The sequence below is a fragment of the Mesoplodon bidens genome (genome assembly GCF_964165515.1).
Source record: "Mesoplodon bidens genome assembly, chromosome: 1".
In the NCBI taxonomy this organism is placed as follows: Eukaryota; Metazoa; Chordata; class Mammalia; order Artiodactyla; family Ziphiidae; genus Mesoplodon; species Mesoplodon bidens.
In genome coordinates, this window is record NC_138176.1 from 176,965,485 (window position 1) to 177,037,573 (window position 72,089).

The 72,089-nt window shown below is 37.2% G+C and overlaps 1 pseudogene across 1 annotated transcript; it reads left to right on the forward strand.

Moving 5' to 3' along the window:
- The first annotated feature begins 34,094 nt into the window (after positions 1 to 34,094).
- Positions 34,095 to 35,403, forward strand: LOC308615323 (heterogeneous nuclear ribonucleoprotein C-like; annotated as a pseudogene). Its single transcript has one exon. The product of its transcript is annotated as a heterogeneous nuclear ribonucleoprotein C-like (transcript).
- The last annotated feature ends 36,686 nt before the right edge of the window (positions 35,404 to 72,089 follow it).

A 72,089-nucleotide genomic window follows, 5' to 3' on the forward strand; every position in this document is an offset into this window, starting at 1 on the left:
ATTTCTCTTTCATATTTTTCATCTTTAGTGTATAGGAATGCAAGAGATTTCTGGGCATTAATTTTGTATCCTGCAACTTTACCAAATTCATTGATTAGCTCTAGTAGTTTTCTGGTGGCATCTTTAGGACTCTCTATGTATAGTATCATGTAATCTGCAAACAGTGACAGTTTTACAATTTGTATTTCTTTTTCTTCTCTGATTGCCGTGGCTAGGACTTCCAAAACTAAGTTGAATAGCAGTGGTGAGAGTGGACATCCTTGTATTTTTCATGATCTTAGAGGAAATGCTTTCAGTTTTTCACCATTGAGAATGATATTTGCTGTGGGTTTGTCATATATGGTCTTTATATGTTGAGGTAGCTTCCCTCTATGCCCACTTTCTGGAGAGTTTTTATCACAAATGGTGTTGAATTTTGTCAAAAGTTTTTTCTACATGTATTGAGATGATCATATAGTTTTTCTTCTTCAATTTGTTAATATGGTGTATCACATTGATTCATTTGCATATATTAAAGAATCCTTGCATCCCTGGGATAAATCCCACTTGATCGTGGTGTATGATCCTTTTAATGTGTTGTTGGATTCTGCTTGCTAGTATTTTGTTGAGGATTTTTGCATCTATATTCATCAGTGATACTGGTCTGTAATTTTCTTTTTTTGTAGTATCTTTGGTTTTGGTATCAGGGTGGTGGGGGCCTCATAGAATGAGTTTGGGAGTGTTCCTTACTCCTCAATTTTTTGGAAGAGTTTGAGAAGGATGGGTATTAGCTCTTCTCTAAATGTTTGATAGAATTCACCTGTGAAGCCATCTGGTCCTGGACTTATGTTTGTTGGAAGATTTTTAATCACAGTTTCAATTTCATTACTTGTGATTGGTCTATTCATATTTTCTATTTCTTCCTGATTCAGTCTTGGCAGGTTGTGCATTTCTAAGAATTTGTCCATTTCTTCCAGGTTGTCCATTTTATTGGCATAGAGTTGCTTGTGGTAATCTCTCATGATCTTTTGTACTTCTTCAGTGTCAGTTGTTACTTCTCCTTTTTCATTTCTAATTCTATTGATTTCAGTCTTCTCCCTTTTTTTCTTGATGAGTCTGGCTAATGGTTTGTCAGTTTTGTTTATCTTCTCAAAGAACCAGCTTTTAGTTTTATTGATCTTTGCTATTGTTTTCTTTGTTTCTGTTTCATTTATTTCAGCTCTGATCGTTATGATTTCTTTTCTTCTGCTAACTTTGGGTTTTGTTTGTTCTTCTTTCTCTAGTTCCTTAGGTGTAAGTTTAGATTGTTTATTTGAGATTTTCTGTTTCTTGAAGTAGGCTTGTATTACTATAAACTTCCCTCTTAGAACTGCTGTTGCTGCAGCCCACAGGTTTTGGATCATCGTGTTTTTGTTGTCATTTGTCTCTAGGTATTTTTTGATCTCCTCTTTGATTTCTTCAGTGACCTCTTGGTTATTTAATAACATATTGTTTAGCCCCATGTATTTGTTTTTTACATTTCTTTCCCTGTAACTGATTTCAAATCTCATAGTGTTGTGGTCAGAAAAGATGCTTGATATGATTTCAATTTTCTTAAATTTACTGAGGCTTGATTTGTGACCCAAGATGTGATCTATCCTGGAGAATGTTCCGTGCGCACTTGAGAAGAAAGTGTAGTCTGCTGTTTTTGGATGGAATGTCCTATAAATATCAAGTAAGCTATCTAGTCTATCGTGTCATTTAAGGCTTGTGTTTCCTTATTAATTTTCTGTCTGGATGATCTGTCCATTGGTGTAAGTGAGGTATTAAAAGTCCCCCACTATTACTGTGTTACTGTTGATTTCCTCTTTTACAGCTGTTAGCAGTTGCCTTATGTATTGTGGTGCTCCTATGTTGGTTCATATATATTTATAATTATTATATCTTCTTTTTGGATTGGTCCCTTGATCATTATGTAGTGTCCTTCCTTGTCTCTTGTAACATTCTTTATTTTAAAGTCTATTTTATCTGATATGAGTATTGCTACTACAGCTTTCTTTTGATTTGCATTTGCATGGAATATCTGTTTCCATCTCCTCACTTTCAATCTGTATGTGTCCCTAGGTCTGAAGTGGGTCTCTTGTAAACAGCATATAGATGGGTCTTGTTTTTGTATCCATTCAGCAAGCATGTGTCTTTGGGTTGGAGCATTTAATCCATTCATATTTAAGGTAATTATAGATATGTATGTTCCTATTACCATTTTCTTAATTGTTTTGGGTTTGTTTTTGTAGGTCCTTTTCTTCTCTTGTGTTTCCCACTTAGAGAAGTTCCTTTAGCATATGTTGTAGAACTGCTTTGGTGGTGCTGAATTCTCTTAGCTTTTGCTTGTCTGTAAAGCTTTTGATTTCTCCATTGAATCTGAATGAGATCCTTGCCTGGTAGAGTAATCTTGGTTGTAGTTTCTTCCTTTTCATCACTTTAAATATGTCATGCCACTCCCTTCTGGCTTGTAGAATTTCTGCTGAGAAATCAGCTGTTAACCTCATGGGAGTTCCCTTGTATGTTATTTGTCTTTTTTCCCTTGTTGCTTTCAATAATTTTCCTTTGTCTTTAATTTTTGTCAATTTGATTACTATGTGTGTTGCCATGTTTCTCCTTGGGTTTATCCTGTATGGGACTGTCTGCGCTTCCAGGACTTGGGTGGTTATTTCCATTCCCATGTTAGGGAAGTTTTCAACTATAATCTCTTCCAATATTTTCTTGGGTCCTTTCTCTCTCTCTTCTCCTTCTGGGACCCCTATAATGTGAATGTTGTTGCATTTAATGTTGTCCCAGAGGTCTCTTAGGCTGTCTTCATTTCTTTTCATTCTTTTTTCTTTATTCTGCTCTGCAGCAGTGAATTCCACCATTCTGTCTTGCAGGTCACTTCTCCATTCTTCTGCTTCAGTTATTCTGTCCTTGATTCCTTCTAGTGTATTCTTTCTTTCAGTTATTGTATTGTTCACCTCTGTTTGTTTGTTCTTTAATTGTTCTAGGTGTTTGTTCTTTAATTCTTCTAGGTCTTTGTTAAACATTTCTTGCCTCTTCTTGATCTTTGCCTCCATTCTTTTTCCGATGTCCTAGGTCATCTTCACTATCATTATTCTGAATTCTTTTTCTGGTAGGTTGCCTATCTCCACTTCATTTAGTTGTTTTCTGGGGTTTTATCTTATTCCTTCATCTGGAACATAGCCCTCTGCCTTTTTATCTTGTCTATCTTTCTGTGAATGTGGATTTTGTTCCACAGGCTGCAGGATTGTAGTCCTTCTTGCTTCTGCTGTCTACCCTTGACTATCAATTTTTGAAGTGCCACCCAGGACTCCTAAATGAATTTTGTGTCCGACCTATAGGTTGTATTTTAAATTGGACCATACTTAACATCTATGTGTTTTCACAAGAGGAAGTAATAGACAGCCAGAAACTTACTTTTATTCATTTGGTTTCTCATATAGTATCTTTGGCTACTGCAGGGGCTCCCTACAGACCAATTCAGCATCACTGTAGCATTAACTGCTTTATCTCTACATCATGGCAAAACTGTTAGAAGCACAAACACTAAAGCCAGACTGCCTGGGCTGAAATACCATTTCTGCCTTTAACTGTCTGTGCAAATTTGAGCAAGTTACTTGACCTCTCTGTGCTTCAATTTCTTCAATTGTTATATGGGATGATAATAACAGTGCCTACTTTGCAGCATTTTTTTTGTGAGTCTAAAACAGGTTAATATATGTAAAGTACTTAGAATAGTATCTGGCACACAGTTAACATTTTATGGCTGAGTGTTCACTTTTACTAACTACTTATGAAGTAGGATGAAATTAATTAATTCTACAAACATTTGCTAATTGGTTATGTGCCAACACTATACTCAAAGCTAAAAGATGATTCAGGTCCTGATCACAAAGTGCTTGCAATAAAAAAAGATATTATATATACATATATGTATAACACATACATATATACAACATATAATCTGGTATACATACATACACATATATCACATATTTTAGGCTATAACAATACCTGACATTTTATAATCTAAGATTACCAATCTGTTCCCTTTGACTTCTACCTTGTTTTTCCCTTAATCAGTGATAAATGTGGATTTGTATCTGGACTAACCACTTGGACCAGCCTACTATATGATGGATGCCAAGAAGCATATTGACTATAAGTGCCTCCGATTACTTGTTACACAGGTCCCTGTATCAAATCACATTTTTACTAATCAAATCACTGTATGAAAGCCAATGGTTATGGAAGTTTAAAAAGTTAAATCAATTCCTAAATCTGTAAATGAAGACATGGAGAAGTATCCTCAATTTGAGTTAACAAAGAACGAAACTATGGCTGATTGGGCCTGAATTGTGCAAACAATTTCTAGTTTATAGAACACAATGGAAACAATATTTTAACCTGGATATACTTCCTGAGAACTGGATAACAACAAGTTTATGGACAAAGTTGGTGTCCATTTCTCAGATGGGAGAAAATTCCCTTTACAAGGCACCTGCCTTCCGTCTTAGGAGGTGGCTAAATCCCCATTCCTCATAGGCAGTAGTGCCTTCCACTTTCTCTCCATAATAAATCCTGACCTCACTTAGTTGGCCTTGAGGTCTAAGTTGTTCTTCTGCACTGCAAGGGTGAGGTCTTTTAAAGACCAAGATCAACAGCTGCCTCATAAGGCGTTGCCTATGACGTAGCTGGCACCCACTGACAGTGGCTGGTCCCTGTTCCTTAGCGACAGCCCTGCTGCTTCCAGAATCAAAGGAAGCTTCTGTCGGTCCTTTAGCCTGTCTCTCTATCTTTCCCATGATTTTCTATTCTTTCTTGTCAGCAAGTGTTATCACAGTGATTAAACACTGAACTCTCCCCGAGGCCACTAACTTCATCCTTGGATTCTCCTCTCTGCAGCTGAGTTGAAGGGATCATGTAAGTAAATGACACATAGAAGTAAATGACTGCTCAGACAGACTTAATGTGAATTACCTTCCAGAGGCATTTCAATCAGAGGTAGTCCTTTCAAGGACTGGCCATAGGTTAGTGAGATGATAATTATTTGGATATAATTATTAGTTTTTACTGAGCACATGCTATATGTCAAGCAGTTGTATTTATTATATTTTATCCATAAATGACCCTAAAATTAGGGATCTTTACCCCTATTTTAAAGATAAGGAAACTGAGATTCAGACACTCTTTTTAACTGCTAATTATCACACAAAAACTGTGTTCTTTCCTCCTCCCTGGATGATGGAGCTTTCTTTTTGCTCCTCAATCATACCAGTATCAGCAGCTTCCAACTTACCCATTAGCTAAGACTGACCCCATAGTCAAGTATAATGAGCTAGCAAAAATATTTTCACTCCTAAGTGGGAATTTCTGATCTCTAAAACCGGCATGCAAAGGAGTCAGCAGCCTGAGTTGTCCCAAATTTCATACCATTTATAAGGGGAAAGAAGAAAAGCCAATTACAGCGCTAAATATAAAATGACCCATGGAACTGCGCCATTGAAGTTGCTCTTGCTCTGCTGTCTATGGCGACCTTTAAATCGGCAAACAGGTCATTCCTTGACCATGGAATCTTTTCAAATTAATTGACTTGACAAAATAACAACAAATTAACCACTCAGTTCTGTTGTTTAAAAAAATAAATTCTGACAAATGACCAAAGATATGTGCTCTTTTGCCATCCTAGTTAACTTATTAATCAGACAGCAGGAATCCTAATCAGTTAAGACAATGCATAATACAAGTGGCATCAAATTTACACAACTAATTTGAATACTAATGGAGTCTGTTTTCCTTTACTTGCTTGCATTGTGTCATGATATATTCTGGCAAATATTGTCTCTTTTTGTTTTGGAATCATTCATAAAGAGTTCCCTGCTAAGAAAGGATTTTCCATTTTTGTGGACACATTCCAAGTAGCTTCTCTGAAAAAAGTCATTCCCAAATAACTGTTTAAGGTGAATACTGATAATAAACTTCAACATGGTGTTAACTTCAACATAACAAGAGGTGGTTTCAGAAATACAATTGAAAAACCATTTAATTCTAGGAAATGAGTTAATATTTTTAGTTTTCTCTCAGAGGTTTTAGTAACGTGCTTTTTATGCATGATCAGAGGATAGTTACAAACATACATCTGTAAAATAGTAATCCAGAAATTGTCCTTTAGTTTGGTACTAGTCCTATGCGGGTCCACATTTGAAAATTCAAGGAAGACTAGAATTTCTGGACATCTGATTTCCATTTAGTCATTCAACATGCAATATCACATTTTAAATATAATACTACATATATGGACTTACATTCTTCAGGATGCCTTCTCAGCTTAACTCTTTCCAGCTCTGATAACAGCAGGATTCCTTTATTCTCAGATATTCTTTATCTTTTTATTAAATATATTGTCCCTCTTTTGTCTCACCTATGTAGATAGTACTTAGCAGTGGGCATCTCTGCTAGGAGTTACTGCTGGGTTCTGTGGGCTATATGAAGTTATATTTTTGACTGTTACAAGGTAGGGTATTATGTTAGGGTTTTCCAAAGAACAGAACCAATAGGATTTATTTTACAAATGAATATACTTTTATATTTATATATTTATAGGTAAACATAAATGCGACTTGTTGTAAGGGATTGGCTTGTGTGAACATGGGGGCTGAGAAGTCCCACCGTCTACTGTCTGAAAGCTGTAGACCCAGGAAAGCTGGTGGTGTAAATTCTAATCTGAATGTGAAGGTCTTAGAACCAGGAGCACTTATGGTATTAAGTCCAAGAGGAGCACTTATGGTATCTCAGTCCAAGAGCAGGAGAAGACCTATATCCCAGCTCAAACACTCAGGTGGAGAGAGTGAATTCAACCTTCCTCTACTTTTTTGTCCTATTCAGGCCCTCAATGGATTGGATACTGCCCATCCACACTGGGGAGGGCAAGCTACTTTACTCAGTCCACCAATTCAAATGCTATTCCATTCTGGATGTCTTCCACATCCTCACAGACACTTCCAGAAATAATATTTAACCAGATATTTGGGCATCCCATGGCCCAGTCAAGTTGACACATGAAATTAACCATCAGAGATGTTAGTTATACATGCCATAAAATCTTTAGTACAAAATACCAGTGGACATGTTCTATTCAGTAACACTTGAGGGTCTAGAGATCCATACATCTGTGCTGCAGAGTAAGTTCAGAGTGTCTGAAGAGAATATTGGTCGTTCTTGAGACTATCCTCTGGTTTCCTTGGTGCAGAAGTTGGGCATGCCTGGGTCAGAGGCCTTCTTTTCACCTGTTTTGTCCCAAGCTCTGAAGTCTTTTAAGGAATATAGGTCTGATGACAGATACCCCCTTGGTTTTTGGCAGGAAGTGTGATCTCAAGCCCATGGCCACTTAGGATTTGTTAAGACTTTATCAAGAGAAAAAACATTCAGCACAATTGCTTGGAGAACAAGTATTTTACCTTTCTCTAGATAGTCTCAAATATGCTCCTGAATCAGGGCCAGGTTAATACTTTAAAGACCATAAGAATTGAGAAGATTATGGTGCCTCCTCCTGCCATATGCAATTTGAAATATATCATTTTCAAAATTACATAAAACATGAATGAACACTAAAAACAACCTTTTTTTCTTGATATTCTGATTAAATAAGTTCTTCAGAAATTGCCTTTTCTTTTTTAATATACATATAATTTGTTGGTACCTTAAACACTAGCTTAGTTTGCCCCATGGGATAACCTAGCACTCTTTAGGATTTAAGCCAAATTAGCAGAGGGAAAGGTACCTAGACTGAATTACATTGGCCTCCACCATCTACCACTACCAGTGGTAGAACTGATTCTCATGAATTAATTCTTGTTAAGAGAACACTGATGTCTATCAAGGGATCATTTTAAAGAAAAGCTTGTCCTCACATTTATCATAATAATGTCCAGGACACATTCATGGAGGTTATATATACTTTATGTATTTTGTATGTAATGGATTTTGTGAATCATGCAATCACCCAAGTTTCTCTTTTCAACTCACTGGCTAGAACTCTGATACCCAAATATGTGTTTGTCCATGGCGAGCACGGAGGTCATGATGGCAGATGTCCTCTTCCTCCTCCACTTGATGATCCCACCCTTATTCTTCTATAACGACTCATTCCATTTGCTATCTTACCTTTTTATGTAATTTACTAACATCCTAAATCCTCTATGAGACAATAGGACTTATATATAAATAGGTTTACTTCTAGTAGTTTCTTAACATAGTATATTTGTAGTTCATATACGTGGTTTCCTCTCCTATACAACTATACAAGCAGGAATCTTACGATAGTAACTTAAGTAAAATGTGCTGAATTAATTTTTAAATATCTTTTATAACTGATTTACTATAACTGGTGATATTATGGGTAATTTTTTTATTACTTCCTTCTTTATATGTTTCTGAATTTTCAAAATTTCTCTAGTAAGTATGTTTCAACTTTATATATTTTTTTAAAAATTCAGAAAAATCATTCACAATTGGTCTATACTATATAATTATATAATAAAAACATAAAAATCCTCAATTCAGATTTGGGGAGATTAAAATAAACCAAGTGTGACATTTAAATTTCAATATATATTTATCCAGTGTGTTTAAAATATCATACTTTCTGGGCCTCCCTGGTGGCGCAGTGGTTGGGAGTCCGCCTGCCGATGCAGGGGGTGCGGGTTCGTGCCCCGGTCTGGGGGGATCCCATGTGCCGCGGAGCGGCTGGGCCCGTGAGCCATGGCCGCTGGGCCTGCGCGTCCTGAGCCTGTGCTCCGCGGCGGGAGAGGCCACGGCAGTGAGAGGCCCGCATACCGCAAAAAAAAAAAAAATAAAAAAAAAATAAAAATAAAATAAAATAAAATAAAATATCATACTTTCCAGTGATTCAATATAAATAACCAAACAATCTAAAAGTTGTTCCTGAGATTCTATGTTTTTGATTTTAATAGACTAAAATCAAAAATGCATCATTTTTTCAATCATTTTATAGAACCATTATCTTGCAAACTTCCAGTTTTTATAAGTCCTAGATATTGTTTTATGAATACTATTGATAAACTTTACTATGAAAAAAAAAAAAGAATTCCAGTAGTCCAAGTGGGCTGTGATGCTTTGAGTACTAACCAGGGGAGCACCTTTGATTCTTAGAGATTAGATGAAAAAAGTAAATGGTATCAGCCCCCGCTGAGTTCCATAATCAGTCTAGAAGATGTCAAGGCACTCAGTAAATACAAAAATGTGAAATAAATATCTTCAGAAGTTCCAAAGGCTATGATCTAAATGTTTCTGAGACAGAAAAATCACACTTAAGTAAACTTCAGGTTTCTGTCTGCTATAGTAAATTTTAAAATCCAGTCCACCCAATGAATGTTTCAGTTGGGGTGCAGACACATGAATTAGCAGTCAGATAACTGACCTAGAAAGGATTCAGGCTGAATGTCAGTCTTAGTATTATGAATGCCAGATTAATGTCAGTAACCAATTAGGTTCTGAATTCCAACTGTGAATCTGTCCTAAGAGGCAACTGACCATCTTGAGAAGCAACCTGAAGAAGAAAGAACACTGGGAGGGAGACAGAAGACCATGCTCTATTCCTTGTCCAAGTGTTTTTTTTACCACTGGGAGCCTTGGTTTCCTTTTCTATATGAAGAAGAGTTTGGATTATATGATCTCTAAGGATCCTTCCAAAGCTGCAGTTCAATGAATTTCTGAACTGAAACAGTGTTCTCCCTCTCCCAGGCTTTATCCAGTAGCCATCAAATGGTCATTAACTCTGGTTACCAGTCATTGTGCTTGTACATGGAAAACTGACCTCATTGGTGTCCCCTTGGATTTAAAATTGCTGGTGATAAACTCTCCAGAAATAATTATTCCTGCTACCCTGGTGTGCAGTTCCAATTTATGGCAATTACATACAATTAGTCATAGCTTCCTTATCCTATTACTCTCTAGATCTTAGCATTCAGAAAGGGCAGTCGTTTCAGAAAGTCAGTGTGTATCAGAATAAATATATCTGGGCTTTCAATAGAAAATATCTCTCAGTTTTCCCTTATAATAGTGGAAAAAGGATGGGCCTTTGTTTTCTACATTACTTATAAAATTGCCCACTACTCAGGCTGGCAGAATTTTTGCCAAAAAGAGAAATAAATTGAAAGAAAATTCTAGGGGAACTTGAAATTAATTTTATGTATTTTATTTTAAAATTACCACTGATAAATAGTTCTGGGTTTTGTGGTTTCAGCTTTTACCCTAGGCTTGTCTTTCTGTTTTCATTTCAGTAGATAATTGCCTGCCTCAGGATATTGTTCTTTTTATAGAGAGAAATTTCTCGTATCTGATTTTAAGTGCTTTCTTTCTTTTTCTTTTTTTTTTTTTTTTTTTTTTTTTTTTTGCGGTACACAGGCCTCTCACTGTTGTCGCCTCTCCCGTTGCAGAGCACAGGCTCCGGACGCGCAGGCTCAGTGGCCATGGCTCACGGGCCTAGCCGCTCTGCGGCATGTGGGATCTTTCTGGACCGGGGCACGAACCCATGTCCCCTGCATCGGCAGACGGACTCTCAGCCACTGCGCCACCATGGAAGTCCTTAAGTGCTTTCTTAAATTAACTCTTGGTTCCCACTTTGGCACAGACAGAAATCATTCTCTAGTGAAGGTCTGTGTGGGGAATGCTACAGATCCCTCCTCTTTTGCCCTTTCACCAAATATGAAGATTCATACTTGGTCCTTAATGATACTGCAGAGTTTACTAGAAAAATAAAACTGCATGCACAAAATTGAAACAAGCCATTTAGCTGTACATTCTACTTATCTTTTTCCTTCCACGGGTACTACCAAATCACACACAGTTAAAGTAGCAAAGAATGGGTGCTACATAAAAATCTATTGATGGGATAAATGAATGAATAAATACGGGAGAGTATTTCCATTGACATATTTGAAGTGATGGTACAAAACACTCACCCACACATGGGGCTACAACAAGAGCTATTTGGTGGGTCAATAAAATTAATATGTTTAGCTTTAACTTTGAATATCCTTGCTTGGATTGTTAGAGTGTTGAATTATAAATAAATATGTAAGCTATCTGCACCTTTTCAGATTAGATATATAAAACTTTAGAAGGTCTTGATAGGGGAAGGTACTGAAGAATATTTCAACTAGCAGAAATAAAAAGTGATTCTACACCTAAAAGAGATTGTAGAGATAATTTTAGTCCAGGAGTCCCTAACCCACTGTTCACAAGCCAAATGTGGTCCACATATACCTTTGTGTTTTAAAAATGTGATGTGAAAGCCTCTAGTCAGGGTCTGCAATTTTGGTTCTCCATGGGCCTCAGAACTTCTTGTCTTACACAAGCTGATTCCATATTCCACACTGCTGCCTTGCCCATCGACATTTGCATTTGTGACTTCTAATGTAAGACAGCATCCTTAAGGCTGTGACAACTGAGGCCTGAAAGGCACCAAGGCAGAGTGAGGATTAGAGCAGAGTCTAGGGGTTGGACTCTAGTCTAAATATTGCTTATTTCAAATACACAATAATAGTTTGCTTTTCAAATAGCTAGAGAAGAAGAGCTAAAAACTTCTGAATTGCCCTCTGACTTTGTCCACATGAGATATGTATGCGAGTCAGAAAATAGAGTTTATTTAACTGCACAGGAAATTAGGCCCAGGGTGACTGTGACTTGCTTAGGATCACACAGCCACCAAGGGCAGACCCACTGGATTGTCATCAGCACTGGGTGACCCAAGAAGCATAACCAGCAATGCCCTAGGGCTGTGTTTCTCAGCTGGGGATGATTTTTCCCTCCCAGGGGACATTTTACAATTTCTGGAGACATCTGTGGTCATCACAACTGCAGGGTGTTACTAGCATCTAGTGGGTAACGGCCAGGGATGCTGCAGACCATCCAATAATGCACAAGACAGTACCCCACAACAAGGAATTATGGGCTCAAAAAGCCAACAGTGCAAGGCGGAAAGACCCCATTCTAGAAAACCAGACAAGGAGGAACATCAAAAATTACTTTCTGGAGGGGTGGAAAGGGCTGCAGGATGTGATAAATGAGCCTATAAGTCTTAATCTGTCCCAATCGCTTGATCTTTACACATGACTTTCTATTATTCTACACTTACAAGTGTGTAAAGTAAAATTAATGGAAGAGAATACATATTTGGGGCACAGTCAGGCAACAGCATAGTAGAAAGGACATGGACTCTGCAGTCAGATTCCACAGGTTTAAATTCTGGTTCTACCATGTGCTAACTTGGGCAAATTACTTTCCCTTACTCATCTCAGAGCTTTCCCTCACTTTTTTCATCTGTAAAATAAGGGTAATAATAGTGCCTTCCTCATAGGAGGATTAAATGCCCTACCCCATTCCAAATGCCTGGCACATACATAGCATTTAGCTACGATGACTGTCCAACTTCATCTCCCCCACCTTCCTAGGAGAGAAGAGCTAGTGTCCTAGTTTTATAGATGAGCTGAATGAAGCTCAGAGAATGTCTTGTAGCACTGGCAGCGGCAACAACTTCAGAGTGGACTGGGGATGCTGTAGGGAGTTGGCATTCCTCAACCCCCCTCCCCAGCACACCACAGTGCGGTCTCTCTCGCTTTCTTCTCGTCTCTTCTCTTTCATATACCTACACACCTCACAGGTAGAAGCCTCTGATTACAACAGGAAAACTCTCTCCAGGACATGCTGCTCACAATGGGTATTTTAATTTTTTGTTTCTCTTTTAATAACAACAAAAACCTGTAACATTTCAACTGTTTCAGAACAAATAAAACTTACCTTTCATAATTTATGTTACTTATGTCATGAACTGTGATGTTTCACGTCCTATCAAATTTTAGATGATAATACTTCCCCACAAGTAAATGATTAATTACAAATGGAAACATATTCAACTTTACTGTGAAGAAACCTGGTGTACATTCCCTTAACCAAGTGATCCAAGTTAACATAACAATATTGGGACAAACACCATTTGCCTCCTGATAGCATGCACTAAGGACACACTGTCCCTTAAACTATATTCCTGCCAAACAAAGCGTAAAGTATCAGGAAAACTAAAACTGGCCTGTGCTCTTCAAAAATATCAAAGTCATAAAGACAAAGAATGGAAGAGGAACTATTCCAATTTTTAAAAAAAAACCTAAAGAGGCATGGCAACTAAATATAACGTGTAAGCCTGGATTGGATCCTGGATCGGGATGGGCAATATCTATAAAGGACTTTATTGGAGCCACTGATGAAATTTAATATAGACCTGGATTACATAATGGCATTATATCAGTGATAAATTTTCTCATGTTGGTCTTTTTACCGTAGTTGGGTAAGAGAATGTCATTCTTAGAGGCATGAAATATTTAGTTGTATTGCAGGTGAATGAGATTTCTGGAGAAAAAAAATCAAAACCCTGGTTTGTAGTGTTTGCTTATTTCTGTGGTATAAATGTTCTCACCATGGCCAATTTCAGGCTACCAATGGGAATTCACTGAATGGAGAATTGGGAAGATATATATATCATACATATGAATATACATGTAATCTATACATGTATTAAATGAGAGATAACGCAAATATAGAAAAATATTAGTAGAGAATCTAGATAAAGGGATAAGTGAGAAATCTTTGCATTATACTTGAAATTTTTCTGTAAATTTAAATTGCACCAAAATATTAAAGTTTAAAACCATTTAGATGGTTACAAAAAAAAAAAAAAAAAAAAAAAGCTTCTCCATCTAGGTCAATGGAATGTTTTTGCAGTGCTTAAGGGAGGATTATAACCTGCAGGAAGAGCATTTTCATGCTAAGCTTCAGAGACATTGAGTAAATTATTTAAGATCACTGATATTTTGTCTTATCCAGGGGGTTCAATGTTAAAGTAAATGGATATCTTATAGAGTCAAAAACAGTCTTGGTGGGGGGTGGCTTAACGCATCCATTAAGACAGTATAGTACTGGCCCTTAGTGAGTCCAACACAACCAGTTTTTCCTCCAGCCCTGGAGCTGTTTGCTGTTCCTTTAATAGAGCTTCAGATGGAGAAGGATAGGGACTACATTTTAATTAAAAAAAAAAAAAAATTCTTCCTGACCATTTAAACACTGAGGCCACACAACACTGAGCGATGGATGCTCACAGTGTGAGAGATGCCTGGGCACACAATTAGCTAAAGGGACAACAGACTTATTGCTTCCACAGTCATGGACATATACTATGGGGAGAAGTGCTGAATGGAAGAGGGACACTATTTAAATCCCTCTCTCTGTCTCTCGCCCTCCCCTCTCTCCCTCTCTTACTCTCCCCTTCTCTGAAATTATAAGTTTCAGAGTCAGAATTAGTTGAACTCCTCTAACTGGAGGCTTATTCTCTTCCACTACCTCACATCAGTCTCTAGTAGATCCAGAGTTGAGGACCACCTTAGGGAGACTCTACATTTGAGCACTGGAGAAGGAGAGAGAATAATGATGGGAAAAGACCATCGGAGACTGAGATTTGTACAATTTGTGGGAGTTAGGAGAGCAGAAAATTTGAGAAAGTGGTAATGAATAGTACCACATGGCATTATAAAAGACAGGAAAATGAAGATTGGAAAAAATCATAGGATTGAGCAACTAGGCAATCATTTGGTGTATGAAGAAAGATTTAATTAAAGCAATAGGAACAAAAGCCAGATTTAAGTGATGAGGAGATGATGATGAAAAAGATACAGTAAGTATCAACTATTATTTAAAGACAGCAGAGTGTAAAAACTAGAAAATGGCTAAAGACTAAAGGAGTAGCAGAGTCTTTTCCAGTTTTTTCCCCCCCTTTGGTTCTCTAAGTTCAACATTCACATCACCAAAAAACTTAGTAGTTGTGTATCTATATTCACCTGGTAGTAATGCTGCTAAAACATTCTTTAAGTTATTTGGGTTCATTTGTGGTATGAAGCTGTGCTCATGTAACTCGTGACTTTGGGGAGGAATATGATTTGGAAGAAATCCAGTAGTCTGTGCAAATAATTTTATATTTACAAAATTAAAGACCACAATGTATTCCTTGTGGGTGGCCTATTTTAGTCTCTAATTGGATAAGGACAGAGCCCTCAGGACCAAGTTGGCCCATCAGATAATATCAAAGTAGCACATTTCCCCTCCACTCAATAAAATTTACTCTCATTGCCATATGGCACTTCTGCTTATGTTCATGGGACTGGCTTTTCTACATTCATCAGTGAGAGTTGTTCATAAAGTACAAGGTTATTGTCGGCACATGGTGGACAGCCTTCAACCTTCTGTAAGCACTTCAACAAATAACCTGATTAACAGTTTGATAAAAACCACCCCTACCTTCAACCCCATATTTATATAATCACGATCATTTCATTACTAAATTACTTGTTACTACACTTAAGATTCAGAAGTACTGTCAACAGGAGGCATTTATTGCTCTGGCTTTAAAGCATTTGAACAAGCAAACAAAAAAATAGCATTGACTTTATCAGGTAAAGATTATAATAATATTACAGAATATATACATTTCCGCTTTGGTAACTAAAACACAAAGCTAATGTTTTTAAGAAGTGGTCACTTTTAGGAATATCCTATATCCCTCTAAAACTGCCTCTAAAACTACACTGATGGCCCATATACCACCCACTTGACAATCACCATGCCCATGATTTTTCTTCTCCACTCTGTGTCTAACCACTTTGTTGCCTCCTCAAATAAAAAACTTCCTTCCCATTGTGGAAAGTGTGACCAGATTTTTGGTTCAGAAAAATAACATAAAAATATTTGGATGCAAGCAATCTGGTTATCAAACATCAGAACATCGTCAACTGTCAATCAATTTGGTTCTTGCTGAAGTTTTTTGCAAACCTACATCTTATTCAAGTTTTCAATATTCTTCTTAAAACATTATCCAGTATGATAATTAAATGTTAAGGCCATTTTTCGAAAGCAGCTTTCTCTTTCTCTCTCTCCTAAGCATTATGTTATTAAGTATAATATTTGAAAAACTGGTCATGTAGTTTTGGCAATACATGGGTTCTTGGTAGTCATGCTAATTTTTCTTACCCTTTTCTTTCTAGCAATGTATTTGGATTTTGTTTTAGTTTCCTAAGACTGCCATTAACAAACTACCACCAACTGGGTGGTTTTAAACAACAGAATTTTACTTTCTCACAGTTCTGAAGGCCAGAAGTCTAAAATCAAGATGTACACTGGGCCATTCTCTCACACAGGCTCTAGTGGGGAATCTATTCCATGCCTTTCTCGGTTTCTGATGTCACCTACAATCTTTGGTGTTCCTTGGCTTACAGCTACAGAGCTCCAATCTCTGCCTTAATCGTCATATAGAATTCTTCCTCCGTGTCTTTCTCTGTGTCCAAATTTCCCTCTTCTTATAAGGACAACAGTCACATCACTCTAATGACCTCATTTTAAATTGACTAATCCACAAAGACCGTATTTCCAAATAAGGTAACATTCACAGGTACTGCAATATCTTTTTTTGGAGGAGACACAATTCATTCTATAACAGATTTGTTCATCACAGTACAGTTCATTATCCTCACTAGCAGGGTCACATAATATTGCCCAGTTGAAAGTTCAAACTACTAGAGAGATCAGGTTTCTCTTTTTACACTACATGATGTCTTAGGTTGGTGGACACCATGTTGCATTCAGCCAGTATGTGACTATCTCAGCTATATGGACATCTGCATCCAGACAGCTGGAAATACCTAGAGCCATATGCATTAATTCCATTTTTGGTCACTATGTAGACCTAACCTGTTTTACTCTGTAATACTTATAAGAATTCAAAGTCACATGAGTTCCTAGAAGACTAATGTATGTATAAAACAAAGTTATGCCTGGGACCTTTTATGAAGCTTCTGATGCTCACCTGTTTATTTGTTTTCACTTTTTACTTCAAAAGTAATACACATTCATTGCAATAAGTCAAACAATATAGAAGTGTAAAAAATTTATTACTAATCTCATTCTCCCATCTTCAATCCAATGCCCTTGAGGTAAGCAACATAATCCTTCCACATCTTTGCAATGCTCATTAATAAACACAGACAAGCATATACAATAATACAGGATTTTTTTCTCATTTTTATCAATAAAAAGATTGTGCTATACATATTAATTTATAGCTTGCTTTTTTGCTTAATATATCATAATTTTCTTTCAAGAGCAATATGTATATATTCACTGCATTCTTTTTAATATCAAGATAGTAGTTCCTAGTATTGCTAGCCTATAATTTATTCAACCATTCTTCTTAAGCTGCACATTCTTCTCAGATATATCCTATAGCAAACATTCCCATCCTTACCTACTATTACAGTTGTAAAATAATTTTTCAATGTTGGATTCCTGGGTCAAAGTAAATTCTTTAAAAGATTAGGGAGTGCCACTTGACAACCAGCCTGGGCTCCTAGAAGAAGTTTCAGCTAACACCTACTGACTCCTACCCTTTACCAAGCACTTTCCTAGGAACTGTGAAGAAGAGGATGCTCTCACAATGTAACAAACAAGAAGTCAACGATTACAACACAGTGCAATTAAGCATTATGATAGAAAAAATGTGCTAGTAATGACAGGTGGGAGACCTTCAAGATGGCGGAGGAGTAAGATGTGGAGATCACCTTCCTCCCCACAAATACATCAGAAATACATCTACATGTGGAACAACTCCTTCAGAACACCTACTGAATGCTGGCAGAAGACCTCAGACTTCCCAAAAGATACATATTTTTCCTTCTTCTCTTTTCGTGAATGTGTATGTGTATGCTTCTTTGTGTGCTCTGTCTGCATAGCTTTGCTTTTACCATTTGTCCTAGGGCTCTGTCTGTCCTTTTTTTAAATTTTTTTAAATTTTTAGTACAGTTTTAACACTTGTTATCATTAGAGGATTTGTTTTTTTAGTTTGGTTGGTTCCTCTCTTCTTTCTTTTTTTTTATTACTTTTTAAGTTTTTTTATTTTTAATAATTTTTTTAGTTTTCATTTTAATAACTATTTTCTTCCTTCCTTCCTTTCTTTCTTCTTTCTTTCTTTCCTTTCTTTATTCCTTTCCTTTTCCTTCCTCCCTCCCTCCCTCTCTCCCTCCCTCCCTCTCTCCCTCTCTCCCTATCTCTCTCTCTCTCATTTTCTCTCCTTCTCTCTTTCTCTCTTTCTTTCTCTCTTTTCTTCTAAGCCATGTGGCTGACAGGGTCTTGTTGCTCCGGCTGGGTATCAGGCCTGTGCCTCTAAAGTCAGAGAGCCAAGTTCAGGACACTGCTGCACCAGAGACCTCCCAGCACCACGTAATATCAAACAGCAAAAGCTCTCACAGAGATCTCCATCTCAACTCTAAGACCCAGCACTACTCAACAACCAGCAAGCTACAGTGCTGGACACCATATGCCAAATAACTAGCAAGACAGGAACACAAACCCACCCATTAAAAGAGAGGCTGCCTAAAATCATAATAAGGTCACAGACACCCCAAAACACACCACTGGATGTGGTGCTATCCACCAGAAAGACAAGATCCAGCCTCATCCACCAGAATACAGGAACCAGTCCCCTCCACCAGGAAGCCTACAAAAGCCATTGAACCAATCTCAGCCACTGGGGGCAGACACCAAAAACAATGGGAACTATGAACTTGCAACCTGTGAAAAGAAGACCCCAAACACAATAATTTAAGCAAAATGAGAAGACACAGAAACACACAGCAGATGAAGGAGCAATGTAAAAACCCACCAGATCAAACAAATGAAAAGGAAATAGGCAGTCTACCTGAAAAACAATTCAGAGTGACAATAGTAAAGGTGATTGAAAATCTTGAAAATAGAATGGAGAAAATATAAGAAACGTTTAACAAGGACCTAGAAGAACTAAAGAGCAAACAAACAACGATGAACAACATGAAATTAAAAATTCTCTAGAAGGAATCAATAGCAGAGTAACTGAGACAGAAGAACAGATAAGTGACCTGGAAGATAAAACAGTGGATATAACTATTGCAGAGCAGAATAAAGAAGAAAAATGAAAAGAACTGAGGACAGTCTTACGGACCTCTAGGACAACCTTAAATGCACCAACATTTGAATTATAGGGGTCCCAGAAGAGGAAGAGAAAAAGAAAGGGACTGAGAAAATATTTGAAGAGTTATAGTTGAAAACTTCCTAATATGGGAAAGGAAACAGTCAATCAAGTCCAGGAAGCACAGAGAGTCTTATACAGGATAAATCCAAGGAGAAACACACCAAGACACATATTAATCAAACTATCAAAAATTAAATACAAAGAAAACATATTAAAAGCAGCAAGGGAAAAACAACAAATAACATAAAAGGGAATCCCCATAAGGTTAACAGCTGATCTTTCAGCAGAAACTCTACAAACCAGAAGGGAGTGGCAGGACATATTTAAAGTGATGAAAGGGAAAAACCTACAACCAAGATTACTCTACCCAGCAAGGATCTCATTCAGATTTACTGAAGAAATGAAAACCTTTACAGACAAGCAAAAGCTAAGAGAATTCAGCACCACCAAAACAGGTTTACAACAAATGCTAAAGGAACTTCTCTAGGCAGGAAACACAAGAGAAGGAAAAGACCTACAATAACAAACCCAAAACAATTAAGAAAATGGTAAAAGGAACATACATATCGATAATTACCTTAAATGTGAATGGATTAAATGCTCCAACCAAAAGACTTGGACTGGCTGAATGGATATAAAAACAAGACCTGTATATATGCTGTCTACAAGAGACCCACTTCAGACCTAGGGACACATACAGACTGAAAGTGAGGGGATGGAAAAAGATATTCCATGCAAATGGAAATCAAAAGAAACCTGGAGTAGCAATACTCATATTAGATAAAATAGACTTTAAAATAAAGAATGTTACAAGAGACAAGGAAGGACACTACATAATGATCAAGGCATCAATCCAAGAAGATATAACAATCGTAAATATTTATGCACCCAACATAAGAGCAACTCAATAATACATAATACAAATGCTGAGAGCCATAAAAGGAGAAATCAACAGTAACACAACCATAGGGGAGGACTTTAACACCCCACTGTCACCAAAGGACAGATCATCCATGATGAAAATAAATAAGGAAACACAAGCCTGAAATGATACATTAAACAAGATGGACTTAATTGATATTTATAGGCCACTCCATCCAAAAACAACAGAACACACTTTCTTCTCAAGTGCTCAGGGAACACTCTCCAGGATAGATCATATATTCAGTCACAAATCAAGCCTTGGTAAATGTAAGAAAATTCAAATCATATCAAGTATCTTTCCTGACCACAACGCTATGAGACTAAATATCAATTACAGGAAAATATCTGTAAAATACACAAACACAAGGAGGATAAACAATACACTATTAAATAACCGAGAGATCACTGAAGAAATCAAAGAGGAAATCAAAAAACACCTAGAAACAAATGACAGTGAAAACACGACGACCCAAAACCTATGAGATGCAGCAAAAGCAGTTCTAAGAGGGAAGTTTATAGCAATACAAGCCTACCTCAAGAAACAAGAAACATCTCAAATAAACAACCTAACCTTACACCTAAAGCGACTAGACAAAGATGAACAAAAAACCCCAAACTTAGCAGAAGGAAAGAAATCATAAAGATCAGATCAGAAATAAATGAAAAAGAAATGAAGGAAACAATTGCAAAGATCAATACAAGTAAAAGCTGTTTCTTTGAGAAGATAAACAAAATTGATAACCCATTAGCCAGACTCATCAAAAAAAGAAAAGGCAGAAGACTCATAACAATAGGATTAGAAATGAAAAAGGAGAAGTAACAACTGACACTGCAGAAATACAAAGGATCATGAGAGATTACTACCAGAAACTGTATGCCACTAAAATGGACAACCTGGAAGAAATGGACAAGCTGGAAGAAATGGACAAATTCTTAAAAATGCACAACTTTCCAAGACTGAAGCAGGAAGAAACAGAAAATATAAACAGAACAATCACAAGCAACAAAATTGAGACTGTGATTTAAAATCTTCCAAAAAACAAAAGCCAAGGACCAGATGGCTTCACAGGCAAATTCTCTCAAACATTTAGAGAAGAGCTAACACCTATCCTTCTCAAACTCTTCCAAAATATAGCAGAGGGAGGAACACTCCCAAACTCATTCTATGAGGCCATCATCACCCTGACACCAAAATCAGGCAAAGATGTCTCAAAAAAAGAAAACTACAGGCCAATATCACTGATGAACATACATGCAAAAATCCTCAACAAAATACTAGCAAACAGAATCCAACAGCACATCAAAAGGATCATACACCATGATCAAGTGGGGTTTATCCCAGGAATGCAAGGATTCTTCAATACACACAAATCAGTCAATGTGATAAACCATATTAACAAATTGAAGGAGAAAAACCGTATCATCTCAATAGATGCAGAAAAAGCTTTTGAAAACATTCAACACCCATTTATGATAAAAACCCTCCAGAAAGTAGTCATAGAGTGAACTTACCTCAACATAATAAAGGCCATATATGACAACCCACAGGCAATGTCATTCTCAATGGTGAAAAATTGAAACCATTTCCTCTAAGATCAGGAACAAGACAAGGATGTCCACTCTAACCACTGTTATTCAACATTGTTTTAGAAGTTTTAGCCACAGCAATGAGAGAAGAAAAAGAAATAAAAGGAATCCAAATTGGAAATGAAGTAAAACTGCCACTCTTTGCAGATGACATGACACTACAAATACAGAATCCTAAAGATTCTACCAGAAAACTACTAGAGGTAATCAATGAATTTGGTAAAGTAGCAGGATACAATATTAATGCACAGAAATCTCTTGCATTCCTATATACTAATGATAAAAAATCTGAAAGAGAAATTAAGGAAACACTCCCATTTAACATTGCTACAAAAAGAATAAAATACCTAGGAATAAACCTACCTAAGGAGACAAAAGACCTTTATGCAGAAAACTATCAGACACTGCTGAAAGAAATTTAAGATGATACAAACAGATGGAGAGACATACCATGTTCTTGGATTGGAAGAATTGACATTGTGAAAATGACTATACTCCCCAAAGCAATCTACAGATTCAGTGCAATCCCTATCCAACTACCAATGGCATTTTTCAGAGAAGTAGAACAAAAAATTTCACAATTTGTATGGAGACACAAAAGAGCCAAAGCTAAAAAGACACAAAAAAGCCGAATAGCCAAAGCAGTCTTGTGGGAAAAAAAACGGAGAAGGAGGAATCAGGCTCACTGACTTCAGACTATACTACAAAGCTACAGTAATCAAGACAGTATGGTACTAGCACAAAAATGGAAATATAGATCAATGGAACAGGATAGAAAGCCCAGAGGTAAACTCATGCAACTATGGTCCCCTTATTTTTGATAAAGGAGGCAAGAATGTACAATGGAGAAAAGACAGCCTCTTCAATAAGTGGTGCTGGGAAAACTGGACAGCTACATGGAAAAGAATGAAATTAGAACACTCCCTAACACTATACACAAAAATAAACTCAAAATGGATTAAAGACCAAAATGTAAGGCCAGACACCATCAAACTCTTAGAGGAAAACATAGGCAGAACACTCTGTGACATAAACCACAACAAGATCTTTTTGACCCACCTCCTAGAGAAACAGAAAGAAAAACAAAAATAAACAAATGACTAATGAAACTTAAAAGCTTTTGTACAGCAAAGGAAAACATAAACAAGATAATAAGACAACCCTCAGAATGGGAGAAAATATTTGCAAAGGAAGCAACTGACAAAGGATTAATCTCCAACATTTTCAAGCAGCTCATGCAGCTCAATATCAAAAAAACAAATACCCCAATCCAAAAATGGGCAGAAGACCTAAATAGACAATTCTCCAAAGAAGATATACAGGGCTTCCCTGGTGTCACAGTGGTTAAGAATCTGCCTGCCAGTGCAGGGGACACGGGTTCGAGCCCTGGTCTGGGAAGATCCCACATGCCGTGGAACAACTGGGCCCGTGAGCCACAATTACTGTGCCTGTGTGTCTGGAGCCTGTTCTCTGCAACAAGAGAGGCTGCGATAGTGAGAGGCCCACGCACCGCGATGAAGAGTGGCCGCCACTTGCCACAACTAGAGAAAGCCCTCGCACAGAAACGAAGACCCAACACAGCCATAAATAAATAAATAAATATATTTAAAAAGAAGATATACGAATTGCCAACAAACACATGAAAGGATGCTCAACATCACAAATCAAAACTACAGTAAGGTATCACCTCACACCAGTCAGAATGGCCATCATCAAAAAATCTACAAAAAATAAATGCTGGAGAGGGTGTGGAGAAAAGGGAACCTTCTTGCGGTGTTGGTGGGAATTTAAATTGATACAGCCACTATGGAGATCAGTATGGAGGTTCCTTAAAAAACTAAAAATAGAACTACCATACCATGCATCATTCCCACTACTAGGCATATACCCTGAGAGAGCCATAATTCAAAAAGAGTCAAATACCACAATGTTCATTGTAGCACTATTTACAATAGCCAGGACATGGAAGCAATCTAAGTGTCCTTCAACAGATGAATGGATAAAGAAGATGTGGCACATATATACAATGGAATATTACTCAGCCATAAAAAGAAACAAAATTGAGTTATTTGTAGTGAGGTGGATGGACCTAGAGTCTGTCAAACGGAGTGAAGTAAGTCAGAAAGAGAAAAACAAATACCGTATGCTAACACGTATCTATGGAATCTAAAAACGAAAAAAAAGGTTCTGAAGAACCTAGGGGCAGGAAAGGAATAAAGACACAGACACAGTGAATGGCCTTGAGGACATGTGGAGGGGGAAGGGTAAGCTGGGACAAAGTGAGAGAGTGGCATGGACATATATACACTACCCAATGTAAAATAGCTAGCTAGTGGGAAGCAGCTGCATGGCACAGGGAGGTCAGCTTTGTGCTCTGTGACCACCTAGAGGGGTGGGATAGGGAGGGTGGGAGGGAGACGCAAGAGGGAGGGGATATGGTGATATATGTATACATATAGCTGATTCACTTTGTTATACAGCAGAAACTAAGACAACATTGTAAAGCAATTATACTCCAATAAAGATGTTAAAAAAAAAGAAGATTATAGCAATTCTCATTCCTACCAATAACAAGGCTTCTCCCCACATCCTAACCAGCACTGGAGTTACCAATATCCTTTTCTGAGTAAATGTTCTTGTATTTTATTTTTTCATTAGGGCGTTTGATGTTCCATTACAGAAGTCACATTGTATGTCACACAGTGAAAACAAAAACTTTCCCCATCAGAGTTCTCTATAGAGAGAGACAAATGTTCTCTCTTATCTTTCCCCTACACATCTTCTAAACACAGGGCCTCTATTGCCCCCACCATTCAACTCTGGCTCCAAGCTAATTTTGCTCAGTTGGCTAAAGAAATCCTCAGTTCAAATAACCATCTATTAGAATGGAGCCCCAGGAAATGACCCTTTAGAGGTTTCATGCCTTTTGGGGGTCTCACTCCACACCCTTAGTAATTGCTCAAAATACTTAACCCCATAACCAAAACAATTCTTTTTTCTCCACTTTATTATACATATACTAATTAACACCCTGCCTTGATTCAAAAGGTTTAATACAATTTTTTAAAACACTGTTGATATTGATATGAATCCTGATAAAATGTTTAGAAATATTTCTGTTGGTCTTCATAAAAAATAAAATTATCCTTAAAAATTGAAACTCCTTTTATGGCTTTCTCCTTGTCATACTCAGCAATATAAATATGCTCTGGTATATTTCCTGGAAGTGATCTTAGTGATGTACTAGAGTTTAAAATTTTTAACTAAGATTTCCAAATGTCTTAAATGATTCTAATCTGAAAAAGGTTAATTAAACATTTGATTTTGGTGTTTAAATCAAATATAAAACAGATGTGTAAGTAGATATATTTGATGTAAATAATGTCAACTGAAAATTCTTTAAATTTTAGGGAAGTAGCATACTAAAAAGTGTGGATTTATGAGATGCCTTGAAATTAAATGAGATATTTAAAAATATAAGTGAGCTTATTAGGATTTTTTATGTATATGACTACAATTTCAAAGTAATTTTGCAAAGTAACAAAGAAATCTATAATTATTTTCCAAATAAGTTCTAGAAAATCTAATGAAAACATAATTGAAATGTAAAATTTGCATATAAATTTGGACTTTATATTTCAAAGCTTACAAATATGTTGTAGAAAAGAAAAGTGCTGTTCATTTCAACTTATAACTGCCTATGAGGGCATAAAATCTATGAAAGAACTGAATACAGATGTTTCAACATCAGTTTGACTAATTGTTAGCAAGCTAGTAATTTACAGAGTATCCTCTGGTCATTTCATCAGTAATAGGATATACTAGAATTATTAAAGGAACTAGACTTTATAAAGGTATAAGGTGGAATCAAACAGGAACAAAGGATTTCATATTTAGTTTTTCTATAAGAATGTAGAGCCCAAGAATAGTAAATAACCAAAGACACCATTCCCTTTATTGTGAAGTCCATACAATGATGATCTTTCCAAATAGTTTGATTTATCATGAAATATATAGATACAATACTTAAGGGGAAATCTGTTTTCTCCTCTCAGCCACTGATTTCCCCTGTGTTTTAAGGCAAAGACTTGAGTATCCAGTTTCCTCATATGTCATATGAAAAGGATAAATTTGATGCTTTAATGAATAACTTGTGAGGATTATTTAGAGAATACAGCAATGCTTTATAGAATCAAGTGGTACATAATGTAGAGCAGAACTTATTAAGCTTTTAAAACTGCACTGCTTCCTTAAAAATGAACAATGATTTTACTCATATGCTAGATAGGGAAGAAGACAATAATAGCACCCAAAGTAACAATGAGCAAACTTAGTTCCATTGCAGACCACATTACCAAGGTATGTGGTTAAGCTTAAAAAAAAGAAAAAAAAGTTTATGACCTGCTCTCAGCTCTCAGTCCCTCTGTGAATCAGCTTTATCCTCATGGTTGGCTCCTATCCAGGGAGCAGTTTGAAGCCTGACAGGATCAGACCACAGCCTACACAGAAAGAGCAAGCATCTCTCATAGAGATGGATGAGGAAAGGAAGCTCTTTTCCCAGAATTCCCAGTAAACATTTTCTTGCAACTGATTGACCTGAACTAGGTCTCTTCACCTGTCACTGTGGCTAGGAAATGGGACTCTGGCTTACGCTGACCAGCCCTCACCCCTGGAATTAGCTGTATAGGCAATTCTATCCAAACTGAAAGGCTAAGACTGGGGTAGCACTGATCAGTTTGTGACAAGAATATGATTTCTGAGCTCAATACGGAATTAAATAAATATTGTCTATGGCCACTTAAAAATGTATATTTACTTCTATTCTTCACTCTGTCCTTTGAATGTCTTTTTTCTCTAAAATTAACACCCTATTTGGTTAATTCTCATCTTTCCTATTTCTGAACTTTATTTTACTTTGGATGAGCTTTCATGACAGGCAGAATTCTCTCTAAGAGGAAAATATGGTGCTCCCCTCAAATTCATATGTTGGTTTTAAAGAGGTGAGACCTATGGGAGGTGATTAGGTCATGAGGGTGAAGCCCACTTGAATGGCATTAGTGCTCTTATTAAAGAGGATCCAGAGAGATCTCTAGCCTCATTTACCATTGAGGACACAGGGTGAAGGCATGGGCTATGAAGCAGGAAGAAGTTCATGACCAGAAAATGATCATGCTGGTACCTTGATACTGAACTTCCCAGCCTCCAGAACTGTAAGAAATAAATTTTTGTTGTTTATAAGCCACCTGGGCCGTGGTATTTTGTCATAGCAGCCCAAAAGGTCTAAGATAGATGGTATTAATAAACTTTCCAAATCAAAAAATTCACCAAGGATCCTCTGTTACACTTTGGGCACACACAAAAAAAATTGTCTTGTTGAAAACAAAAATTATTTAAATTTTTGTTTTGCAAGATAAAACATCATATGACTGATTATATGCCTGCATGCCCACCTAAAGACACAAATTAGGCCCCTGTCATCGAAAATAAATACACTCACCTTGTTTTTCTAGTTTCTTTTAACTGTTTCTGTGAGAGTTTGTGTTTGGAGGAGTAGTAAATTTAAAGCATCTCAACAGTTGTTGAAACCTCTTTTTTGATTTTTCCAAACCTGGTACTGCTTCCCGAACTTTTGACCGCCATCTGCCACCAGTACCCCAACAGCTGCATCTTGCATTGTTACACGGCAGTAAAGACAAAGGCTTATGCAGCACACAATTGGCTACCATAGTGAATGCATGTGGCCCAGTTATACAGTCCATTAAAAAACTCAAACGTTTACACCCATATAAAACTTAATGTCTATCATGTTCATGCCACCTCTTCCCTAGCAAAGCCTTGCTGTGATTCACTGCCCCCGCCCCCAGGAAGCCTGGCCTTTATTTACTGCTTCGCAGCTGCAGCTGCATTCCTCCAGCAGCCTTCCTCATCAGGATGTCATTGTTGTGCTGCAGGAGTGTGCTGGAATGGAGACACCTCATGACCTTTCACTTGCTTAGAGCCAGTTGGGGAAGCTTGGTGTAGGAGCTGCTCCCAAGTCCCCAAGACTCTTCCACAAGGATCGTAAATCCACTCCTATTCCTCAGCTGCTTGTTCATATCAAAAACAATAACAAAAATGATGGTCATAAATAGCACTGAACAAGCAGCAAAACAAGACCCAGGGTGGAACCATCTAGTAACGTATTCGTTCTCATTTAATCATCTACCCACTTAACATATGCAGGAAAATTTAATCATTTCCAGCCTGCGGCTGCTAGACAGCAGCAATGCAGACAGCGGGAGAGTCTTGAAAGCTGTGAAGCCAGTATAAATTTAACAGGTCAAAACAAATATCTTAGCAACTGTTGATCTTTAAAGGCTCTTAGCAAGCCATCCGTTTTCCTCCCAAGGGACTTGAAGACAGCCGTTCCTGGATTATTTGGATTTTTCATGGTCTTTTAGCCACTATTCAACAAGTATAATAAAACACCACATCCATTTATTCTAACAGGAATAAAAATCACGGATCAGTGCCTTGTGAGACTAGAATTCCAAACAGAAATGTTTTGTATAAATTCAATACTCATAAAGCTGATTTCTACATATTGATTTTATATGAACTTCAAAGGGCATAAAAAATTACAAAGTAGAATTTTAAAGAAGATACCTACAAGGTGGTATGGACCAATTCCAAAAGATTTCAAAGAGGCTTACTATTTTTGTTTTGCTTTGTTTTGTTTTCCCGCATTCTGGGAAAACAAAGCAGGAACCATTTTTACCCCATTCCAGGACCTCCCATGTGATATTTGAGTGGAACTGGACTTAAAGGACCAGGGAAAGGAAGAGTGTCTTACTAGTCACAGTAATAGGTTTCTTTCCTTTTGGGCCAGGTTTTTTCTTATCCTAATAACAGCAGCAGCACTAATGACATCAACAATAGCTAAGGCGTATTGGGCACTGAGGTTTCATGCTGGGCATCCTGCCATCATACATATCACCTTTATGGATACCTTCTGTCTTAAATCTCATCACAACCTTGTGATGCAGTTATTTCCATTATCCTCATTTTATAGAGGAGGTAATTTAGGTAAAGATAGGTTAAATAACTTCCTCAAGTTCACAGGGCTGGTAAATGGCAGGGCTGGGATTTGGATCCAAGTCCCTCCCACCAGCCCCACTCCTGAGTCCAGAGTGCATCTTCTTCCACTGGCAATATCCACCTTATACTAATATTTTTGTGTCTTTCTCTGATGACGAAATTAGCATCAGGGTTATCTCCTGATATGGAAAGACTTTCTTTGGGAAGTAACAGTTTTTACTGGCAGATCTCATTATTTTCAGCTTTCCCAATGTGTCTTGTTAAAACACTCTCCAGAATATCAGAAAAAAAGCCTATATTTAAGGACTTTCTGTCGGATTAGGTACATTAAAAGTAAAATGGCAAGAGTGTTTGAAAACATTCCTTTGGCATTCTTCTTGTTTTCATCTTAGGACCATGTAAAATCATTTCTAAATAAGAATAAATAAATGAGGAAATAATTGATACCAAGTTTGTCTTTCTCCTCACGATTAGATGACATGTTTAGTTGCTTAATACTGTGCCTGGTTCTTGATTGTAAAATGTTGTTCTCTGAGAGGAATGAAGAAGAGACACTGCTCATTTAAAGCTTTCAGTACCTTTCCCTGTTCCTGGAGATGGATTCAGAATGTTTCTTTCAAAATGGCAGAGAGAGTATAGTGGTCAAAGGCAGTGCCTGCTTAAAAGTAACCTATAATATGTTCTTAGGTTAAATCCTTTCCTTTACTTTAGAACAGACAACTTTGAATGGGGCATTTTAGGCATGTAGACATGTATTTTGCCCAGAGACAGAAAGTACGGGTATGCTTGGTAGAATTGGAATTTTCTGAGCCTTTTTTTTCCAACATAAATTTAGACTAATGTCCCAAACATTGCAGTCTTTAAGACTGAATAATTCAGGTTGTGGAGATTGCACTACAAAACACAGGACACCTTACTCTACAGATGGAGTTGAGTATGTTTCCGGATGATATGCAAGTTTGTGTTCTAATGCATTCCAGGAAATCAGGAGTCCAAACTCCAAGGCACAATGTGGGACATGATCAAAGGGTCTCCTATAGGAGAAAGAGAAGTCAGACCTTTCTCCTAATACAGAGTTTACGAGAAAGATAACTAATAGACGACTCTTGTGAAGGTCATGGCAAATAGACCTTCGGAGGAAGTGAACTTCATGTTTTCTCATTGCAATTGCCTTATGTTATCCTCAAGTCTTGTAATTAAGAAATGTTACTTTTACTTCAGATTAATTTTTTTGAAAACCTGTTTCCAAGCTTAGGTAAAGTAGAATCCCAGAAAAGTTACAAGTCAGAACTGCCTAGGGCAGTTTTCTGGGACCAGAGATGGCAAGCAACAACAAGTTGAAAGGGAACAGATCATTCTTGGGAATTGTCCAAATACACTTTTCCTGTATATTACAGGGATATTATCTTCTAAGTGGCATATATCAGATGATTCAGGGAGAAAACTGGGCAGAGCTTGAAGCTGTGCTTTCCAAATGAGTTGCCGATTCTGTAAAGGAAATCTATTGTCATCTGCTCTAGATTATCTTGCTGTGACAACAAAGCCTAAAGCTGGCTGGAGAAGAGGCCGTGAAAGGGGAAGTGAGAGTATGGTATCCTCTTTTCCAGATCTGGGAGGCTCTCCTTCTACTGGTCTTAAAGGGAATTCATCAATGAGTATTAATAACACCTTGTATTTTTATAAATTATTAAACTATAAATTTTAAAAAGCTAGTATTTGCTTTTAGACTCACTACATATAGCTACTGTACTAAGTGCTTTACACCAATTATTTAAACTCCAGAGCAACCTCGTGAGGGAGACACCATCATTATCCCCATTTTACAGATGGGGGAACTGAGGCTCAGAGATGTTAACTAATGTGCCCAAGGTCACACAGCCAAGAAGTAGTGGAATCAGTTTGACTCCAGAGTGTGATCTCATTCTCACTATATACTACACTGCCTCTTGCTTCACAAAGCATTTCTCAACCTAGAAAATGTGTTTGATCGGCCTGTAAGGTAAATAAGAAATATGTGGTCATTTTCCATTTTTCATAAAAGGACACTGATGTTCAGAAAAGTTATATTACTTATCCTGACTTGCCTATTGAATTGTTGTCAGAGGAGGGACCAGAACCCTATTATCTTGACTCCTGGTTCTATGTTTTTGCCATTCCTTCACAACTAAAGGCAGCAACATTAATTAGGTACTTACATAACTGTAATCATTCTGCTGGTTCATATAGAGGAGAATTAAAGAAAACATGGTCTTGACACACAAGAAACTCAAAATCTCATCACAGATATGAAATTATCTCTTTTTCCCACAAAATTTTTTTAACATCTTTATTGGAGTATAATTGCTTTACAATGGTGTGTTAGTTTCTGCTGTATAACAAAGTGAATCAGCCATTCGTATATGTATATCCCCATATCCCCTCCCTCTTGTGCCTCCCTATGAACAGTCTAATCATGCCAGACACTGTTCTAGGTGCTGGGAATAATTGATGATAAGATGCAGCTGCTTCCCTTTCAGAACTCATAGTGCAAGGAAGGAGGTGAGCATAAGAATAATTTCAATACCATGCAATAGAGACTGTAGAGAGACAGAAGTTCTTTACTCTCCCTCACTAGTGTAGGGTATCTACGAAATCTTCACAGGAGAGGTAATACAAGAAGCACATTTAGATTGATAACTAGGAATTTTCCAGTTGAGAAAGGTGGGGAGTACATCCTATGATGGGAATTGCATCTGTGAAGGCCCAGAGGAAGACAAGAACCAGCACAGCCTATTTGGAGAGTGAATCAATACTAGTGAAATATGACCTGCTTAGGACCAAATGGAAAGAGGTGGGGCTGGGAAAGGTGGACATAGGCCAGGCTGTGAAGAGCCTTCATTAACCTGTTACAAAGGTCAATGAAGAATAGCGGGTTGTCAAGAGAAAATGATGCAAATTCAAGAAAGGATGAGGTGTGTGGGGTTTGTAGGAAAGATTCCTTTCTAATATCCACAGTATATTCCCAAAATACAAAGTTGCTGATTTTTAAAAATTGTCACCAGGCAAATCATTGCACTCTGACCAGAAACAACTGGCCAATGGGTCTGAGTCATCAGGATTGTCGTAATCCACATCTATGAATGTTTTCCAGGATTATATTGTGATGTCTACATTTGAACTAATTTGCTACTTCACCATCTGTTTAAAAATGATCCTCACAGGTGGCTGGCTGCCAGTCAGATGCCACACATTTTGTCATGCACAATGCAAGTTGTTTTGTTTTGTTTTTTTAAAAAAAGCTCTTAAGAGTGTGTATGTCTGTGTGTTTGTATAAGGAAGTGAAAATAATTATTTAAAAAAACCAAGGTGGATTTCTTTTGTTAATATGTGTGGAATGATATGGCAGTGCAGTGGTGGTAGGGGCGTAAGCAGAAGAAGGTATGCAAGAATGTTTGCAATTAAGAAAGGACAGGTAATTAGCATTCTCTATTCTGATTGCTACAAATGCCTTACCTACCCTCATTTTCTGCCTCAGAAAAGCAATTAGAAGCCTGGATATTAGTAGGCATTGTATTTTATTTGGCTCTTTCATATGATGTGAAGAAATCAAGAGGTTTGTGTATGTGCATGTATATGCAAACATGCATGCAAACATATTTATATGTGTATGTGTGTGTGTGTGTGTGTGTGTGCAGTTAAAAGTGCTGGCCTGACATGAAAAGATGCTCAAAGTTGCTAATTATTAGAGAAATGCAAATCAAAATTACAATGAGGTACCACCTCACACCAGTCAGAATGGTCATAATTAAAAAGTCTACAAACATTGTAAATCAAATATACCTCAATAAATTTTTTTAAGTCTACGAATAACAAATGATGGAGAGGATGTGCAGAAAAGGGAACCCTCCTACACTGTTGGTGAGAATGTAAGTTGGTGCAGCCACTATGGAAAACAGTATGGAGGTTCCTCAGAAAACTAAAAATAGAATTACTGTACGATCCAGCAATCCCACTCCTGGGCATGTATCTGGACAAAACTATAATTCAAAAAGATGTATGCACCCCTATGTTCATAGCAGCACAGTAGCCAAGACATAGAAAAAAACTTAATGTCTATCGACAGAAGAATAGATAAAGAAGATGTAGTACATGTATACAAAGGAATACTACTCAGCCATAAAAAAAACAAAATAATGCCATTTGCAGCAACACTGATGCAACTAGAGATTATCATACTAAGTGAAGTAAATCAGGCAAAGACAAATATCATATGATATCACTTATATGTGGAATCTGAAAAAATGGTACAAATGAACCTATTTACAAAACAGAAATTGAGTCACAGATGTAGAAAATAAACTTATGGTTACCAAGGGGAAAAGATGTGGAGGGATAAATTGGAAGATTGGGATTGACATATACACACTACTACATATAAAATAGGTAACTAATAAGAACCTACTGTATAGCACAGGGAACTCTATTCGATACTATTCTGTAATGACCTATGTGGGAACAGAATCTAAAAAAGAGTGGATATATGTATATGTATAACTGACTCACTTTGTTGTACAGCAGAAACTAACAAAACACTGTAAATCAACTATACTCCAATTTAAAAATTAATTAAAAATATGTGGAATCTAAAATATGACACAAACGAACCTATATATGGAACAGAAGCAGACTCATGGACATAGAGAACAGATTGGTGGTCACCAAGGGGGAGGGGGTTGGGGGAGGGATGGAGTGGGAGGTTGGGGTGAGCAGATGTAAGCTTTTATATAGAGAATGGATAAACAACAAGGTCCTACTCTCTACCACAGGGAACTATAGTCAATGTCCTGGGATAAGTCATAATGGAAAAGAATATTTTAAAAAGAATGTGTATATATATATATATATATATATATATGTATGTATAACTGAATCACTTTGCTGTACAGCAGTAATTACCATAACATTGTAAATCAACTACACTTCAATTAAATAAATAAATAAATCCTCATTACAATTAAAATAAAAAAAAAAAGCATTGGCCTGAAAATTCCACTGGTCAACAGATTTTTGTAGAATTTTTCTGCCCACCACACCAGCTAAAGACTAATTAGAATGTTGACTATAACAAAATGCTCCACTTTCACAGAAAAGGAAAGCGTATAGCAACCTAACACTTATTACAGTAGTTCTCCCTTATCTGAGGTTTTGATTTCCATAGTTTCAGTTACTTGAGGTCAACAGTGGCCTGAAAATATTAAATGGAAAATTCCAGAAATAAACAATTCCTGAGAGGAGACTTGGGGGCCATTTTGTGAAAAGGTGAAGACTGAACAGTTGTGGCCATGTTGCCGAACTCGAGCAGCAGTCGGCTTCTCCATGTAGAACCCGGGAGTAGGAGATTCAGAACCGAATCTCTTCTCCCTCCCATTCCTGTGAGAGTTTTTTTGATCTTCAGCTACATTTTTCAGCTTTGTGAGGCACCTTACCATCAAAGACAATGGCCAGCAATGTTACCAACAAGACGGATCCTCACTCCATGAACTCTCGTGTATTCATTGGGAATCTCAATACTCTTGTGATCAAGAAATCTGATGTGGAGGCAATCTTCTTGAAATATGGCAAAATTGTGGGTTGCTCTGTTCATAAAGGCTTTGCCTTCATTTAATATCTTAATGAGAGAAATGCCTGGGCTGCTGTGGCAGAAGAGGATGGCAGAATGACTGCTGCCAGGTTTTAGATACTAATCTAGCCACAGAGCCAAAAGTGAACCAAGAAAAAGCAGGTATGAAACGATCTGCAGCGGAGACGTATGGGTCAGTACCAGAACACCCTTCTCCATCCCCTCTACTCAGCTCCCCTTTTGACTTGGACTATGACTTTCAACAGGATTATTATGACAGAATGTACAGTTACCCAGCACGTGTTCCTCCTCCTCCTACTGCTCGGGCTGTAGTGCCCTCAAAACGCCAGCGTGTATCAGGAAACACCTCACAAAGGGGCAAAAGTGGCTTCAATCCTAAGAGTGGACAGCGGGGATCTTCTTCTAAGTCTGGAAAGTTGAAAGGAGATGACCTTCAGACCATTAAGAAGGAGTTGATCCAGATAAAACAAAAAGTGGATTCTCTACTGGAAAGCCTGGAAAAAATTGAAAAGGAACAGAGCAAACAAGGAGTAGAGATGAAGAATGATAAGTCAGTAGAGGAGGAGAGCAGCAGCTCCCTGAAGAAAGATGAGACTAAGGTGAAGATGGAGTCTGAGGGGATGCAGATGACTCTGCTGAGGCGGGGGACCTACTGGATGATGATGATAATGAAGATCGGGGGGGATGACGAGCTGAAGTTGACCAAGGATGATGAAAAAGAGGCTGAGGATGAAGAGGATGACAGAGACAGCGTCAATGTTGAGGATGACTCTTAAGCACCTAGTGGGGTTCAGAAATTTTGTCCCATTATTTCTTTACCTAGGTGCTTTTCTCAGATCAAAATTTTCACCAGATCCTCTCCTCTAGTATCTTCAGCACATGCTCACTGTTCTCCCCATCCTTGTCCTTCCCATGTTCATTAATTCACATTGCCCTGTGCCTAGTCCCGTTTTCACTTCCTTGGATGCTCCTAGTAGTTATGTTGAGTCTTACCCTGTAATTTTTGCTTTTAATTTTGATACCTCTTTATGACTTAACAATAAAAAGGATGTATGGTTTTTATCAACTGTCTCCAAAATAATCTCTTGTTATGCAGGGAGTACAGTTCTTTCCATTCAAACATGAGTTCAGTAGTTGCTTTCCTAACTACAAAGGCAATCTCATTAGTTGAGTAGCACCTGAGAGCAGCTTTGAATTAGAGGTATACATGTTATACCCCGCATAAGAGTGCTGTGTGCGGCTGTTCAACACAAATGTAACAATGTATTTTTGTGAATGAGAGTTGGCATGTCAGATGCATCCTCTAGAAAAATAATTAGTGTAATAGTCTTTAAGATTTGTTTTCTAAAGTTGATACGGTGGGGTTTTTTGTGAACAGCCTGATGTTTGGGACCTTTTTTTCTCAAAATAAACAAGCTCTTATTAAACCAGGAATTTGGAGAAAAAATAAACACCCTGTTTTGTTTTGTTTTGTTTTGTTTCTGCAGTACGCGGGCCTCTCACTGTTGTGGCCTCTCCCGTTGTGGAGCACAGGCTCCGGACGCACAGGCTCAGCAGCCATGGCTCACGGGCCCAGCCGCTCCGTGGCATGTGGGATGTTCCCGGACCGGGGCACGAACCCGTGTCCCCTGCATCAGCAGGCGGACTCTCAACCACTGCGCCACCAGGGAAGCCCCTGCTTTTTTTATTTTTGTATTTTGTAATTGTTTACTTCAAATTCTTTGTTTCACAGCGGCCTCCACAAAACCCCTAGAATATACTAGATATATTTTTCTTTGAGTCATAATTATTATGCATACCAACATACACTACTCAAATTATGTTTCATTGGTGTGGATTTTGAATTACGGAGACAAGTAACTTTGATGTGAAGTGGAGATTCTTTCGCAAAAATGGCTTTTAGATCCTAATGAAAAAGTTTGGGAACTGCGTTGAGCCTTTTCTTCAATGCTTTGTGGTCCAAGTGACACCTTTTTTGAGATTTTTTTTTTTGCTGTGTGCTGAACTGTTTCATCCTTAAATAGAAAGAGGCTCAAACCTGTCAAGATTTTAGGAAAAGTGAAACAACTGGAGAATAAAACCTGTATTTTCTTCCCCCCCAAAAAAGCAATTCCTAAGTTTAAGATGTTTTGCCATTCTGAATAGCATAATGAAAGCTTATGCCCTCCTACTCCTTCCCACCCTGGATATGAATCATCTCTTTGTTCACTGGATCCCACCCTTTAGTTACTTAGTAGCCATCTAGGTTAGCAGATCAACTGTCATGGCATCGCAGCGCTTGTGTTCAGGTTACATTTATTTTACTTAATAATGGCTCCAAAGCACAAGAATAGTGATTCTGGCAATCTGGATATGCCAAAGAGAAGCGGTAAAATGCTTCCTTTAAGTAAAAAGGTAAAAGCTCCCTGTTTTATAGGAAAGAAAAATAAAACCATATGCTGAGGTTGCTAAGATCTAAGGTAATTGTGAAGAAGGAAAAAGAAATGTATGCTAGTTATGCTTTCCTACCTCAAACTGCAAAAGTTATAGTCACAATGCATGATAAGTGTTTAATTAAGATGGAAAAGATATTTTGAGAGAGAGAAACCACATTCACACAACTTTTATTACAGTATATTATCATAATTGTTCTATTTTATTATTGTTGTTAGTCTTTCACTATGCCTAATTTATAAATTAAGTTTTATCATAAGTAGAGAAAAACGTAGTATAGATAGGGTCAGTACTAGCCACAGTTTCAGGCATCCACCAGGGAAATGTACCCCCCACAGATAAGGGGGACTACTGTATATGTAATGATTGGTAAGGGGGAAAAATGTCAGTGAAGAAATCTTATTTGGTAGAGTGAAGTACAGGAATTAGACTTGATTATTTCTGGAATGTGAACTAACCCGGGAAAGGAGACCCTATTTCCTGATTTAGGGTTTCCCATGGTCAGTCGCTCACTGTGACCTCATGGACAATAAATGATTTTTGTTTTCTTCAGAAAAGAACAAGTAGGTGGTTGATTTAGAGGCTGTTGGATTGGTTCAATTTTCAAAACAAGTGATTTATTGTGGATCTTTCAGAATTGCTCTTTTAATAAGTTATGTTTTGTTTTTAAGGAAAAGCAATGATAACTGGGATTTGTGATCCTCTGGCCAAGTGGAGGAAACTTATCAAAGGATAAGCAACACCGGCTTTCTTTATCCTATTTTTGCCTAGAAGAAGAAAAATGTTTCAAATCCTGCTGAAATCTAACAAGGACACAGAGCTACACTGTTATTTGTTCCTATTGAAGGTCAGTCTGTAACAAGCTTGTGGCACCCAGGAAGCAATGCACTTCTGTTTAGGGATTGTATCTGGTAATTACACTATCCTTAAATCTATGCCTGAGTTGTAAATAGAGAAGAAAACCTTCCAGCAGCCACCCCATGATCCTTTTTAAAAAGGCAATTTCAAAAAGTTCAAGAACCTTCAAGGTGCAGGCAATTCTTTGATAATAATGATGATTGTGATTAAAAGTCATTAGATTTAATTATGTGGAAATAAAGATTCTTCCTTTGGAAAAAATGAAACTAAGTAAAATCATTCATCATGAGTACTTTGTCGTGAATGTATTTGTGAATATGTATAAAACAGGGTGGCTGTACCAAATACTTTTCCCCTACAGGCTGCTTTTCACTATTTCTTTTTATATTTATTTATTTATTCATCTTTGGCTGAATTGGGTCTTCGTTGCTGCGCACAGGCTTTCTCTAGTTGCAGCGAGTGGAGGCTACTCTTCCTTGCAGTGCACGGGCTTCTCATTGCAGTAGCTTCTCTTGTTGCAGAGCACAGGCTCTAGGCGCACGGACTCAGTAGTTGTGGCACACGGGCTTAGTTGCTCTGTGGCATGTGGGATTCTCCCGGACCAGGGCTCGAATCCGTGTTCCCTGCCTTGGCAGGCGGATTCTTAACCACTGTGCCAACAGGGAACCCTGTTTTTTACTATCTTTATGAAAGAAAATGAAACCAAGTGATTTTTAGGGATAAGTAAATGCATTTAAAAATTTTTTACCTCAGGGTTTGGAAATTAAATAAGTAAATTTTATTCCAACCTCCTTAAATACTTAGGAAGTGTTGAAACATACTAAGGGGAGCTATATTTAAATACTGCAGGAAATAACAAAAGCAAGTGTATCTTCTCAATGGACTTTGCTCATTGAGTGTTTTCTAGCAGGTACTAAAACTGCTAACATGGTACAGTGAACCAAGGATAATAAATACCTTCATGCATAACACCTCTCCCCTTTCCCTCACTCATGCAAATATTGTTAATCAGTCACAGTACTCATTTATGGTAAGTCTGGACATTACTTCGACACTCTTCTCAACAAAATATGTCAGACTGTCACTACCAAGTCACTGAAGCTAGAACTTGTGATAAAATAAATTTGCCTCTCTGTACCAGACCCTGCATGAACTTGAGTCATTTCCTCTACTGCAAGTGAATGTATATACCATAAGTTGTAGAGACTAAAGGAAGAACTGAGAGTATTCATTTTGATGGTAAAATAGAGCTTCAGATTGAGCAGTGGAATGGATATTTTTCTGTAGGTGGTGAGTCTGTCTCTGTTCTCCAATTCCATTCCTTCGAGTACAAGCCCCTTATTTCATTAGTCACTTCTGTATCCTTCCTCTGGCCTCTCTTTACTCCACATTCTTTCACCTTAATTGTTTACAGAAGGACTAGAATTCCAAGTTCTGCCATTCCTTAGAAATATGAGTGGCCCCAGAACAAAACTGAGCAAATTTGAAAAGTCATAAAAATTCCACAATTCTGTGGTCCATATTTTGTAATAATTTACTGGATGAAATTTAAAATGAAAAGTATATCACATTTACTTAGCATTAGAGCTTAGCTAGAGCCATTTTGTGTACTTGTTGAAGTTGATAATATTGTAATATGATTTAGGGACTCATACTTGTGTACAAAGGCAGGGGCAAGTTCCTATAACATTGTTTTCAAGATATTTTCCAATAGATATTTTATTTAACACTTTGAAGATGGAAAAACCTCTTCTAGTCAAACAGCAGGTATCTGAAAATCGAGTTTCATACATAGGGCATCTCTAGGCTATGGAAAGGAAAGTAGCACTTCACTGGTGCCACTTATGTATTATATTGATTATCTGGTAAATTTGGCAAAATGCCTTTATCTTAAAAATCTTAAGAAGTTTTGCTTCTTCAAGTCTGTATAAGAAGAGAGTCTCTCCACAAGAGGTTCAGAAATCCTGTGTGTGCTGCCCTGACTACATTGCATGATGCAACAAGAAGAGAGAAATAGAATTGTCGCCAAAAAAATTTAGTCTCTAAAGAATTTCTAGGATATAACCAATATGGAAGAAGTTGAGTTTCATTGTTTTTCCCATTATTAATTTATGTTGAAGTACAAGACTTTTTGTTAGAGAGATTCATTTTTCTTCATGTCAAACCTCCTGTTTGCCTGGTCTTTTAATGTACTGTTACCATTTGTATCCATAATAACTCAAAAGATTTTATCCATCTCCATAAATACATTACATAAGAAATTATTTAAGCCATTTTCTTTCTTATAACTGTGCTTAAATTATTTAAAAGTAAACCAACTATTTTGGCACTTAAAAACAAAAACAAAACTCCTTCAAGGGCACAGTGCAACATGCAACAATTATTCTTGAGTAGAGATGAGAAAAAAACACTATTGATGCAAATACTACTTTGCCTTCAGACTGTAGGCCAGGAATGGTGAATGATAATAAGCTGTTAGTGCTCCCCAAAATAAGGAGAAATGCTGGAGTGGTCACTTAAAATTCCCTGAAACAGAAGCCAAGACAAGGTTAAGTCCTTCTGTTCTAACTACATGTAGATTTGAAAGATCCAGTAAGATAATAATGTTTGCCAATAGGTAAATTGCTGATATGATTAGGTAGTTGGCACTTAATTTCATTTGTCCCCTTGGTTCCAGTAACCAAGAAATATTTAGTGAGTTAGGGGAAAAGTGCTAAGATGAAAGGGATATTTTTATTGTTCTCAAAGAGTTTGCAGACTTCTAGTGAACACTATTTATAACTGTATCCAGGTAAGTCTCAGAATGTTCATTTACAGATAGTTGTGGAATCATGGAAAGTGACAAAGAAACAGATAACATTTATTTGCCAGGAGTAGATGTTTATGCATTTCAGAAACTGTTCTATAATGGGAAATATATTTTAAATAAATTTAGTATGCAATGTTTTTGTTTTAACCACTGAATAAAGTTAAGAGACATATAATTTTACTACTACAAATACTGCTTTTCACTAAGGCAGAAAAATCAAAACCACTGAATTTCTTCCCTATATACGGTAGCCCCAATTATTTTTGCTTGTTTGTTTATAGTCTCTGTTAAGAATTTGGTGCAAATAAATGGAAAGACATCATGTGTTCATGGACTGGAAGACTTAACATATTTATGATGTCAATAATACCCAAAGCAATCTACAAATTTAATATAATCCCTATCAAAATACCAACAATGGTTTTGGCAGAAATAGAAAACTTCATCCTAAAATTCAAATGGAATCTCAAGGTTATCCCAGATAACCAAAAGAATTTTAAAGAAGAGGAAAAAAATTAGAGATTTCACACTTTCTGATTCCAAAAGTTATTTTAAAACTACAATAATTAAAACAGTGTGATATCATCACAAAGACAGATATAGAAACCAATGGAATAGAATAGAGATCCCCAAACTAAACCCTATCATATATGGTCAAGTGATCTTCAACAAGGGTGACAAGACAATTCAATGCAAGAAAGAACAGTCTCTTCAACAAATAGTGCTGGTAAAATTAAATATACACATGAAAAGAAAAAGTTTAACTCATACCTTATACCATATATGAAAATTAACTGTAAATGGAACAAAGACCTAGATGTAAGAGCTAAAACTATAAAACACTTAGAAGAAAACATAGGGGAAAAGCTTTATGACATTGGATTTGGCAATGATATCTTGGATATGACACCAAAAGTACTGGCAACAAAAATAAAAATAGATAAATTATATCAAAATTTAAAACTTCTGTCCATCAAAGGAAAGAAGCAACAGAGTGAAAAATAAAAGAATGAGAGAAAAATATTTGTGAATCATATACCTGCTAAGGGGTTAATATCCAGAATATATAAAGAATCCCTACAACTCAACAACAATCCAATTAAAAAACAAAGAACTTGAATAGATATTTCTCCAAAGAAGATACACAAATGGCTAACAAATCAAACATAAAGATGCTTAACATCACTATTAGGGAAATGCCAATCAAAACCACAATGTGATACCACCTCACACCCACCAGGGTGGCTACTATGAAGGGGTGAGGGAAGGAAAAAGAGAGAGACAGAGAGAGGAAGAAGGAGGGAGGGAGAGAGGAAGGAAAGAAGTAAGAGAGAGATGGTGATGATGTGGAAAAATTGAAACCCTTGGTGGAAGTGTAAAATGGTTCAGCTTCCATGAAAAATAGTATGGCAATTTTTCAAAAAGTTAAACATAGACCTACCATAAAATCCAACAATCCTACTTCTGGGCATATATCCAAAAGAACTGAAAGCAGGATATCAAAGAGATATTTATACATCCATCGACAGTAGCCAAAAGGTGAAAGCAACCTATGTGCCCATTGACAGATGAATAGATAAACAAAATGTGGTGTATACAATAGAATATTATTCAGTCTTAAAAAGGAAAGAAATTCTGACACATGCTACAACATGGATAAACCTTGAAGACATTATACTAAGTGAAATAAGCCAGTCATAAGACAAATACCATAAGATTCCACTTATCTAAGCTATCTAGTCAAATTCATAGAGACAGAAAGTAGAAGACATTGTGGGGAGTGGAGAATGGGGAATTGTTGTTTAATGAGTATAGTGTTTCAGTTTTGCAAGATGAAAAGAGTTCTGGAAATAGGCTGCCCAACAATGTAAATGTATAAATGTACACTTAAAAATGATTTTAAAAAATAGTAAATTTTATTTAGGTGTATTTTACCACAACTTTAAAAAAATAATTTGAGAATCCCTTTTATAATTAAGAATTGGATTGGGGGTTTACAGGCCAAGGATTCTTTTTCCTATCTCTTAATATGTATTCCATCTAAGACTATGGTTCCTAAAGCAACCTGCAAAAAGCAGGGTACTTACCCTGTTTCCTAGCCTCTGTTAGAGCCAAGAATGTATTCCACAAAATAGAGCAAAATTAATTCCTCTTTTAATTGACAATTTAGGCTGTGAACCTTTCTCCATCCTTCCTATAGAGGTGATTGGAATGAGATAATGAGGGAGCAAAGAGAAATATAATTGATGTCAAAATGAAAATAAAATTAGAAAAAAAACTAGAAAACAAGAAAAACTAGAAAAGAACTCACTTCAGCACAAAATTATGTACTTACATTATAGAAGTGATGATCACATGAAGAAGGGCCAGATAATAAGCACTGATTGTAAACAGTAATTTATTTCATACAGGGAGGAAAAATAAATCAGCAAGGACGTGGGAACATCTTTGTCATTGCTAGCTTTTTCTTGTAATTGCATATCCTGTGCTTTTATGTGTAATACCTGAAACTGTCATACACACCTCAGCCACCTGCCCACCATTCACTGAATCTACTCGTGAAGCTGAACTAAGAAATGGTAGGTGCACTGTTGCTAGGAATGTAAGTTGGTAGAGCCTCTATGGAAAATAGTACAGAGGTTCGTTAAAAAAATTTAAATAGAGCTACCATATGATCCAGCAATCCTACTCCTAGGTATAAATCCAGAAAAGATGAAAACTCTAATTCAAAAAGATACATGCATGCCAATGTTCATAGCAGCACTGTTTACAATAGCCAAGACACAAAAACAACCCAAGTGCCCATGAACAGACAACTGGCTTAAAAAGATGTGGTATATACACAAAATGGAATATTATTACACAGCCATAAAAAAGAATGAAATATTGCAACAACATAAATGGACCTTGAGAATATCATAGTTAGTAAAGTATTCATAAGTCAGAAAAAGAAACACAAATATTATATGATATCACTTACATGTGAAATCTAAAAAATAATACAAATTAATCTATATATAAAACAGAAACAGACTCATAGGCATAGAAAACAAACTTATGGTTACCAAAGAGGAAAGGGAAGGGGGAGATAAATTAGGAGTATGGGATTAACAGATATAAACTACTATACATAAAATAGATAAGCAATAAGCAACAAGGATTTACTGCATAGCATAGGGAACTATATTCAATATCTTATAATAACCTAAAATGGACAATAATCTGAAAAATATATATATTTGAATCACTTTGCTGTACACCTGAAATTAACACAATATTGTAAATCAACTATACTTCGATTTAAAAAATAAAAGAAATGGTAGATAGATGTTTGAATAGAGCAGAAAAGAGGAGGATGGTATATTACAGCTCAGTGAAACAGAACTGGAAGATACTGCTCTCTGCTCAGATAGATAATTAAATCTCACAGACACTGGATATTAGCAGATAGCTATGTTTCATCCTGCTGCCCAAAGAGTTTCTCCTCATGTAGCTCATGCAGTTTACTGAAAAGTAGCCAATTTCTAACACTAGGCTGAGAAATAGAAAACAAAGTCAAAAAGGAAAATGTACTTGACTCTAATCTTCTTCAGAGTTTGACAAACAGAAGAAAATGTTCTATATAAATCAAAGACCACCTCTCACTTCATATATTACCTTGGAGGGTTGCATATCATTTACCTCTAACTATGTCTTAGAGTATTTATTTGGCGTATTTTCAGAGGTCAGGTCCTGACAGATCTATTACACAACAAGCAATTTCATTCAGCTTGGAAATTGTACTTTGTAATTACACTATCCTTCAATAGTCACCCTGACTATAATGTAAATAATCCAGGGAATTATATGGCTTAACATAGTTACACATTTAAAATAAAGTTGGCTGAGAGATTTAAAGCAAGGGATATAGGCTGATTCCCATGCCCCTCTTCTCAATAATTCTCAAAGCCCATATCCAGGTGTATCAATTACTTTGGTATATATAATCTTTTAAACTCACAGTGTTAACCAGGGTTTCAGCTTCAGGACAACTCAGGGCTGCATCCATATGGACAGGAGCTGAGTTTCCTGATGACCCAGGTGATGCCAAGAGGAAAAGGAGGTGGATCAAAAAAGATCTTGCTCCCACCAGAGCAACAGCCAGCTCTACCCACCACCAGTCCCTCCCATCAGGAAACTTGCACAAGCCTCTTAGATAGCCTCATCCACCAGAGGGCAGAACTACAATCCTGCAGCCTGTGGAACAAAACCCACATTCACAGAAAGATAGGCAAGATAGAGGGCTATGTAACAGATGAAGGAACAAGATAAAACCCCAGAAAACAACTAAATGAAGTGGAGTTAGGCAACATTCCAGAAAAAGAATTCAGAATAATGATAGTGAAGATGACCCAGGAACTCGGAAAAACAATGGAGACAAAGATCGCAAAGATGCAAGAAATGTTTTAAAAAGACCTAGAAGAATTAAAGAACAAACAAACATAAATGAACAATAAAATAACTGAAATGAAAAATACACTAGAAGGAATCAATAACAGAATAAATGAGGCAGAAGAACAGATAAGTGACCTGGAAGACAGAATGGTGGAATTCACTGCTGTGGAACAGAATAAAGAAAAAAGAATGAAAAGAAATGAAGACAGCCTAAGAGACCTCTGGGACAACATTAAACGCAACAACATTTGTGCTATTGGGATCCCAGAAGGAGAAGAGACAGAGAAAGGACCCGAGAAAATATTTGAAGAGATCATAGTTGAAAAATTCCCTAACATGGGAAAGGAAAAAGCCACCCAAGTCCAGGAAGCGCAGGGAGTCCCATACAGGATAAACCCAAGGAGAAGCACACCAAGACCCATAGTAATCAAATTGGCAAAAATTAAAGACAAAGAAAAATTATTGAAAGCAGCAAGGTAAAAATGACAAATAACATACAAGGGAACTCCCATAAGGTTAATAGCTGATTTCTCAGCAGAAACTCTACAAGCCAGAAGGGAGTGGCATGACATATTTAAAGCGATGAAAGGGAAGAACCTACAACCAAGATTACTCTACCCAGCAAGGATCTCATTCAGATTCAATGGAGAAATCAAAAGCTTTACAGACAAGCAAAAGCTAAGAGAATTCAGCACCACCAAACCAACTCTACAACAAATGCTAAAGGAACGTCTCTAAGTGGGAAACACAAGAGAAGAAAAGGACCTATAAAAACAAACCCAAAACAATTAAGAAAATGGAAATAGGAATATACATATCGATAATTACCTTAAATGGGAATGGATTAAATGCTCCAACCAAAAGACACAGGCTCGCTTAATGGATACAAAAACAAGACCCATCTATATGCTGTCTAAAAGAGACCCACTTCAGACCTAGGAACACATACAGACTAAAAGTGAGGAGATGGAAAAAGATATTCCATGCAAATGGAAATCAAAAGAAAGCTGGAGTAGCAATACACTTTTCAGATAAAATAGACTTTAAAGAATGTTACAAGAGACAAGGAAGGACACTACATAATGATCAAGGGATCAATACAAGAAGAAGATATAACAACTATAAATATATATGCATCCAACATAGGAGCACCTCAATACATAAGGTAACTGCGAACAGCTATAAAAGAGGAAATCGACAGTAACACAATAACAGTGCGGGTCTTTAACACCTCATTTACACCAATGGACAGATCATCCAAACAGAAAATTAATAAGGAAACACAAGCTTTAAATGACACAATAGACCAGAGAGCTTTAATTGATAATTATAGGACATTCCATCCAAAACAGCAGATTACACTTTCTTCTCAAGTGCGTACAGAACATTCTCCAGGATAGATCACATATTGGGTCACAAATCAACCCTCAGTAAATTTAAGAAAACTGAACGCATATCAAGCATCTTTTCTGACCATAACGCTATGAGATTAGAAATGAATTACAGGGAAAAAAATGAAAAAAACAGAAACACATGGAGACTAAACAATACGTTACTAAATAACCAAGAGATCACTGAAGAAATCAAAGGGAAATCAAAAAATACCTAGAGACAAATGACAATGAAAACACGATGGTCCAAAACCTATGGGATGCAGCAAAAGCACTTCTAAGAGGGAAGTTTATAGTTATACAAGCCTACCTCAAGAAACAAAAAAATCTCAAACAATCTAACCTTACACCTAAAGGAACTAGAGAAAGAAGAACAAACAAAACCCAAAGTTAGCAGAAGAAAAGAAATCATGAAGATCAGGGCAGAAATAAATGAAATAGGAACAAAGAAAACAATAGCAAAGATCACAAAACTAAAAGCTGTTTCTTTGAGAAGGTAAACAAAATTGATAAACCTTTAGCCAGACTCATCAAGAAAAAGAGGGAGAGGATTCTAATCAATAAATTAGAAATGAAAAAGGAGAAGTTACAACAGACAGGTTGTAACATAGAGTTGCTTGTAGTCGAAATACAAAGCATCCTAAGAGAATACTAGAAGCAACTCTATGCCAATAAAATGGACAACCTGGAAGAAATGGACAAATTCTTAGAAAGGGATAACCTTCCAAGACTGAACCAGGAAGAAACAGAAATTATGAACAGGACAATCACAAGTAATGAAATTAAAACTGTAATTAAAAATCTTCCAACAAACAAAAGTCCAGGACCAGATGGTTTCACCAGTGAATTCTATCAAACATTTAGAGAAGAGTTAACACCCATCCTTCTCAAACTCTTCCAAAAAACTGTAGAGGAAGGAACACTCCCAAACTCATTATATGAGGCTACCATAACCCTGACTCCAATACCAGACAAAGATATTACAGAAAAAGAAAATTACAGACCAATATCACTGACGAATATAGGCTCAAAAATCCTCAACAAAATACTAGCAAACAGAATCGAACAACACATTAAAAGATCTTACAGCATGATCAAGTGGGATTTATCCCAGGGATGCAAGGATTCTTCAACATACACAAATCAATCAATGTGATACACCATATTAACAAATTGGAGAATAAAAACCATATGATCATCTCAATAGATGCAGAAAATGCTTTTGACAAATTTCGACACCCAATTATGACAAAAACTCTCTAGAAAGTGGGCATAAAGGGAACCTACCTCAACATAATAAAGGCCATATATGACAAACCCACAGGAAACATCATTCTCAATGGTGAAAAACTGAAAGAATTTCCTCTAAGATCAGGAAAAAAGACAGGGATGTCCATTCTCACAACTGTTATTCAACATAGTTTTGGAAGTCCTAGCCACGGCAACCAGAGAAGAAAAAGAAATAAAATGAATACCAATTGGAAAAGAAGAAGTAAAGCTGTCACTGTTTGCAGATGACATGATACTATATATAGAGAATCCTAAATATGCCACCAGAAAACTACTAGAGCTAATCAATGAATTTGGTAAAGTTGCAGGAAATAAAATTAATGCACAGAAATCTCTTACATTCCTATATACTAATTATGAAAAATCTGAAAGAGAAATTAAGGAAACACTCCCATTTACCATAGCAACAAAAATAATAAAATACCTAGGAATAAACCTACCTAAGGAGACAAAAGACCTGTATGCAGAAAACTATAAGACACTGATGAAAGAAATTAAAGATGATACCAACAGATGGAGAGATATACCATATTCTTGGATTGGAAGAATCAATATTGTGAAAATGACTCTACTACCCAAAGAAATCTGCAGATTCAATGCAATCCCTATCAAAGTACCAATGCCATTTTTACAGAACTAGAACAAAAAATGTTAAAATTTGTATGGAGACACAAAAGACCCTGTATAGCCAAAGCAGTCTTGAGGGAAAGAAGTGGAGCTGGAGGAATCAGACTCCCTGACTTCAGACTATACTACAAAGCTACAGTCATCAAGACAATATGGTACTGGCACAAAAATAGAAATATAGATCAATGGAACAAGATAGAAAGCCCAGAGATAAACCCACACATCTATGGTCAACTAATCTATGACAAAGGAGGCAAGTGTATACAGTGGAGAAAAGATAGTCTCTTCAATAAGTGGTCTTGGGAAAACTGGACAGCTACATGTAAAAGAATGAAATTAGACCACTCCCTAACACCATACACAAAAATAAACTCAAAATGGATTAGAGACCTAAATGTAAGGCCAGATACTATAAAACTCTTAGAGTAAAACATAGGAAGAACACTCTTTGACATAAATCACAGAAAGATCTTTTTTTATCCACCTCCTAAAGTAATGGAAATAAAAACAAAAATAAATTGGACCTAATGAAACTTCAAAGCTTTTGCACAGCAAAGGAAAGCATAAACAAGATGAAAAGACAACCCTCAGAATGGGAGAAAATATTTGCAAATGAATCAATGGACAAAGGATTAATCTCCAAAATATAAAACAGCTCATGCAGCTCAATATTAAAAAAAACCAAACAACTCAATCCAAAAATGGGCAGAAGACCTAAATAGACATTTCTCCAAAGAAGACATACAGATGGCCAAGAAGCACATGAAAAGCTGCTCAACATCACTAATTATTAGAAATGCAAATCAAAACTACAATGAGGTATCACTTCATACCAGTTAGAATGGGCATCATCAGAAAATCTACAAACAACAAATGCTGGAGAGGGTGTGGAAAAAAGGGAACCCTCTTGCACTGTTGGTGGAAATGTAAATTGATACAGCCACTATGGAGAACAGTATGGAGGTTCCTTAAAAAAACTAAAAATCGAACTAACATAAGACTCAGCAATCCCACTCCTGGGCATATACCCAGAGAAAACCATAATTCAAAAAGACACATGCACCCCAATGTTCACTGCTGCACTATTTACAATAACCAGGTCATGGAAGCAACCTAAATGCCCATTGACAGACAGATAGGTAAAGAAGATGTGGTACATATATACAGTGGAATATTACTCAGCCATAAAAAGGAACGAAATTGGGTCATTTGTAGAGACATGGATGGATCTAGAGACTGTCATACAGAGTGAAGTAAGTCAGAAAGAGAAAAACAAATATCATATATTAACGCATATATGTGGAACCTAGAAAAATGGTACAGATGAACCAGTTTGCAGGGCAGAAATTGAGACACAGTTGTAGAGAACAAACGTATGGACACCAATGGGGTAAGTGGCAGGGGGGTGGGGAGGGGTGATGAATTAGGAGATTGGGATTGACATGTATACACTGATGTGTATAAGATGTATAACTAAAAAGGACCTGCTGTATAAAAAAATAAATTAAATTAAAATTTTTTTAAAAAAAACAACTCACAGTGTTTACTAGCTTTTTTTTTCAAACATTGGTTTGGGGAGAATTCTATTTCAGTGCAGCTCTTCAGGCCCTCACAGGATAAAAATTAAATAAAAGATACTCTTTTTTACACAATAAATGAATATTACTTGGGCTTGATTTTAGGTTTCTTTCCAGCATCTGATATTGGTTACTTAACCACTTAAAGCCTTAGATATTTATATTCATTTGTAAAATGAGGGTACACGTTCAACACGTATCTTGTAGGGTTGTTGTAAAAGTTAGAGATGATGTATAAAAATATGGAGCCAGAATTCTACATTTATTACCTGGGTAGCCTTGCATGAGAAGCCTAGATGCTGCTATAACTTAGTTTTCTCATCTGTATAAAAAGATATTATATGCTTACAGCACAGAGTTTTGTGAGAACTAGAAGAAATTATATATATGAACATCTTAGCAAGTGCTTAGTAAATGTTAGCATTGATGATGATGCGGTGATGATGACAATGAAAAGGATGATTATGATGCCTACACATCGTAGTTGCTCAATAAAGTATAGCTATTGTTTTTAATGTTATTGAATTTAAAGAAGATTGCATAAGTTCTATGCCATGTGTATTCAGAACAGGAAAACGGGACCATGTGGTGTTATCATTGTCCATTCTGACTTAGAATGTAGCAACAAGAAAATAATCCAGGATTATAATTTGATGAGCACCTGAATTCATTTACAAACATGACCAGAAAAAAAGGACCAATTTTCAATGGCTTCATGCAGCAATTCTCAGTCCTCGTTGTGCATTAGAATTAACTCTAAATTTTTCTAAAATGATAGCCAAAACCCTTCCCCCCTCAGTAAGTGTTGGCTGTAGCAGCTCTGCAGGTGACCGTGATGTGCAGATCTTAAAAGCCACGTAGTTAGTCATTTGACATGTTTCTAGATTGTGGGCCACAGCTAGAGATCTAGTCTTAATAGAAGATCTAGTCTTCAGCAAGGAAGAACAAATAGCAAATTCAAAATTCATATATCTTTCTATGCTTCACTTGTAAAATTTCTATTAACTCGAGACCCTATAACCTGATTTTAGGAAGTGGAATTTGCTGAATCTGGCCTTCTGCATAAAATGCTAACTAAGGAAATTCAGATAGTCAGAGAAATATTAAAACACTGTTGTTAATTGTTCATGGATACTAATATTTTTCAAAAGTCATGTATTTTACTTAAAATAAATAAAGAATTAGCCTTGAGATAAAACTGTATGTCATGCTCTGGCCTAAGCCAGTTGTAATTATTCAGAGCTGTAAGAATGTTTTAGGAGTTAGGACTTGAACCTTGGCCTATCTAACTTGACAGTCCACGTTTTTTTTCCATATACCATACTCCAATGGACCCTTCTGTCTCAGGAGAATATGCCCAGAATAAAAGAGATGAGAAGATGAGCCTCCAAAGTTTCCACCCCATATTCAACCCAACTAGCCCTAATCTTGTTGATTTTATATTTTGGCTTCCCTTTAAGGAAAAGTTGAATAGTGAAAAAGAGTTTCAAAAGTCCTAGATAACTAATTCGTCCATTCTTCTCCTTATTATAGACTGCCAGAATTCTTACCAGTTTGTATCACAAGGCAAAATGGTGATTCTGCAATTATCCAATTAATTTGAATCATGCTAAAACAATGTTTCCGGGTAAAGAGGGCCAAACAAAAATATTAATTCAGTAAAATGTGCTGAAATAATCTGGTTTCACCTGCATAGATCAAGTGAACTAGGTAACTGCCAAAACCTCACCTAGTTTGAAAGTGTGTAAACACAGCCAGAGCATGAAGTTCACTATATTTGATTTCGCCTTCACTATAGAAAACAAAATCCTACACTAAGACTTCCAATAGAACAGTAATAACAATGGGGAATTGAAGGTTTCAACCTCTCCTTTTGGGGAGAGGGAGAGGGCCTGGGTAGGACTGCATGCCAAACATTTACTAGCTTTGAAAAAAGGGCTGATAGGAAATTGCTCCTGAGAGAAGGTCAAAGGTTGGGGCTTTGTGGAGAAAGGAACAGGATGGTTTTTAAATCAGTTTTTAAATCATAATGCTTTGTCAGTCAGCTTAGCACAAAGCATCAAGGCCTCTGCAGGGCAGAGAATAATTCTGACATGCCGAATGAAACAGGAAAACAAGATGTGAGAGGGAAGTTTAATGAACAATTTTGTGTCGATTTTTAAAAACTGGATTAGGTTCTCTTTTTTAAAGAAAACTTTAAAAGTAAAGGATAGCCAGTGATGTCAAAAGAAAAAGCAGTAGCAGTAAGGCCATCCAGATAGGACTGGCACATGGTACACTGGAAAAAAATGGGCTGTCAAGTCAGATAGACAGAGGTTCAAACCCTGACTCCACCACTTACTAGTCCTGCCAAGTTATTTTCGCTAACTTTGCTTCCTCATCTGTAAAGGTAGTATGAAGAGTACCTCCAATGACCAGTAGATATCGATTTCCTTACTGGAAATATAGAAGCTCAGGTCTCACCTCAAACCTACCGAATCAGCATTTGCATACTGAAAACATCCCTAGGTGGTCTATGTGGACACTAAAGTTTGAGAAGAACAGGTCTGACTCTATACCACCCAACAAATTGCTATCCTCTCCATTTCAACTGGTGAACAAAATGCTTAAGATTCAAATTTCTTCTGAAAAAACAGGCTTAATTCTACTTTTTCCCCCTCATAATTAATATTTTAATCAAAAACATGAAAAATTTCAATGCCAGTGTATACATAGTGTCACATTTTCTTTTTTTTCTAATTTGCAGTGAAGACCAGTTAATTCCTACTTTTAATGTTGTTCAGATATACTTAGCCCTTAGATGTTTTTGTCCACAAATGAAAGGCTTGCATGTGATTTTTATCCTTATTTTTCTATGATGGATATTATGAAGTGTTCAACCTACCAAACATTTAAAACTGTTTTTATGTAATATTCAAAACTTAACAATTTCTCTTCTATATATGGAATAATATTTTCCATGGCACCCTAAACTTATTCAAGAAGTTTTACATAGATTAGTTTATAAGAAAGAATTTTTTTAAATTTTTTGAATTGTTTAAACTGTATGAAATGAGACTTTTTAAAATTCTGTTTTCTTTCTTTTCTACATCCATGAGTTGACTCAAAAAACTCAAAATTTCATTAACAAATTTTTAAGAAGAAAGATGAAGCAGAGCTACCACTAAAAAAAAGCCCCATGTCTAATAAAAAGGACAAAGATCTTCCTTGCAGGGGTTTAGCATCCTGAATTTGATGTTTAGGGGAGACCTTGGGATTCTTGTTTTCCAGACCAGTGAAGCTGATGTAACACTCGAAGAATTGAAGCCAGGAAAGGAGACGACCCCTCTGTCTGGACTAAGTAGAGGCAGCACAGAGGAGTAGTTAAGAGAGCAGGATTTTAGAATAAGAAAATCCGAGTTCTTATGCAGGCCCTCCAATGGGCTAGTTGTGTGATTCTGGGTGTGATACATATTTTTCCGAATCTCAGTATGCTCTCTATAAAATGAGGAATCACAAATCTCACTGGATCATTGTGTGAATCAATTATATGACTAAATATATGTAAAGTATCCAGTAGAGTACCTGGCAGGTAGCAAGGGCTCAATAAATCGCAGCTATTAGTATCATTATTTGAGTGTGCAAACTAAAGGCCTTTGGTTATGCATGCAAATCACACCTCCCTCCATCAGATTCAGGTGTTTCATTAAGTACTCTGCACTGTGGGAAGCTGGGTATATAAGTTGCAACAAATATTCCATTGCAGTGTTTAGATAAAAAGTTACAGCACGATACTTTTTGAGCACTAATTTTGTTCCAAGAAGTTCTCTTCAGGATTTACATATATTGTATGTTTTACTGTTCACAACAATATGTGTAATATTACTATGTGTTATTATCCCCATTTTATAGAATTGGAGTCTGAAGCACAGAGAAAAGAGCCTTGCCCAAGATCACATAGCAAAGTGGCTATGGTAAGCAGATGTCACTTTTTTTGTCATGTCCATGCCCAGCATCTTAAACTTAGGAAATGTTTGAAGAGGGATCTTGTTATGGACATTGAATGGTGTGATGATTAAATTTATACGTCAACTTGGCTAGGCTATGGTGCCCAGTTGTTTAGTCAAACACTTGTCTAGCTGTCACTGTGAAGGTATTTTTCAGATGTAACTGACATTTAATCACTAGACTTTGAGTAAAGCAGAATACTCTCTACATGGTAAATGAACTTCATCAATCAGTTGGAGGCCTTAAGAGCAAAGACATTTCCCAAAGAAGGATTTCAGCTTCACTACTGCAACATACAAGCACTGCCTGAGTTTCCAGGCTACCTGGCCTGCCCTGTGGAATTCAGATTCAATATTGCCACATCAACTCTTACCTGAATTTTCAGGCTGCCAGCCTGCCCTACAAATTTCAGACTTTCCAGCTCCTACAATCACTTGAGCCAATTCTAAATAAAATAAAATAAGAGTATCATATTGGTTCTGTTTCTCTGCAGAGCCCTAATACAAATAGGGACATAAATTTCCTCTCCCATCCCTTGAGACTTAAAGGCACCAATCACAAAGATGGACCAAGAATTGAGAAATTACTCTCAGTAGCAGTGACATCAAGAATGTGCTGGTGGCAAATATCCAGTGGCAGTGGTACCAGTGGCAGCTTCCTCATCATGTCGTTCCTGGCCTCCCTGGCTTCTGCCCATTCTCTGAGACTGGCTTTCCAGCTTTAACATAGATTCTGTTATTCACTTCCCTTCATGCAATTTCCTTTTATGCTTAAGGAAGCCCAGTTGGTCTCTATTGTTTACAACCAGAGAATTCTGACTGTCCAGTAGTAGAGCAGTGATATGAATCCGGGTGTCTAACTCCACTGCCTGCCCTTTCAGCCTACTTCCTACCACATCAGAACTTTTAATTTGGAAAGGACCTTAGCAATCAAGTCCAGTTTTATAGATAGGAAACTAAGACACTAACAATTGATTAAAAACAAGGATTCTAAAATTCAAGGGGAATAATGACTGAAAAATGATGCCAGGTTACAAAGGATTATATACAGGAAAAGGAAAAAAAAAAGGATTATACAAAGAAGTATACATATGTGTCCAACAAATCCCAGTATATCTAAACTAGGAATTGAAGCTGCAAAGAGACAAACTAAGAATGAATTAAAGATCCAAAAGAGAAATTGCTTCCTTACTTTTCAGGAACAGGAGCATTTTATACACTCTAGCAGAAGACAGAAGATTTTGTCTGAGGATAAGTTGAATCAGAGAAGCTCTGTAGCTGTAAACTAAGGGACACTGGCCACAAAGAAAGATGGGAGTTAAGAGCTGCACTGGAAATAAAGGGGATTACCTGAGCATCTATAAACCAAGCCCTGAGCCTACCCATCCCCAACCACAGCTACTTTCTCCCAGCTTAGGTCCTTGAAAACCCTGGCAGCCAAATGTATAATCTTCATGTAAGAAATTGGAGAATTCCTCTCCAGGGATGCCTATGATCCAAGAGAAAGAACTATAGATGAGGCATCTGGGAGTACTCTGATAAAACAATAAAGCTCCTGTCTAATCCTGATTATACTATCAAGTTCATCAGCTGACAAGCCACCCTTATGTGCACAGCACTCCCAACCAGTTTCTCAATGCCTGGCTCTTAAATATGAACAGGAAACCAAGTATCTCCAGATATTTAAGAAAAAGTCTTTACCATAAAAGTCTTTACCATTGAAGCTTTAAACCTCAATAATCCAAAAGGGAACTCCCTCATAAAATTTATATAACATTTTAACCGCAGTAACTTCTGATGAAGACACCCAGGAAATCTTGAAATAAGTTGTATCACCAACATGATGATGCCAATTGACAGACTTGAGGAAGAGAATTTCATAAGAATGATTTTACTTATATGGAGGTAATTAACCCAAAGATGGCCATTTAGTAATATAACCTGAATGAATTTGTGTCCAAGGTTCCCTTGAAAGAGCAAAGGAAGGCCACTTTAGAAAACTGAATGCTTGCCCAGGGATTGTCATTCATATGAGCAGGCTTTGGAAATGGAATTTATTTCTGAGGTCCAACAGTCTAGTCCAAAAATTAAACAGGCATCCTACTCAAAAATAAATAAATAAATAAATAAATAAATCTGGAAACTGAAGCTTGAAGGACACATTCAAAAAACAGTAATACAGGACCTCCTGACAAAAGGGTAGCCTGAAAGTTAATTCCTGGAAGTTTAGCCCCTTTCAAGTTTTGGGATATGAATCCCTCAAACTGATAATAACATATCAGAAAAGCACTTTTACAGTAGACCTATCAATCCAGGCAATTTAGGCTGATGAATTGTTTCTGACTTGGAATGGGAGTGGGGAGGGAGCAAAGGAAAAATATCTGTTCAATCCCCCTGGGATTAGGCTTACTGATACAATTTTAAGAGAATGGTCATAGACTATGTGTTATAAAGTGCACTGTAATAACCCCTCTAATGAAATATTTTAATAATTCTCTTTTTATTTGACCCACTGCTAACTAAAAAGAAAAATCTAAAATGTCTCTCTTGCCTTACTTTTTTTTAAGGTATGATAATGGTATTACAGTTATGTTATTTTAGAAGACTATTTTTTGAGCAGTTTAGGTTTACAATAAAATTGAGAGGAAGATGCAGAAATGTCCCATATAGTCCTTATTCCCACACATGCATAACCTCCTACATTATCAACATGTACCATAATAGTACATTATTTTACCAAGGATGAACCTATCGTAATCCCCCAAAATCCATAATTTACCTTAGGGTTCACTCTTGCTGTTGTACATTCTATGGGTTTGGATGAATGTATAATGACATGTATCGATCATTATAATGGATGGATTATTTTCACTGCCCCCAAAATCCTCTGTGATCTGACTATTCAACCGCCACTCCACCCCACTCTCACCCCTGGAGACCACCAAACTTTTTATTGTCTCTGTAATTTTGCTTTATCCACAATGTCATATGGTTGGAATCATACAATATATACTTTTCCCATATTGGCTTCTTTCACTTAGTAATATGCATTTAAGTTTCCTCCATGTTTTTCATGGCTTGATAGCTCACTTCTTTTTAGTACTGTATAACATTGCATTGTATGGATGTACCACAGTTTATTTATCCATTCACCTACTAAAGAATATCTTGGTTGTTTCCAAGTTCTTGACAATTATAAATAAAGCTGCTATAAGCATCCATGTGCAGATTTTCATGTGGACATAAATTTTCAACTCCTTTGGGTAAATACTAAGGAGTATGCTTGCTGGATCATATGGTTAAGAGTATATTTAGCTTTGTCTTCTTTTCTTTAGATTCTCTATTTTTTTTATTGTCAGGGAGGCATGATATCTTTGATGATGACTTTAGATAGCTCTAAAGAACAAATCTATTACATTAGTAAAGTACTGAGAAAAGTAAATTTAATTTTCCCTAGTACTTACTTTTCAGTTTTAAGGGCAGCAATAAATATCAGCAATTAAAATATATAATAAGCATTGACTTAGATTAGAAAATAACAAAGAATGAAACAGTATTCCCACTTTTCTCTATATCATCTCTTTCTACTCATCCCACTGCTCAACCCTGGCCAAAAGCCCTAACCTTTTCCAAGGATCCAATGTGTTTACTGTAACCAGTGTTACCAAGGAAATGGAAAAGGGGAGAAGATGGCTGTTTACATCTTCTTGAAGCTGTGTAACTGGGAGCATACAAAGTTCTGTTTCCCTATTTTAAAAAACAAGGAATGGATTGCCCATTGCTACTGACTTGAAACATGGCAAGTAAGGTATAGTGAAGACATTTTATCTTTGGATTTAAGTCACCCCTCCCCCTCCACTTTCTAAATTGGGAGAGATTAAATTGAAGGTCCTTTTCTTCTGTTGCTCATTGGATTGAGTTTAGGTGCAACTGCCGAGGAGCAGAGGTCAGGAATGGGAGTTGAAGAGAACTGAAAAGACCTTGGAGTTCCTCGGAGTAATCCATGAATGGGAGCTCATAAGGCTGAGGCAGATGAGAAGAATGTGGACAACAAGACCTCAACTAAGCAGAGTGAAAAACCAGGTCAGAGATAATCAAAAGCATTTTAAATTCTGAGTGCCTAAGGTTTCCTTTAAAGTTACTCTTTTCTGCCTCAAAAACACCATCTTCATGAGCACCACCACACTTCTGCTAAAGCATGCTGTCTCCGTGAGTGGGAGGAGTGTATGTGTGCATGCACGTGCATGTGATGAAGAAGGGGCTAAGTTTAACATCTGGGAATGCACAAGGCACACAGATGCAGACAGTGGAGAAGTAAAAGCCTAAGTAGAGCAGCTAGGCAGTTCACAAAATCTTGGATAGTACTTTGAACTTTGAAAAAAAGGATCAGAGAGTTGCTTAGACAGCTCTGACAAAAAAAGAAAAAGAAAAAAAAAGTCATTTAATGAAACAGATTAAATGCAGTTTCTAGTTTGACATATTGAGCTTTCATCATCCCAAAGCCCCAGACTCCTTTTTGTTTGGGGAGGAAATTGGATTGAGAAGGGAACTGTTATAGAAGTAGGTGGCTTTTATTGTTCTACTTTTGGACCACCTGAAGCAAAATTACTTCCTTCCCTTAAAAACTTGGCATCTTTAAGAAACTTATTTTTGTTGCAGCTGGGTATTTTGGAGGAGGTACTTAACATAACTTAAGAAAAATGTAGTTAAATCTGTCGTATACACTTTTGGTTTTGCATTTGCTCATCCCCTCCTGTATTAAAAAAAATAAACAATTTAAGTTTTTATTGCTGTTTTGTTACATTCATGCAGATAATTCTTTTTCCTGGGAAATGCTTTACTTATTTCCTCTATCTCAATGGATTTGGAGTTCCATTTTCCTTCCCTTTTGATTTTTGAAAGTTTGTCTTTAAAAAATAAATTACTGTTTCCCCTGAACTGAAGGAAAAAAATATTTTCATAAGGTCATTATTCACCCTTTATGTTTGCCTTTTCTTCTCTCCTGTCAGTACATTCCGTTAAAAAAAATCTTGTTCAATAACTAGCTGGCTGAGTTCATTTTCACATAAATTTATTCATATCACAGCAGCTACCTGGCAAAGAATTCTACAAAATTCACCGACCTTAAAAACCAGATAGGTGTGAGGGATGCTCTAACTCTACATACCAAATAGAGGAATATTTACAGCATGACGGTTTTTAGATATTGGAGGTTTCAGTCTGCAAAACAGTACCATAACTCTTTATAAGGAGCACCAACTTTATTTCCTTTGGACCATGGGCTTATTATTTTGATGACAACCTGCCAGTACTCATTTGCTGCAAAACTGGTGTGTGTTGCCCAGTAACACAGAGAGCAGAGGTTCCTGAAAAGATTGCTTCAGTCATTATGATCCATATGGCCAAGCACAAATGAATGGGTAAGGAGGGAGGGGATCTTACTCTATGTCACAGAGTCACTCAGCCTGTCCAAATGAAAGAGACAGGAGAGAGCCTAATCATGTGACTTTGTAAGAACAGTCCCATTTTTACCATCTGATGATTCACTGAATAGCACCTCTTCAAATCTTTTCTAAGTACTTATCCTGTGCATAACACTTCTAATCTTCAAGATGATTTTAAAGAAAAAGAAACATATACTTTACAGGAAGAAAGTGAAGGAGATTCAGAAAACTTGTGGTCAAGACAATTTATGAATCCAATACAAAAGAAACAATACTATCTTTATCACTTCTGTGCTCTTCATGGGAGCCACCATTACGATGACAAAAACTATAACTACCCTTTATCCCACAGAAATGTAGAAGGAAAAAACTCACCTGATATTCTATGATCTGCAATAATCACTATTAACGTTTTAGTGACTATCTTTATATATACCTCCTTGGGTACACACCCATAATTTTAAATAAACAAGCTGATATCCCCACAAAGTGTCCATATCATGAATAGCTAGCTTTTCTTGTCTCTCTCACACACATCTCTCACCCAACAACTTGATGTGTGATTTTCTCCACATCAAAAGGATGTGAAAAGCTCTAAGAAGGGAAAGGTCCATAACTAGAGGAGAGACAAGAGGCGATTTAGTAAAATGGGTAAAAGCATAGATACTAGAGTCAGAGTGCCTGGGTTTGAATCATTTACCAGCTGGTAAATCACTTAATTCCTCTGAGCCTCACTTTTTTCATCTGAAAAGTGGTAACAGTTAGCAGTACCTCTCCCTCATAGAGCGTATTAATTTCTTAGGACTTCCATAACACCAAAAACTGGATGGCTTAAACGATAGAAATGTATTGTCTCACAATTCTGGAGGCTACAAGTCCAAAATCAAGGTGTTGGCAGTGTTGGTTCCTTCTGGGAGCTATGAGGGAAAATCGGTTCTATGCCTCTCTCTTAGCTTCTGGTGGTTTGCAGGCCATCTTTGGCTAGTAGAAGTGTCACTCCAATCTCTGCCTTTGTCTTTACACCGTGTTCTCCCTGTGTGTCCTCACATCATCTTCCCTCTGTGCATGTCTGTCCCTGTGGCCACATTTCCCCTTTTTTATAAGGATACAAGTCATAATGGATTAGAGGCCATGCTAATGACCTCATTAACTTGTTCACTTTTGTAAAAACACTATTTCCAAATGAGGTCACATTCTGAGGTACTAGGGTTAGGACACCAGCATACTTTTTTTGGGAGGACACAATTCAATCCACAGTATAGTGTTTTTGTGAGAACTGAACAAGTTGATGTGCATATGTGAATAACATATTGCCTGGGTAGGAGCTTCAAGATGGCAGAAGAGTAACACATGGAGATCACCTTCCTCCCCACAAATACATCAGAAATACATCCACATGTGGAACAACTCCTACGGAACACCTACTGAATGCTGGCAGAAGACCTCAGACCTCCCAAAAGGCAAGAAACTCCCCACGTACCTGGGTAGGGCAAAAGAAAAAAGAAAAAACAGAGACAAAAGAATAGGGATGGGACCTGCACCAGTGAGAGGGAGCCGTGAAGGGGGAAAGGTTTCCACACACTAGGAAGTCCCTTCGTGGGTGGAGACTGCAGGTGGCGGAGGGGGAAAGCTTCAGAGCCGTGGAGGAGAGCACAGCAACAGGGGAGCGGAGGGCAAATCGGAGAGATTCCCGCACAGAAGATCAGTGCCGACCAGCACTCACCAGCACGAGAGGCTTGTCTGCTTGCCCGCTGGGGCGGGCGGGGCTGGGAGCTGAGGCTTGGGCTTCGGTTGGAGCACAGGGAGAGGACTGGGGTTGGCGGCATGAACACAGCCTGAAGGGGGTTAGTGTGCCACAGCTAGCCAGGAGGGAGTCCGGGAAAAGTCCGGAGCTGCCGAAGAGGCAAGAGACTTTTTCTTGCCTCTTTGTTTCCTGGTGCATGAGGAGAGGGGATTCAGAGCGCTGCTTAAAGGAGCTCCAGAGATGGGCGCAAGCCACGGCTATCAGCGTGGACCCCAGAGATGGGCATGAGACGCTAAGGCTGCTGCTGCGGCCACCAAGAAGTCTGTGTGCGAGCACAGGTCACTCTCCACACCTCCCACCACCCCCCCGGGAACCTGTGTAGCCTGCCACTTCCAGGGTCCCGTGATGAGGGACAGCTTCCCCGGGAGAACACACGGTGCGCCTCAGGCTGTTGCAACATCACACCGGCCTCTGCCACTGCAGACTCGCCCCGCACACCCTACCCCTCCCTCCCCCCGGACTGAGTGAGCCAGAGCCACCAAATCAGCTGCTCCTTTAACTGCATCCTGTCTGAGCGGGTACAGACATCCTCAGGGGACCTACACACAGAGGTGGGGCCAAACCCAAAGCTGAACCCCAGGAGCTGTGCAAACAAAGAAGAGAAAGGGGAATCTCTCCCAGCAGCCTCAGGAGCAGCAGATTAAATCTCCACAATCAACGTGATGAACCCTGCATCTGTGGAATACACGAATAGACGAGTCACCCCAAATTTGAGGAGGTGGACTTTGGGAACAACAATATATATATATATATATTTTTTCCCTTTTTCTCTTTTTGTGAGTGTGTATGTGTATGCTTCTGTGTGTGATTTTGTCTGTATAGCTTTGCTTTTACTATTTGTCCTGGGTTCTGTTTGTCCGTTTTTATTTTTGTTTTTAGTATAGTTTTTACCACTTGTTATCATTGGTGGATTTGTTGTTGTTGTTGTTGTTGTTGTTGTTGTTGTTGTTGTTTGGTTTGGTTACTCTCTTCTTTTTTTTCTTATTACTTAAAATTTTTTTCTTATAACTTTTTTATTTTAATAACTTTATTTTATTTTTACTTTCTCTCTCTCTCATTTTCTTTTTCTTTCTTTCTTTCTTTCTTTCTCTCTCTCTCTATCTCCCCCTCCCTCCCTCCCTCCCTCTTGCTCTCTTTCTCTCTCTCCTCTCTCTCTCTCCCTTCCTTCCTTTCTTCCTTTCTTTCTTTGTTTCTCTCTATCTATCTTTCTTTCTTTCTTTCTTTCTTTCTGTCTTTTTTTCTTTTTTATCTCCCTTTAATTCTGAGCCATGTGGAGGACAGGCTCTTGATGCCCCAGCCAGGCATCAGGGCTGTGCCTCTAAGGTGGGAGAGCCAAGTTCAGGACAATGGTCCACAAGAGACATCCCAGCACCATGTAATATCAAACGGTGAAAATCTTCCAGAGATCTCCATCAAAATGCCAAGACCCAGCTCCACTCAACAACCAGCAAACTCCAATGCTGGACACCCTAGGACAAACAACTAGCAAGACAGGAACACAAACCCACCCATTAGCAGAGAGGCTGCCTAAAATCGTAAAAAGACCACAGACACCCCAAAACACACCACCAGATATGGTGCTGCCCACCAGAAAGACAAGATCCAGCCTCACCCACCAGAACACAAGCACTAGTCCCTGCCACGAGGAAGCCTACAAAACACACTGAACCAACTTTAGCCACTGGGGACAAACACCAAAAACAAGAGGAACTATGAACCAGCAGCCTGAGAAAAGGAGACCCCAAACACAGTAAGTTAAGCAAAATGAGAAGACAGGGAAACTCACAGCCGATGAAAGAGCAAGGCAAAAACCCACCAGACCTAACAAATGAAGAGGAAATAGGCAGTCTACCTGAAAAATAATTCAGAATAATGATAGTAAAGATGATCCAAAATCTTGAAAATACAACGGAGAAAATACAAGAAATGCATAACAAGGAACTAGAAGAAATAAAGAGAAAACAAACAGTGATGAACAACACAGTAAATGAAATTAAAAATTCTCTAGAAGGAAACAATAGCAGAATAACTGATGCAGAAGAACGGATAAGTGACCTGGAAGATAAAACACTGAAAATAACTACTGCAGAGCAGAATAAAGAAAAAATAATGAAAAGAATGGAGGACAATCTCAGAGACCTCTGGGACAATATTTAACAGACAGACATTCGAATGATAGGGGTCCCAGAAGAAGAAGAGAAAAAGAAAGGGACTGAGAAAATATTTGAAGAGATTATACTTGAAAACTTCCCTAATATGGGAAAGGAAATAGTTAATCAAGTCCAGGAAGCACAGAGAGTCCAATACAGGATAAATCCAAGGAGAAACACACCAAGACACATATTTAAAAAACTATCAAAAATTAAATACAAACAAAAAATATTAAAAGCAGCAACGGAAGAACAACAAATAACATAAAAGGGAATCCCCATAAGGTTAACAGCTGATCTTTCAGCAGAAACTCTACAAACCAGAAGGGAGTGGCAGGACATATTTAAAGTGATGAAGGATAAAACCCTACAACCAAGATTACTCTACTGAGCAAGGATCTCATTCAGATTTTATGGAGAAATTAAAACCTTTACAGAGAAGCAAAGCTAAGAGAATTCAGCACCACTGAACTGGCTTTACAAAAAATGCTAAAGGAACTTCCCTAGGCAGAAAACACAAGAGAAGGAAAAGACCTACAAAACAAACCAAAAACAATTAAGAAAATGGGAATAGGAACATACATATCAATAATTACCTTAAATGTAAATGGATTAAATGCTCCCACCAAAAGACATAGACTGCCTGAATGAATACAAAAACAAGACCCATATATATGTTGTCTACAAGAGATCTACTTCAGACTAGGGACACATACAGACTGAAAGTGAGGGGATGAAAAAAGATATTCCATGCAAATGGAAATCAATAGAAAGCTGGAGTAACAATTCTCATATAGGGCAAAATAGACTTTAAAATAAAGACGAATACAAAAGACAAAAAAGGACATTACATAATGTTCAAGGGATCAATCCAAGAAGAAGATATGACAACTGTAAATATTTATTCACCCAACATCGGAGCACCTCAATACATAAGGCAAATACTAACAGCTATAAAATGGGAAATCGACAGTAACACAATGATAGTAGGGGGATTTAACACCCCACTTTCACCAATGGACAGATCATGCAAAATGAAAATAACTGAGGATACACAAGCTTTAAATGATACATTAAACAAGGTGGACTTAATTGATATTTATAGGACATTCCACTCAAAAACAACAGAATACACATTCTTCTCAATTGCTCATGTAACATTCTCCAGGATAGATCATATCTTGGGTCACAAATCCGGCCTTGGTAAATTTAAGAAAATTGAAATTGTATAAAGTATCCTTTCCAACCACAACTTTATAAGACTAGATATCAATTACAGGAAAAAATCTGTAAAAAATACAAACACATGGAGGCTAAACAATACACTACTTAATAACCAAGAGATCACTGAAGAACTCAAAGAGGAAATAAAAAAAAAACCTAGAAATGAATGACAATGAAAACACGACAATGCAAAACCTATGGGATGCAGCAAAAGCAGTTCTAAGAGGGAATTTTATAGCAATACAATCCTACCTTAAGAAACAAGAAACATCTCAAACAAACAACAACAACAAAAAAACCAAAAGTCGCAGAAGGAAATAAATCATAAAGATCAGATCAGAAAGAAATGAAAAAGAAATGAAGGAAATGATAGCAAAGATCAATAACACTAAAAGCTGGTTTGTTGGGAAGATAAAATTGATAAACCATTAGCCAGACTCATCAAGAAATAAAGGGAGAAAACTCAAATCAATAGAATTAGAAATGAAAAAGGAGAAGTAACAACTGACACTGAAGAAATACAAAGGATCATGAGAGATTACCACAAGCAACTATATGCCAATAAAATGTCAACCTGGAAGAAATGGACAAATTCTTAGAAATGCAAAACCTTCCAAGACTGAACCAGGAAGAAATAGAAAATATGAACAGAGCAATCACAAGCACTGAAATTGAAATTGTGATTAAAAATCTTCCAACAAACAAAAGCCCAGGACCAGATGGCTTCACAGGTGAATTCCATCAAACATTTAGAGAAGAGCTAACACCTATCCTTCTCAAATTCTTCCAAAATATAGCAGAGGGAGGAACACTCCCAAACTCATTCAACGAGGTCACCATCACCCTGATACAAAACCAGACCAAGACGTCACAAAGAAAGAAAACTACAGGCCAATATCACTGATGAACATAGATGCAAAAATCCTCAACAAAATACTAGCAAACAGAATCCAACAGCACATTAAAAGGATCATTCACCATGATCAAGTGGGGTTTATCCGAGGAATTCAAGGATTCTTCAATATACACAAATAAATCAATGTGATACACCATATTAACAAATTGAAGGAGAAAAACCATATGATCATCTCAATAGATTCAAAGAAAGCTTTTCACAAAATTCAACACCCATTTATGATAAAAAACCCTCCAGAAAGTAGGCATAGAGGGAACTTTCCTCAACATAATGAAGACCATATATGACAAACCCACAGCCAACATCGTCCTCAATGGCAAAAAGCCAAAACCATTTCCACTCAGATAAGGAACAAGACAAGGTGGTCCACCCTCACCATTCTTATTCAACATAGTTTTGGAAGTTTTAGCCACAGCAATCAGAGAAGAAAAAGAAATAAAAGGAATCCAAATCAGAAAAGAAGAAGTAAAGCTGTCACAGTTTGCAGATGACATGATACTATACAAAGAGAATCCTAAAGATGCTACCAGAAAACTATTAGAGCTAATCAATGAATTTAGTAAAGTAGCAGGATACAAAATTAATGCACCGAAATCTCTGGCATTCCTATACACTAATGATGAAAACTCTGAAAGTAAAATTAAGAAAATATTCCCATTTACCACTGCAACAAAAAGAACAAAATATCGAGGAATAAACCTACCTAAGGAGACAAAAGACCTGTATGCAGAAAATTATAAGACACTGATGAAGGAAATTAAAGATGATACAAACAGATGGAGAGATATACCATGTTCTTGGATTGGAAGAATCAACATTGTGAAAAGTACTCTACTACCCAAAGCAATCTACAGATTCAATGCAATCCCTATCAAACTACCAATGGCACTTTTCACAGAACTAGAACAAAAATTTTCACAATTTGTATGGAAACACAGAAGACCCCGAATCGCCAAAGCAATCTTGAGAACAAAAAGCGGAGCTGGAGGAATCAGGCTCCCTGACTTCAGACTATACTACAAAGCTACAGTAATCAAGACAATATGGTACTCGCACAAAAACAGAAATATAGATCAATGGAACGGGATAGAAAGGCCAGAGGTAAACCCACACATATATGGTCACCTTATCTTTGGTAAAGGAGGCAAGAATATACAATGGAGAAAAGACAGCATCTTCAATATGTGGTGCTGGGAAAACTGGACAGCTATACGTAAGAGAATGAAATTAGAACACTTCCTAACACCATACACAAAAATAAACTCAAAACGGATTAAAGATGTAAATATGAGGCCAGAAACTATCAAACTCTTAAGAGGAAAACATAGGCAGAACACTCTATGACATAAATCACAGCAAGATCCTTTTTGACCCACCTCCTAGAGAAATGGAAATAAAAACAAAAATGAACAAATGGGACCTAATGAAACTTAGGTGTTTTTGCACAGCAAAGGAAACCATAAACAAGACAAAAAGCCAACCCTCAGAATGGCAGAAAATATTTGAAATGAAGCAACTGATAAAGGATTAATCTCCAAAATTTATAAGCAGCTCATGCAGCTCAATATCAAAAAACCAAACAACCCAATCCAATAATGGGCAGAAGACCTAAATAGACATTTCTCCAAAGAAGATATACAGATTGCCAACAAACACATGAAAGAATGCTCAACATCATTAATTATTAGAGAAATGCAAATCAAAACTACAATGAGATATCATCTCACACCTGTCACAATGGCCATCATCATAAAATCTACAAACAATAAATGCTGGAGAGGGTGTGGAGAAAAGGGAATACTCTTGCACTGTTGGTGGGAATGTAAACTGATACAGCCACTATGGAGAACAGTATGGAGGTTCCTTTAAAAACTAAAAATAGAACTACCATAAGACCCAGCAATCCCACTACTGGGCATATACCCTGAGAAAACCATAATTCAAAAAGAGTCATGTAACAAAATGTTCATTGCAGCTCTATTTACAATAGTCAGGACATGGAAGCAACCTAAGTGTCCATCAACACATGAATGGATAAAGGAGATGTGGCACATATACACAATGGAATATTACTCAGCCATAAAAGGAAACGAAATTGAGTTATTTGTAGTGAGGTGGATGGACCTAGAGTCTATCATACAGAGTGAAGTCAGAAAGAGAAAAACAAATACTGTACGCTAACATATATATATGGAATCTAAAAAAAAAATGTCATGAAGAACCTCGGGGAATGATGGGAATAAAGATGCAGACCTACTAGAGAATGGACTTGAGGACATGGGGAGGGGGAAGGGTAAGCTGGGACAAAGTGAGAGAGTGGCATGGACATATATATACCACCAAATGTAAAATAGATAGCCAGTGGGAAGCAGCCGCATAGCACAGGGAGATCAGCTCGGTGGTTTGCGACCACCTAGAGGGGTGGGATAGGTAGGGTGGAAGGGAGGGAGACGCAATAGGGAAGAGATATGGGGGGGACATATGTATATGTATAACTGATTCACTTTGTTATAAAGGAGAAATTAACACACCAAGTAAAGCAGTTACACTCCAATAAAGATGTTAAAAAAAACCATATTGCCTGGCATATAATTATTACTTCATAACTGTTAGCTAGCATTAATAATAGTAGTGTCTTTTGTATAAATTAAGGGCCACTGTATTTACTGAATGTATCTGGCAGGAGAAGCAGCTTGTTAAATGCCATGTTGTAACTGAATGATTTATAAATTCACTGGAGATAGCTAGAAATTTCCTGAAGCCTTGGAAAACAGTGAGTGAGCATGAGGGAACAAAAGTCAGTGGAGGTTGGTCTCAGGAGATTCAGTAACACACACATAAAATACAGACTATTTAAAAATCCTTGAACTGACCTTTACTTGCACAAGAAATCGATTCAGTAGCAACTCTAGTGTTTTCTTCAGCGGATACTCCATAAGAATCCAGGTAGAGGCTCCTGGCTTTCTCCCAAATCACATCTTACCCCAGAAGGTCAAGGACTGGCAGGAAATCAAGACTGTGAAGTCAGGAATGTACAGGGAGCTTGTAATATATATAAAGTAGAAAGCCAATGTATTCATTTTAAATTAGGATCCTATGTGTTTGTAAGGCAAATATTTACATAGTTCTGATGAGCTCACTGTGTCCCTGAAAGCAAGGCATGTGGGAAGGGAAGTTGTCTGGAGTTTTCACTGTCACTTATAATGGTAAGAGCAGAATAGGGAGAGTTAGTTCTGTGGTTTAAATGGTTAATAGCAGCAGGTTCATAAAGAATGTTGCATCTGTCTCTATAATAAAGATATTACTGCTCAGGCAGCAGGAGATGAGTCCCATGGGAGTCCTTCAGATCTCATTCTCCTATGTGGTCCCTCCTCAGCCAACTCAGACGTCTCCTTGCCATTTCCACACCACCCTCCTACCAACCTACTGACATTCTTTACACGAATGGCAAGATAATATTTTGAAATGTTAGTATGTGAATTTTCCCCCAACATTCTCTGTTATCCTTTAAACCTTTCCCATTTGGGAACTTAGGTATTCTGTACTCACTGCCTCTGGGGATGGGATGACAGAGCAGAAGGCTAAAGAAAAGTATTTTTCTTGGTTTTTGAATTTCAATAGTTTAGGCTCTGTCGAGAGAAGGAAGAATCCTGCCAAGACAATAGACTGGGAAGAATATGATGTCTAGGACTTCCTGTCCTAGACACTAGATAAGCTGCCTGATCTGGGGGTAAAAGAGGAACCATGGCATTAATCCACAAGATATTAGATGCTGGTCTGTCCCCAAACAAAGGTGCTGGCGGCCTGTCCCTCTCTCCCTGGCTAAAGAAAAGGACGTAGAAACCTGAACAAATTGAAATTAAATTTCTACTATTTGGGAGAAATGGGGGCTCAAATCAGAAGGCAAATAGACTTACAGGAAAACAATGCCTTATATTAGTTGCAAACATGAGTTTATAAAGAGTTCCTCATCACACATTAATACTGCCAATCAAAAAATAATCTAGTGTCCCTCATCCAGAAGCCACTGTGTCTCTGGAAGGGAACTGTCTCTCTCTGTTTTGATCCATTAGTTTTCATTTGTAGTTGAAAGCTCGGAAAACAAATTTATTTCCCCTATTTTCTTTTTTTAACTTAATTTCCAATTGACCACAATATGTTGCCTATGTCATAATCTAATAAATACTAGTTTACCTATTGGGACAACTAAACAGAATAGTTGAAGTTAGAACAATGTCAGATAATATATTATTTTTCACATTCCATATAAATATAAAACATGATAGAACAACTATTATTTGAATGTACACATTTTTAAGTTCAGAAATTCAATCATGATATTTTGTATATCAGTTCACAAACATGTATCTGTAGACATCTATACAACTTTTGTTTGTGATTTGAAACTAACAACCAAAGTATTGAATTCCCAGAAGTTTTATGTTTAGATATTTCTAATTTGGCTTCAAGTAGGCATTCCATTCCAGAAAAAAACAGACTCCTATGCAATGCATTCACTGGCAGAATGCTCTCAAAATGTAAGGAGAATATTTAACATTTATATTCAGCCTCAGTATTGAAATTTTAATCATTTTGTTTAAGCACAAGGGTCACTTATTTTTTAATAGGTCTCCCCCTCTTGAAATTTTTAAATGGTTCACTCAGTCATCCTCAGTAACCTGAAAATAATTGAGAGAGTAATGCATATAACTTCCCAGCTGCTACCCCCTACCCTCAACCACACATACACACACACACAAACACAGACACATGCGTGCATGCGCATGTGCACGAGCACTCACACACACCAATTAAGTATGCACAGCACAGGAATAAGTCGAGGCTGAAAGTTTAAGAAACGTCAGAATTTTTAGCTGAGAAGAGATTTTCAGAATGTGACAGAAGACTCTAAAAATAGGAAATGTATTTCACAAGCTAAGCTGTAGCATAGGCCCACATTACATAGAGTTCTCAGAGTACACTCTTAAAGTTAACCAAAAAGTTTCAAACTGCCACCCAAGAAGTAAGAACTTAGGCCTCATGGCTGAGCAGTGGGATCCAATGATTTGAAATCATGGCAAAACTTCTGCTGGTATACACAGTTCATTTTCCTTTAAGTATTTTGGAAAAGACTACAATACTGGCTTCTCTATTGCCTCAACATGTGATATGTATTTCTTTAAAAAGAGAAGGTGGAGGCCTGGACTTAAGGATACAGGAATTTTTGTTGTTTAAGGACAAATCCCTGCTGAGTTCAAAGAGAAGCTGAGACCAAAACAAAACAAAAAACAGGAGGGGGTCACAAAAGTGGAGGGAAAATAAAATCTTTCTATTCTTTATAATGCATTATTCTCCATCAAGGGAGTATAGATTTTTTTTCCTCTAAAAATCAGATTTTTCTTTACTTTGGCAGGAGATAGAATTGGTTCATGAAGACTTTGTGCTGTAAAACTTTGCCTGGAGCTGAGTGTCTGTAGTACAGAAGGGTCATGACAAATCTAGATACAAAGAGAATAAAAAAAGAAGAAACCATGTGTTCGGCACTGATGATATAACAAAAATGTTTTCCCATTTGAATGGGGTCTCAGTTAAATGGTTGAAACCTAAAACTAACACATCCCTTCCAAACTCAAGGTCTTGGAGAATTTTGATAAATATACAGGCACCCTGCATCTAAACAATATATTCATTCTGTAGAACACACTAGTAAATATTTTATCCTTCAGTTCAGCTGCTCTGACAGGCTTCTTCAAATACACCTTAAAAAATATCGATAGTTTTAACTATCTAGTGATCCCTTGTATTGATTATTTTCCTTTCTTTCTCCATTTAGGGTAACCAAAATGGTCTCTAAATCAAGATTAAGAAGTGATAACCTATGTTTAAAAGAGAGTTTCCAAAAAGAAGAAAAATCTTAGTCTTTATTTTTGTAAGATTGAAATAATAACAGCTCACATTTCAGTCATCATCTCATTTGCTCCTCAGGCTGAGCCTGTAAGATAAAGAGAATAGATTTTTTTTTCCTTTGGCCAACCCGTGCAGCATGTAGGATCTTAGTTCCCCAACCAGGGATCAAACCCGTGCCCCCTGCAGTAGAAGTGCAGAGTCTTAACCACTGGACCACCAGGAAAGCCCCAGGAAAATAGATATTTGCATCAGAAAAGAACCCTGAGCTATTAACCTAGGACTGATTCCCCACAAGGACCTCACTCTCATCGTTACTTTATATAGAAGCAGATAACTCTTTTTTTTTTTAATGTGGACCATTTTTAAAGTCTTTATTGAATTTGTTACAATATTGCTTCTGTTTTATGTTTTGGTTTTTTGGCCACAAGGCATGTGAGAATCTTAGCTTCCCAACCAGGGATCAAACCCACACCCCCTGCATTGGAAGACGAAGTCTTAACCACTGGACAGCCAGGGAAGTCCCAGAACCAGATAACTCTTTTCATGTATTAAAGATATAAGGGTCACTTGAGATTGTAAATAGACAAAGTTTTTGATTTACAAGAAGTTGGGCTCTTTAGCTTCAATAGGCAAAGCCTGGCATACATCATGAAACATCAAGTAAATGTAAATTAAAATCACTATGAGATACGACTACCTACCCCACACAATACCTAAAATTTAAAAGACTGCCAACATCAAAAGTTGAAGAAGATGTAGAGCAATTGGATATAAAATTGTAAAACAACCATGGAAAAAGTTCTAGAAGTTTCTTATAAAACCAAATTAAACTTGCCCATCAATTTCCCTCCTGGGTATTTACCCAAGAAAACAAGAACACATGTTCACAAAAAGACCTGTAC